General features: G+C 42.9%; 1 protein-coding gene across 1 annotated transcript; it reads right to left on the bottom strand.

The window, feature by feature from the left end:
• Positions 1-39,184: 39,184 nt before the first annotated feature.
• Positions 39,185-65,351, bottom strand: EGLN3 (egl-9 family hypoxia inducible factor 3). The gene is made up of 5 exons (XM_004421134.3): positions 64,682-65,351; positions 45,257-45,376; positions 43,550-43,686; positions 41,753-41,826; positions 39,185-40,897 (listed from the first exon to the last, which is right to left on the bottom strand). Exons 1-5 carry the CDS (start codon positions 65,036-65,038, stop codon positions 40,866-40,868), a joined length of 720 nt encoding a protein of 239 aa, XP_004421191.1. The 5' UTR covers positions 65,039-65,351; the 3' UTR covers positions 39,185-40,865.
• Positions 65,352-72,089: the final 6,738 nt, after the last annotated feature.

The raw sequence follows: 72,089 nt of genomic DNA, 5'->3' as shown, positions 1-72,089 counted from the left end.
CTGTTATTTAAATGCATCCTTACAACAGATCTGTGAAATAGCTATCTCAATGTCCTTGCCATTAGTTTCTCCTCTCCTTTATTTTAATGTAAATTAGTTGGTTGCTATTGCTTGCAACAAAGAACCCTGACTAGTACATTTACTATCCGCATTTAATAGATGGGGCATCAAAGAAGGCAATAGAACTTTCTGAGTTCATGCAGGTAGAAACACAGAGATCTAGGACTGAACTCTAGTCCCTCCACCTTTGGAACCTGAGCTATTAACGCTTTGTTATCATTTGTGGTTCCAGTCTCATTAGCCTTTTCTATATTTTATTTTTGTTATACCTGTATCCTTTATTGGAGATAGTTTATAAGCTATTTCTCTGTTGCTAGATTCACAATGAAATAAAGGAAGGCTGGAAAGAAGGAAGAACCAGACAGAAGGTCATAAAAGCAGGAACTCGGTGACTTTGCGACAGAAGCTCATGAAAGCAGATAGTCAAGTAAGAGCTGTGGGGAGAAGAAAGCCACCAGAGCTGGGAACCAGCAGAACCTGCCGCTCCCCTGCTCCGCTCCCTCACAGTTAGGGGTCAGGTCTGCAAAGCAACCCAGAGGAGCAGCCATAATCAATACAAAAAGAGCAATTAGAACTTCTCCCTGCGCCCAGGGCAGAGATTTGCATGGACAGGGAGCTAAGCAGAGAGGAGAAGCAGAACTGGTTAATTTTCAACATCCCAAAGCTCCCTGGGCTGCATCAGGACACCCTAACCCTAAATCAACCAGTAAGGAGCAGTCTTAGTTTTTTAACCACGAACCCTCCTTGGCAGCTCATCTGGGTTTCCTAGAAATGCCATTTGCATGAATTACCTCAAAGCCTCCCTAGAGAGGAGCCACTGTGACAGGGTTAGCTCACCTGTTTGCTAGCAGTGTTCTGCTCTGGTCTAATAGAAAAATCCCAGGGACCTGGGGACAATCCCTGGGAGGCCTCCAGGCAAGCAGATGCCTTGGGGCATTGGAGGAAGTCACCACTAGAGGGCCCCACTGAGCACCCTTCCTGGCCCAGGAGGGGCACAGGCAGGACTTGGCCTGGGGAATTCAGCCAGCTGCACAGGAACACTAGAGACCAGGGATAGGCCAAGCAGGCAGTCTTGAGTTTCTTTTTTTCCCCCAATTATTTTATTGAAGTCATATTGGTTTGTAACATCGTGTAATTTCAAGTGTTCATTATTACATATCAGTTTCTGTATAGACTGCATCATGCTTGCCACCAATAGTCTAATTTTTATCTGTCACCATACATATGTGCCCCTTTACCCTTTTTGCCCACCCCCCCACTCCCTTCCCCTCTGGTAACCACTAATCTGTTTATCCATGTGCTTGTTTATCTTCCACATGTGAGTGAAATCAGATGGTGTTTGTCTTTGGCTTATTTTGCTTAACATAATACCCTCAAGGTTCATCCATGCTGTTGCAAATGGGAAAATTTTGTCTTTTTTATGGCTGAGTAGTATTCCATTGTATATATATACCACATCTTCTTTATCCACTCATCAGTTGATGGGCGCTTGGGTTGCTTGCACGTCTTGGCTATTGTGAATAATGCTGCAATGAACATAGGGCGCATAGATCTCTTTATATTGTTGATTTCATGTACTTTGGATAAATACTCAGTAGTGGGATAGCTGGATCGTATGATATTTCTAATTTTTTGAAAACCATACTGTTTTCCATAGTGGCTGCACCAGTTTGCATTCCCACCAGCAGTGTATGAGGGTTCCCTTTGTCCACATCCTCTCCAACATTTGTTATTTTTTTTGTCTAGGTAATTATAGCCATTCTGACAGGTGTAAGGTGATATCTCATTGTAGCTGTGATTTGCATTTCCCTAATAATTAGTGATGTTGAACATCTTTTCATGTGCCTGTCGGCCATCTGTATGACAGCCACAAGCAAAAGAATGAAAGTAGACCATTATCTTACATGATACACAAAAATTAACTCAAAATGGATTAAAGACTTGAATGTAAGATGTGAAACCATAAAGCTCCTAGAAGAAAATATAGGCAGTATACTCTTTGACATTGGTCCTAGCCGCACCTTTTCGAATACCATGTCTACTCAGGCAAGGGAAACAAATAGGACTACATCAGACTAAAAATCTTCTGCAAGGCAAAGGAAACCAGGAACAAAACGAAAAGACAACCCACCAACTGGAAGAAAATATTTGCAAATCATATATCTGACAAGGGGTTTATTTCTAAAATATATAAAGAACTCATACAACTCAACAACAAAAAAACCAACCAACCAGATCAAAAAATGGGCAGAGGATATGAACAGATATTTTTCCAGTCTTGAGTTTTTCCAAAAAAAAAAAAACCAGGCTTCGAGGCTGAGACACAACTTCTCTGCCTTTTTCTACCCTGGGTTGAGTGAGGTTGGAAACTGAACTCAGGCCATCTGATTCCTGAGCCTAAATTCTAAGCCATTAAACCATGCGAACTGCATTTGTGAAAGATCTAGACTTGTTGTGTTGTTACATCTCGCTTGGAACTATACCAGGCATTAAGATACTGCCCTTAGGCTGGAGGTGGGGAGCAGGAGAGAAACAAAATAGGCCATTGTTATATAAGGAATGACATGCAAAAGTACAGAAAAGTTAGGGCACATAAGTCTGTCTTGGAGTCGGGGCATTCCCTGTGAAGGGGCCGCAAACAGTTGAGAACGGGGCACGGGAATGTATGAGGAAGACAGAACAGCACACACAGAGCCCCAGGGAGAAGAGTGCCTGTACAGTCTGTTCAAGAGCCATGTGCAGTTGCACAGGGCTGGTATGGAGAGGAAGAGAGACCTGTGAGCCACAAGGCTGGAGAGGGACACAGGGGCCAGAGCTGAGGAGTTGGGCCTCCACCCCGGGGACAGCAGGACCATGGAAGAATGTTAAGTAGGGAAATGCCTTGACCAGATTTGTGCTTTGAAAATATGACTGTGGCTTCTGTGAAAAAAATGGATTGGAAGAGGACAAAAGGGGGGTGCAGAAACACCAGTCAGGGGGCTGCTGCAAGAGTCTGGCGAGAGATGATGAAGTGACAACACTTCACTGTTTTATTCTCAATGCCTGGTCACTAGTCCTCTTAAATGCTGGATGAGCAGACAATGTGTGAACAGACTGAAGGAGGAATCCACCACCGAAGGAGGAGAGAGTGGAGGGAAAGAGGAGAGGAGGAATAAACACCAAAACCACCCCCAAAGTCAGGGAAAAGGGGAGATGGAGGTGAGTCCAAAAACAATTCTGATTAGCAATAGTAATGAACTTGATAAGGTTTTGGAAAAATAGGTCTTTTTCACAAAGTTTAAAAACTAGTAGCGCTAATCAAGAATGGAACAGAGTCATGACGATTGATCAAGTGTTGAAGCGGCAGTCGCGTAACAAGAATGTATTTCTCTTACTATTTACTGAATATGTGACAGTAAGGACAAAGCCAGATTACTGGCAATAACAGATAATTTAAATACAGTCGTTATCAGAGCTGAGTTTAGCGGCCTGTGTGCCTGAGTCTTATTACCCACCCCCTCCAGCTTCATTTGCCTGTCGAATACTGACTCCCTTAAAGACTCATCTCGGATGCCTCAGCTCTGCAGGTTTTTGTTTGCAGTATCTCTGAAGCTACTTTCTAAAGGCCAATAATGTATTCTTTCCACTTATCTTCAGAAACTTTCAAAGTGGTAGAGTAAATCAGGAGAAACTTTGGGAAGCGATGGGAAAGTGGGACTGGGAAGTGTGAAGGAGACCCCAGAGGCCCTGGGCACAAGGGGAAGCCACAAAGGCATTCCATCCGGCCTGGGGAAAGACCACAGGCTCAGGGTGATGGCCTCCACGTGCAAAGAATTTAAGGGTGCATCTTTCTCCCTCATTTTTGAGAGGGAAATTAGAGCCCATAAATTGAAACTTGTTATTCCTTCATTTAGAACCCTTTGAAAGGTCCCCAGTGCCTCTTGGACCAAGTATAAACTCTTTAGCCTGGATGAAACCCTGTCTGCTTCCCTTTCCTCTCCCTCCTCCCCCACCCCCATGATCTGGTTCTTACCTCTGCTGTCTTATCAAGCAGTGAAACTAAGATCAAGCCACACTTGGGAGGGAGGTGGCTTTGGAGACTAGACTAGTTTTTTATCGCTGTATAACAAATTACCACAACTTAGCTGCTTAAAACACCACACATTTATTACCTCGACATTTCTGTGAATCAGTAGTCTGGGCACAGCCTAATGGGTCCTCTGCTTAGGATCTCACAGGCTGTAATCAAGATGTTGACAGGGATTGGGTTGTTTTTTGGAGGCTCGACTGGGGAAGTATCCGCTTCCTCATGCTCATGGTTATTGGAAGCATTCAGCTCCTTGTGGCCATAGGATTCGTGTCAGCTTGGTTATTCAAAGCCAGCAACAGAGAGACTCTAGCAAGCTGCATGCTACCATCTTATGTAATCACATAAACGTGATTATGTACATCCCATTGCCTTTGCCGTCTTCCATGGGTTAAATCAAGTCACAGGTGCTGCCCACACTCTAGAGGAAGGGATTATACACGGGTGTGAACAGCAGGAGGTGGGGATCCCACCCACAGGGCCTGTGGCCTGCAGCCTGCCTGCTGCACTAAACCTCTGGAGACTCTTCCCACCGGGGGCGTTAGGGTGGAAGGAGAAGACAGACAGTGTCGTCTCCCAACACACACATTAGTCACAATGCTTTAAAGATTATTTATTTTTGACTCTTACTAGACCTGAAAGTCTTCGGAGGGAGGTACCATATTTTTCATACCAAATCTAGCATCATGTCTGCATACAGCATTCTCTCAGTACAAATTTGTGACTGAATGAACAGACCTGTTGGTTTTTGGATATACAGGTATCAGTAAAAACAGCCCTGTAGGTTTCCTGAATCCCAACACAGTTTCTTCTACATACTTGTCTTCAACATGGTTTTTTTCTCTCATAAGGTTTGTGGAAGCTCTGATAATTGTTTTGCTCATTTCAACCCTTAGATATAAGCATAGTTCAGAGTGCAAGCTGTCTCAGAAGTCTTATCTTTTATATGTTAAACACCCCTAGCTATGAAGTGATATTCTAGTTAATGTTTCCTTGATCACAAATAAACTTGTGTCAAGGGCCAAGTTTTGCAAATATTACCTAGAGGCCTCTATGTTATAGGAAGGCTCATGGAGATGTTATTCCACAGATTTGGTCAAATTGTAAATCACTTGAGGAGAAGAGGGGTTAAGGTGGGACTTTTGCTCTAGCTTGCTAGCTCACTCACACATTCCTTGGGGATTTATAACCCTTTAGACCATCACTTTACTTCCCAATGGGAAGACACACACGTGAAAACCCTTGCAATATGAGCCTTTGCAAGGAGGAATGAGAGCTGTGTCTATACCGACTCTCCTGAGCTTTTCTCAGGTACAAAATAGTAAGTAGAGAGAAAACCCACGGACTTAACTCTTCTTGTTGGAAGTTTAATACATTAAATATTCTACTGAAATGCTTAATTTGTTGTTTCCTTCTGGGCTTGTGCCAATTAAACGTCTATTGCATGGTACCCATGTAATGCCAGTTGGTTCAATCCCATTGCTAACTTACAAACCAACAGATGAACACGGTCTGCAGGAGCGTAAGATGTGAAAGCAGCATGCGATCGCATGACAAGTCTTACAAGTGAAAAAAAGGCTTATAAACCATTACATTTCTTTAGCTCCTGGGAAATCAAGCAAATTGAAAACTCACATTCACATGTGGTGAAAATATTCTTTGTGTGCACCATATTCCACCTGAAACCAAAGAGACTTTCAGTTCTCTTCCCAGAGTTTCAGCAGAATAAAAAGTTAGACATTCTTCGTATTTTGTTAATGTATACAAAACAAAACAAAAAGCCCTGCCTACCTGAAGTTTACAAGCTAGAAGAAGAGCCATAAGATACACTGTTAACTAAATAAATATTGAGCAATCTCGAGTGTTCAGTATTATGGAGGGCTGAAAAACATCTCCCCAAAACTACCCACATCTTCATCTCTGGAACCTGTGACTACTACCTTATAAGGCAAAAAGGACCACAGACATGATTAAATAAGGATCTTGAGATAGATTTTCCTGGATTATCTGAGTGAGCTTTAAATCAATTGCATGTATCCTTATGACGGGGAGGGAGAAGGAGATTTCTCTCCCACACATACACGCGAGAGAAGGCAGTGGGACCATGGGAGCGGGGATTGGAGTACACAGCCATGAGCCAAGGACTGTGGACAGCCGCCAGAAGCCGGAAGAGGCAAGGAATGAATTCTTCCCTAGAGCCCCAAGAGGGAGCACGACCCTGTCAACACCTTGATTGCAGCCTAGAGAAACTGATTTTGGACCTCTGACCTCCAGAAACCTGAGAGAACAGATTTCTGTTGTTTTAAGCCACCAGGTTGGTGGTAATTTGTTACAGCAGCCACATGAAACTAAAGAAGTACCATGAAGAAAAGAATGCAGGAGAGGATAGAACATAACCAGGGGAGGGGCGGGTCAGCCATTTTGAATGGGTAGCAAGGGAGAGTCTGAAGAGATGACATGAGAGCTCCAAGCTAATGAAATGGCCAAGTAAGAAGACAGAATGACCACTTGTGTGGCTGGGAGGGAGGTCACGGCTCTGCTGCTAAGGTGTGACCTCTTTGGAGTGAGCTCAAGAGACAATGGGAGGTGAAGAACTGGAGACAGAATAGAAGGTACTTTTGAGCCGTTCTGCTCTAAAAGGAGCAGAGAAAAGGTACAGTAACTGAAGGGAAGCATGGGGTGGAAGGCCAATTTACATACTTTGTTTAATTTAATACAATGATCCTGAGGAAAAGAGCCACTTAAACTGAGGCTTACAGAGGTTCTGTGATTTGCCCACGGCCGTATACCAGGAAAGTGACTGAGCAAAAGTTCAAAACAAGTTTTTAACTCTTAGTACAAAATTCTTTATGATATAATAACAAAATAAATAAAAATGGCTTATACCTGGATGAAAGTGAGCTGAGCCTGTGTCCCCTGAGCCTCTACACACCACCAAAGACCCAGGCTTCCCAACACCAGCTCTGCCGCTGGACGTGCCAGTGGAGACATCAGACCAACATTCCTGACCAGGAACGTGGTCAATAAATACAGGGTCAAGGACTGAATAGAAAATAAGCCTTCTCATCATCATGCATTGCACAAGCAACTCCAAGGATTCTTAGTGAAGAGAATACTGTTAATGATAAAAAGAAAATATTTTGATTGTAAATGTTAACAGACTAGACAGAATAAACAAGTGAAAGATCTATAGCATATGTTCTAGTGTTAAAGAAGAGGGAACATTTCAGAGGACCACCAACAAAGCTAGACTGAAGAGTTATGTAAGAATATCAATTTAACAATGAAAATCAATCACAAGCATCCAGTAGGTGTTCTGATCACATTGGGTGTGAATTCAGCTGGATTTGCACGATTCTGCAGCAGTCTTTGAAATACTGAAGGAAGTGAGACCTACTTAGGGCTCATATGTCACAGTTGCTCTTTATGAAGTATAGATAAGAGTCCCTACTTCCCGGGGTTGTTGGGAGAATTAAATGAGATAAATATGTATGAACTCCGGGCTACCATCTGCCCGTAGGAGGCCAGCACATACATGGTTTCCCCTTCCTCCTCCTCCCTATTGTCACCCACCAGCCACAGGCCCTGGAGATCTGGCTCCGCCCACCCCGACATCATCTCCACCCACTTTTTCTCCTGCAGTTTATGCACCAGCTGCTCTGACTTTTTTTCTCTTCTTGAACACGCCCTGCTTGCTCTCACCTGAGGGCTTCTGCTCAAGCTGGAAAGCTCTCCCTCCAGATCTCGGCAGGAAGGGTTCTCTCTCTTCATTCAGGTCTCACTCAAATGCCATTTTCTCAAAGAGGCATTCCACAACCACTGCATGAAATCCCCTCCCAGTAGTTCATCCTAAATCACAGCACTCTATTTTATTTTCTTCACAACACTCATTTCTGGAATGACCTTCCTGTCTCTCCTCACTAATGGCAAAGACCTGGTCTGTCATATTTCTTGCTTCTCCCCTAGCACCTGGAACAGTACATGGCACAGAGTAGTGGCAGTCAAGAAATATTTGATGGAGTGAATCATTATCTATGTATGGAGTATATACGTACAGCCACTCTATGTATAGGTGTTGTGTGTGTGTGTGTGTGTGTGAATGTAAATGAATTGGGGAGAAGAGACTAAGCACCAAGTCATATGGCATCATTTTAAACCCAACATTGCCACTTGAGCTGTATGATCATAGGTAAGATGCCTCGGCTCTCTATCCCCATTCCCTGTCTGTCAATGAAGGGTGATAACAATCTCCCCGGTATCAAGAGCCATAAATGAAGTGCTCCAAGTTAAGCACCTAATATAATTCTAGACATAACATAGAAAGTTCTTAATAACTGTTAACATGTATTTCCTGTCAAACAAAATTGTCATCATAGGAAATCATACTGTAATACCCCGCCCACCCTTAGTGAGCTATCATGACTACAGGAGCAAACTCTTAAAAAAACAACATATTCTAGGAATTCTAGGATACCCGGTTGCAATGATGAGCAGTCAACGGGCCCTGAGGTTTACCAAAGTTAAAGGTTGTATCTCGTCTAATGCTAAAAAGTCTTTGGAAAACACTTCTAATTTGGATTATGAAAATTAGGAGTAAAAAAGATACATCCAAAATATAAAAATCACTTGAGAACCACTTAATGGAAAAATATCAGCGAACCCCAGGCTCCAGTGCCCTGGCTGCCCACCCAGCTCTACTGTTCAGCAAGTTACACAAAGTCAAGTTTGTTTGTACAACAGGTGTACTGGTCAGGTTGTGGCCACTAATTTTCCCAAGTCAGAGAAAATGCTCTAGAAGTTAGAAAGAAAGCCATTTTCAGGAGAATTGAAACATTTCCAACCCCCGGGACCTGGGCATCCCGTTGCAGACCTGACACACAGAGGACAACACCCTGCTGGAAGCAAATCAAAGAACTGTAATACGTGGAGCTTCTCACAGATACAGAAGCCAGAGCCTTACAGTGAAGTGTTTGCACGGAGCTTCACACACACCTCTATTGACAGATGAGTTTAAGCCGTTTAGGTGTTTTCTTCACCTATTAAGTGCCTTTTCAAGGCTTGCTTCCAAATTATTAGGAAAATCTGCAGGAAATGGGAAAATTTCAGCAGTTCACGTCCTTCCAGACACGTTGACTTCCTCAGAGCTGTAGGTCCTGCCCAGTGCTCTTCATACAAGTGGTGCCCCGTGAGCATCTGATAGAATCCTGGGGCCTCAGAAGAAACCAAGGCCCAGAAAAGTGATGCGAATTGCTCGAGCCAGAACCATGGCTACAAATAGGCTTCTTGTTTCTAGATTCAATGTTAAGTTCATTTTAGTAATTAGCAACTGGATTTTGATCCATTTGTGATCCACTGGACTAGAGGATGACAGCTTAGGGAACTCGCCAGTTCTTACGCCTAAATCTCTTGGTCTGTCTGGAGAGTCATTTGTAACAGGATGACTTGGTCCAAACTCAGGTGTGAAACAGCAGCACAATGCTCTATTTTCTTTAAATCCTTCTGAATGCTTTACTACTGAGCTGTTATCCAGTCTCAATCATAACTGGGGCTTCCTTCCCCTTACTCCCACCCCATGGTTGGGCCAAGTTCTTGGGAGTTTCATACACCACCGAAGCTTTCCCATTGCCCCTCTTATCAATCCACGTTGGTTATCACCAAGGCATAAGCATCTTTGATGAGGCTGGAAACTCTCATCAAAGGCCTGGGCTCCAGCCTCACTAGGCTGTCAGCGGAGGTCTGCAAGGCTCCCCGGGGCAATGCCACAAAGCACTGTTCCTGTTCTTGCTATATTCACTCATCCACCTGCCAACCTTCCACTCCCCCTGGCCTCTGGGACAGCTCACCTCCCCAGCACTCCCTTCTAGCCCCTCACCTCTAGGATCTCCAGCACCATCTTTTCAAGAAGCTTGGCATGTTAAGAAAAAGAGAGGAAGAAGCACTGACTTCAAGCAGCTTCTGCTTCTCGGTTCTGCAAAAACCCCTCGGGCAGAAAATATTAGGGATCTAGCTACCTCATTAAAATTCAGGAGAGGAAAAAATATGCAGCAAACAAAATTCAAGTGAGTATCTCAAAACCTTCCTCTGCCTCACCATCGTAGGTCATGCTGCCTCTGGCTTCCTGGTGCTATCATATTAAAATTTTCTAAAAACTAATGGGAAAGAGCTTTAGTTAGACACCCAAGACAGTTTCACTTAAAGTATGCATCCTTTGTGCATGCCTGGACACACACACACAGACACACACACAATTTTGGAACAGTACAATATTTGTGTTTGTATATGCATAAAATTTTTGAAGATCTATTTCAGACCTCTTTAGAACTATTTCCCAAGTAAGGGTCAAATCAACATCAAATTACTTTTAAAATACTGTCTATCAGAATAAACTATGTCGTTACTGTAAGTTTCACTCCAGAGGGTTATTCACTGGTCAGGAATATACCCCAGTTGCCGTTAGCTAAACATTTCATCAAAAAGTCTCTATTCCAGAAGTAGCTACCACCAGCTCTTCAGTTATCCCTTTCTCATCGATATGTGACATTTTGCTAATACAATGGATGTTCAAATTGGGTTCTCACTAGTGAAAGTAATGGTATCTAATATATGAGCAGTGGCTAAACTATTTTAGAGACATTCCCAACCCTTAAATGAACAGGTTTTAAGAATTAGGAACTGTGCTGTCCAATATGGTAGCTACTAGCCATATGGAGCTATTGAGTAATTGAAATTTTGCTATTTCCACACATTAAAACACTAATATTTTGAATACACTGGGTTATATAAAATATATTATTCAAATTACATATGTTTATTTTCACTTTAAATATGGTGCACATTATATTGCCATTGGATAGCGCTGATCTTAAAGATCCTTTAACTGTGGGGATGGTGCCCTGGGTTTAGACCTACTCCTAAATGGTCTTGGGTCCTGCCCCTAGTTCGGTAGATTCTACGCTCCCAGCAGAATTATCTGACCTCGTTCACTGAATCCTGCCACTGGAATAGTGACTCATTTAACTCAGGCATCACACTCCATTGTAGGCACTGAGTCAGACAGGAAAGAGGTCAAAATAATCAAAATACTGACCTTCCCAGAGCTTACAGAAGAGGTGCTTTGGTGTCAATTTACTAAAAAGTGACCTTTTGACAAAATTTGATCAGAAAACTTGCTTTCATTATAACCTGGCAGTGAAGTTGCATAGAAATAGCTACACCTCGCCTACTCCAGGATACTGCCTTTCGAGCAGAGGCCCTGGCTCTGGACCCAGTGCTTTAAAGGGCCTTTGTCTGAACTGTTCCAGACACATCCCTCTCCCAAGGCAGCTGTATGTGCCAGGGCCCTGCAGCCTGGTGAGGCTCAAGACAACTCTGCTGCAAGCTGATGCAAGTAGCGATGTAATGCAGGGGCCAGCAGATGTATGTCAGTGACCAAAGTGTCAGATGCCCCAAGCTGGATTACAGCCTGGTGTAGACCGTCACCCTGGTGCCTGACAGGCCTGGCTACAGAACTGTAAATGGGCTGTGTCTTTCTGCACTAAGCCCAACTGTTCTCAGTGGGTTGGGACTTGAAGGCTGTACATCATTCTTCTCCCTCATGCTACAATAAAGGAGCAGCAATTCCAAGGAATTGCATCCCTATTACATATATAAACTAGGAGATTTATAGTGATCTTTAGTGATAAATAAATTATATTTATAATATACGCATATATTCTATATCCTGTGGGAGATTTTTACAGTCATGAGCTCCAATGACTCACACCTCCTAGTATCCATGCCTTTGCTTGGCCCTTCCCACCTTAACTCTGGCCTTGGCATGCGACTTGCTTAGGCCAGTGGAACAGCAGCAAATGTGATGATGTAAGCAGAAGCTAGGAAAGTGCTAGCATACTGCAGCTTGCTCTCCTGCAACCCAAAGGCCACCATGCTGTGAAGAAGCCCAGGTTTTTAAGAGAAAGGCCTAGATTATCTTAACTGCCCCCAGACCCAGCACCTATCTTCCAGCCTCCCTGCCAGCTGAATGCAACTGCATGAGTGAGCCTGGGTGAAAGCAACAGCAGAACTTTCCAGAATTGTGGGAAACAATAATGTTGTTGTTTAAAGCCACTAGGTTTGGGGGTGGTTTGTTATGCAGTAATGGAAATCTGATGCCATCCCCCAATTAGGTAAAGATGTGTTCCCTGCCCTAAAAGGCTTCTCCGGATCCCACAGCACTGGCATAGCAGGGTATGAGGTTAGTGGTAAGCGTTTATTAACTGATTACCAAAAATGTTGTATATGAAAATCTGGATTTTAATATAAAATGAGGTTGATAATCTGCTTTATATAAGGTTTTCCTCTGTTAATATTGAAAAAAAGAGTGTAAAGCATTTGTTTTATAGACTAGTCTTCACGTCCATTGAATGAGGTAGCTATGAGCTAAGTCCACAGCCTATAGGAACTGCTACACCGATATATGAAGTGTGTCAAATCCAAATCTTAATTTTTTTTAAATTTGTTTACCTATAAGAGACAAAAAAGCCTTCCTTTCTGAAAATCTAAAAATCATTCCAGTCAATTGAATATTTTGTCATAATACACTTTAGTTAGGGAAGCAAAGCCTCCGGGCACCAAACTGTTAGAAAACTACAAGAGAATATGAATAAATGCAGAATGAATGAGCACAGAACAAGTGTTCTGAGAGTTTATAAAAAGGAGAGGCTAATCTGGGCTAGAATCTTCAGGAAAAGTCTTAGAGAAAAGAAGCTTCCAGTTAAACATGGCAAACTAAATGCATTCATTCCTTCCTGATACTGCCTAAAATTATAGCACAGAGAATTTTTTAAAAGCCACAAAATAATAAGGACAAACAAAATAAGGGAAGACACAACAGCAACAAAATTTTTGTACAAATAGCATCTGATTTAGCAGACTGGAGAAAGTTGAAATGTGAGCTGGAAATGGGAGAAACCCAGAAGCAAGCCAGCCCACTCTGCAGGACCACTGCCCTCAAAAATGCACTCAGAGGACCAGAGGCCCCAAGGACCTCTCACAGTAGGTGTCACAGGTAGAGTTGAAGGCAGGAGTGCTTTCCACAGGTCCAGCGTTGATATAAGCAGCAGCCTGACACCCCTCAGTGCAGACCACACGTCCCTCCCTAACCCTGCCCGAGTCTGAAGCTCTGGACTCCGGACACCAAACACAGTCGAGGTCAGAAGTGGTTTTCTGGCAAGAGGGCTATTACGTGAAAATCTTGACACCAAATTAGAGACCTCAAGTTCTCTTTTTGCCTGTCTCCAAGATCCCTAGCAGCTAAGTGTATATTTTAAAGGCAAGAGATTAATGGTACCCTGTGGGAAAAAAAGATCACGCAATAGAAAAGACCTAAGGACACTCATAGGCAAGGAGCACAGCCTACAAATAGAGCTTCCGGTCAGATCTTACGGACCTTACTCTTCAATAGGAAGGGATAGCCCAAGAATCAGCAGGTATTTCAGGGCTGCTTCTAACATGACAGCAAGATAGTGAGTCAAACAAACAAAAAGACTTGGGAGAACAAGAGAGAGTGCACGAGCTAGGAAAAAAGTCTAAAATAGTACAGTTAACATCTTCAGATATCTTCAGAAAATATTTCACATCCTTTATGCTATAAACAAGATGCTTAAAAAAAAATAAAGAACATTCAGAGAAAAAGAAGGGAAAATTAAGTGATAGGAGAAATTTTATAAATTCAAATAGAAGGTTTGGAAGTCAAAGTGGAAACAATGTTCCAGAAAACAGAACAAAATTAAAGGAGATGCAAAGTGAGAAAAATAAAACTGGAAATTAGTCTCAGAAATCAATCATCCAAATATAAGGAGTTAGAGAAAAGAAAGGGGGAGGAAGTGATGGAAAAAATAAGAAAGTGTTCACTAAATAAAGGAGTTTCCAGACTGCAAGTACAAATCAAGTTGCAATAGAATGAATAAAAAAAGATACAATGTGAAATTTTAGAAAAATGTTGGACAAAAAGCTCCTTTAAAGCTTCCAGGAAGAGAAAGATCAAAACAAAGAATTCAAAATTAAAATGGCATCTGATATATTCAACACTGGAAGTTAAAATTAAATGGAACAATGTATTTAAAATTCTGAGGAAAAATGACTTCCGGCCTAGAATTCTATACTCAGACAAATAATCGAGTCTGGGGGCAGAATAAGTTTTTTCAGATAAGTGAGTCTAAAAAAGTTGACCTCCCTTGTAAATTTCCTCAGGAAGTTACTAGAAACTGTGCTTCAGCAAAGCAATGGAGCAAACCAAGAAAGAGAAAGATGTAGAAGGCAGGAAGCAAGGGATCCAGCTCCGGGAGAAGCACAGGGAATCCCCAGGTTAGTGGTGAATGGAGATCCACTCATCCGAGGATGACGGCGGTGCTGCCGTCCTGAAATACAGCCAGTCCAGGTGGGAGCCGAAGGACGACGAGTCTCAGGAGGTCTGTCTCCAAGAAGAAGATGATTACTTAACGATGTTCAGACACATTGAGAGGAGATTTATCCTGCTGTTGGAGAGTGTAGAAGTTCACAGAAAATTAAAAGTAACAATTATTAACGCCAGGGAAAACAAAGAATTATAGAAGCATGAAAGTGTAATCACAGAATACTGCATGGCTTGGCTCAAATAACATGTCTACTGGCTTATTGATAAAAACCACTGAACACTGGGCTAATCAAAAGTCATGATAGAAATTGGTTGAGAGAGCAGGCGAAGGGTAAGTGTAGGGTGTAATGGTGATGGTTGGGGGAGGGGCATGATATAAATTCTCATTTTTAAAATATGAAGCCAACAATATTCCAGACTTAAACCAAATAGGAAATAGCAGTATAAGGCATGCCATCTAGAAATATGGTAGTAAATATCCAAAGAAACAACTTTAAAAGTCAAAAAATAGTTACTCGTTGTAAGTGTGAATGGGGAAGGGGGACGGGGACTATTTGACTAAAAGCTACATCCATATGATCAATTAAATATCATTCTACTTAAAAAAAAATCTTTTAAGGGAAACTGAGCAAGCTAGGATCTTGGCTAGGTGAAAGGAAGACCAGTTCTGCTCAATCCTGTTCTGCTTAAAGTGAAATACTTGACTGCAGAGCTCACTGTCCAGCGGAAGAGATGTATCCCAGCTTGGAATGATGCCTAGGAAAAAGCAAAAAGAGGTCCATTTTTTTAAGCCTTAAAAGAAGATGATGGATTTCAGAAGCCTGGTGGGAAAAAAGAAGAAAGCAACTCTGGAGCAAAAGAACAGCATGAAAGAAGGAATCGCTCCACACTGAGCATGGCGAGTGGCCAGACCCGGAGGATTGCAGCCTGGCTACAGGCGTATTGAGCTGGGGAGCAACATTAGAAGGGGGCGGGGAGCCAGATTCCAGTCTGAGGAATTTGCCAACTCTGGGCCTTTCAGCCACATCTAATCTGTGGCTCCTGTGGATGCTGATATCTCAGCACCGACCGGAAACTTAATCACGGACCCTCTGAAATTAGACTACTGCAGACGCTGACCTCACCGTCCATCACCCTCATAGGTTTTGTGGTCTCCCTGCCCCCAAGCTCAGGAATTAATTGTAAGACTACCAGAATTCCAGGAGGGTGAATTCTCAGCCCTAACACTTCTTCTACACCAAAGTCAAGGCCCTGATAGGGAAGGAGTAGAACCCTGCGACTTGGAATGGGGATATCTGGGTAGACACACTTGACAACCTTGAACCCCAAATTTCCCTGAACCTTGTAGGCCTGTAAAAGTTGCTCACGTCCCTTATTAGAGGATAGCAGCCACCCCTTGTTTGAAGACAATGCAGAATCTTCAGTGGAGGCAGGTACCTTATAGGACAATGCTTGTGTTCCCCAGGATCTGCTCCCACAGCCCACCTTGGACCAAGAACTAGGGTCAAATCTCAACATGGCCGACCAGGAGAAATTCAGATGTGCTAAGGGATGAGACGAATTGCACACTGAAGGAGCTGCAGGAGCTAGCAATGTATACCCACAAGAAAGGCAAGAATTTGACTGGATGTGGATTTTGAAGATGCTGAATCAAGGGGAGTAGAAAATAAAGCTGAATAAGGGAGTTCATCAGTATGGGGACACTCTTCCAAGACACAAGATTTAACACTCTGGTAAGTGTTAGGACTTTTAGGACTTTTCCTAATCCCCTGTTAGAATGGTTCTTAGAAGCCTGGAAAATGTACTGGCCCACTTTAAATGAAGAAGAGATACCAGAACTACTGTGGCAAACTGTGGAGGAAGGATTGAAAGGCTCAGAGAAATGGGCATGCTAAAATGGATTTATTATAATCCATTTACCAGAAAACCCATTATATTCCTTGGGAAAGCCCAGAGGGCACTCTGATTATCAAGGCGATATGAAGTATGCTGGTGAGGGAGTGTCACTGCCATCATCAAGAAGCTTAGCAGTTGCATTCCTCTGTAGGCAGAGGATGCCGTTTCAATGTCGGTTCCTTACTAGCTGTGGGGATCATATAGCTCCAAAATAGCAGAGGCCTGGTAGCAGTACTTAACTACCAGGACCTAGGTGATCATAATTACCATCCTGGGCAGCAAAGTCAGAACGGTAGCCAGTGGTGGCTGACCTATATGGATCTATAGAACATGGTGTCCCTAGAGACAGGATATGTCAATAGCCAAGGGACTATTGCTTAGTATTACTAAAAGAGACCAAGAATGTAGGAGCATAAAGTTGAGATCAGCTGCCCCAGTAGGAAGTCATGATCCTTTGCCCAAATTCCAGACCCAAGTCAGTTCTCAGACCCAGAATCCACTGATTGAAAGAGAAGACAGACAAATCAGGGGGACAAGATAAATTTGAGCATCAAAATAATGATAGTAAGGAATTATCGCATATTAAATAAAGTAAAAATCCATGGGGGCTACAGTGATATAAATGAATAAGGGGGATGGGAAAGCTTTTTCTTGCAGTAGAAAGCCAACTAATAAATGTAGAAGGGATAACGAAATCAGAAACCACCATTTAACCAGTGCCTCGACTTAGGCAAGAATCACCAGTGATTGCTAAAATAGTGAATGACAGTTTTTTGGGGTTTTTTTGTGAGGAAGATTAGCCCTGATCTAACATCCGATGCCAATCCTCTTTTTGCTGAGGAAGACTGGCCCTGGGCTAACATCCGTGCCCATCTTGCTCTACATTATATGGGACACCGCCACAGCACGGCTTGACAAGCGATGTGTCTGTCCGCGCCCAGGATACGAACGTGCGAACCCCGCACCGCCAAAGCGGAGCACACTCACTTCACCGCTACGCCGCCAGGCTGGCCCCATGAATGACCGTTTAATAAGAAATGGGAGATAATATTCACATAGTCTCAAGTATCACCCCCCCCAAGATATTTATTAATTACAGAGTATGTAATAGTATCCTGGCAGGTACTTCTTTAGCCAAATTATCACACTTAACAGTGCCAGTAATGGGACTAATCTACGGCATGTGTCTCTTGCTATGACGCACTGAAAAGGAGACAATACCACTTCAGTGGTAGTTCTGCCAAAAATGCATAACTTGAATTTGAGCATGAGGCAAATAAATCCAAATTGAGGGACGCTCTACAAAATAATTGGTCTCTACTCTTCAAAAATGTCCATTTCATGAACTATAAAGACAGACTCAGGAACTTTTGTAGATTAAAGAAGACCAAAGAGATACGACCAATAAATGCAATGCATGACCTTGGACGTTCTTTTACTATAAAGGATGTTATTGAGACAATTGGTAAAATCTGAATAAGGTCTACAGTTTTGATAATAGTATAGTATCGAGGTTAATTTCCTGATTTTGATCATTGTACTATTTAAGAGAATTCCTTGTTTTCAGAAAACACACACTGAAGTGTTTAGAAATAAAGGGTAATCATGCTGCAAGTTAGTCTTAAACAATTCAGAAAAAAAAAATGCCTACAGAGGACAGTTTACAGAGGAATGCAACTGCTAATATATATGTATATACATTTTTTTTCTGAATTGTATATATGTATATACACATCCTATATATGTATACATATATTCTATATATGTATATACACATATATACATCTGTCTATCTATCTATCTATGAAGAAAATGATACAGCAAATGTGATAAAATGTTAACATGTGGAGGATCTAGGTAAAAGATACCCAGGAATTTTTTATTGGGTCTACTGGGTCCATGGAGCTGCTTACTGGTCATTTCTCTTGCACCTAAATGTGTAAACGGAAGGGACATACTAAATTACAGAACTCTTGTATTGGACATTGGTTCCTTAAAAAGTAAAGTAAAAGAATTGTAGTAGGAAAGGTCAAATGGGAACCCCTGAAATAATAATTTATTTTAAGCCAAATGTCCTCAGGCCCCGCCATCTTGTAGACTCAATTCCCACTGAGGCAACATTAATACCCTAAGTTCCCTGGATCATCACTCCCACCGGCTGGTGTAAATCTCATCTTCCCCATTCATTCCTGGACTACCCAAAGGGAGCCTCATACACGCTCAGGAACAAGCGTGCTCATGTCCTCTGCCTCAGCCTCCTCCTCAATATTGGCTTCCTATACACCACTGGAGGCTGGTGCCTCAATAACCTGAGGCTTCCTGAGTGCTGACTGCTGTTCTCAAGGCTTAACAAGACTCTTGAAGTGACAAAGAGTGCTCCTTGATTCCCAGCTGAAATCACACCAGAGCTACACTGTTTGAGCAGCACTGAGGAGACCAACGCTCTCCCAACCCCAGGTTGTTCTTTATGAAGACTTGCAGTGCAAAGAGCACTGATGAAGGATTTCTTTAGAGTAGTTGATAATGTTGATTCATATACCACCATCCCATTCACTGAGCATTTCATATGGGTATATGTTACCTAAGCAGCAAGACTGAACATTCCTTCAGGGAACCCGCTTCTTCTGTATATTCAATAGTGTACATATTGATTGTGCTCAAAAAATTCTGGTTAAGTGATTAGCCAATAGAGACCTGGACAAGGTTCCCAAGTCATTGCTTAAAGAAAGGAAACTCTTTTGTTCCATATGATAGTAGAAGAGACTATAAGTGAAAGTGGAATCTGTTAATTAATTTGATCATATGATCATCTGTTGTTATTTGGGGGCTATAGTGTGTTGGCACCCAAGACCTTTGACAAAGTTAAACTAGAAATGAAAAATGGCTGAGAAAGATGGTCAAAGCAGTAGAATGACCCTTGGGCCTATAAGAAGTGAGTATACACTGTCGGTAGGTATTTACAACCTAACATGAAAATAGTCCATCAGAAGAGATGGTAAGCCACAGGAAATAAAAAGGGAGAGTCGCAGAAGTGAATGTTGACAGTACCTACTCCTAGCCCTCAGACACCTGGGAAAGGTACCCCAAATCATGTTTTAAAACAAAAAGAAGTTTCCACATGCACACACAAGCCGTAAGAGAGAAGCTAATGGAAATACATTATTTTGTCCAGTGGCTGGTTAGCTCAGATGGTGACAACATATTGCTAAATAGCAAAAACAACCCTTCAGATTTGATCACTGTGATATTGTGATTTATAATAGGAAATTTGTATTTGATTTTCCTCCTGTTCTCAGTGCAGAACACAAAATTCTTGGAATTTCTTGCAATGAGAGCAATAAGGTAGCTTTTGTCATGTTAATGAGGTGACTTTGGGAAAGCACCTAAGGATGGGGGCTGGTTGCCAGTGGAACCAATCATGTGATTAGACGGTTGGAAACTTTCAGTCCCACCGCCATCCCACCACCTCCAGGGAGGGTGGAAGAGCTGGAGATTGAGTTCAATCACTAATGGCCAATGATTTAATCAATCATGCCTATGTAATGAACCCTCCATAAAAACCCAAAAGGAGAGGGTTCAGAGAGCTTCCTGGTTGGTGAACATATGGAGATGCCAAGAGAGTGGCACACTGGAAGATAGCTCTGTGCCCTTTCCCCATACCTTGCCCTATGCATCTCTTCCATCTGGCTGTTCCTGAGGTATATCCTTTTATAATAAACTGGTAATCTAGTAAGTAAATGTAAGTACAAGTAAAGTAAAACATTTCTCTGAGTTCTATGAGCCATTCTAGCCAGTTAATCAACCCCAAGGAAGAAGTTATTGGAATTTCCTATCTATAGCCAGTTTGTTAGAAGCCCAAGTGACAACCCGGATTTGCAGTTGGTGTCTGAGGTGGGTGGGGGTGACACTCTTGTAGGACTGAGCCCTTAACCTGTGGGTTCTGACGCTGTCTCCAGGTAGATAGTGTTGATATGAGCTGAACACAAGGTTCACATAAGGGAAGCCATGTTGTAGAAAAGAAACCCTATTATAACTTTGAATGACCTCTGACTAACTAACCCAGCTGGATATGCACCCTCCAGGAGATCTAACTTCTCCGTAGATTTTATGACCCCTGCTTGTGTATGTACCTCCCAGCTGCAATAAGACCATAACTTTGTTCTTTTAAGTTCCTTAGGAATGTGATGACCCCCGGACAGAGAGTCTTTCTGGTGTGGCCACTCCCAGTCTGTAACACCAGAGGGTCAACATTCCTAACCCCCTCCCCTATAACCCACTGGCCTATATAACAGCTTCAGGATTCTGTGCCCCCCTTAAGATGGTACTTTAGGACACTAGTCCCTCCCATCTTCCAATTTGCTAGCTTATTGCTTAATAAAATGCCCTGTCTCTGCTACCATCTTGCCTCTTGACAATTGGCTTTTGTCTCACGGCAAGCAGATCGTGCCTTCTGTGCGGTAACAGTGTCAGAATCAGAACCAAGTTAAATTCTAAGACACTCAGCTGATATCAGAGAATTGCTTGGTGGTGTGTTCAAAAATCACACACATTGGAATTAGTGTCAGAATCATAGCAGTGATCAGAATCAGAATCGTCATCACTCACTTATGCAACTGCTGTAAAGTAACTACTTTATGAAAGGTATTCCACTAGGTACTCTATTTCCCCAAAGATATATACAAACCACGCAAAATAAAACATGCTCGCTAATAGCTACAAAGGCAGTTTGTGATGAGTTCCTTGAAATTCACAACATAGTGTAATGGGAAATGAGGGCAAAGGATAAAATTGAAGTAGTGTTTAATTTCATCTTGGACAGATAAGATTTTGGCAGGTAAAAGGACAGGAGAATCAAGGTTTCTCCTAAACTGGCTAATTGTTTTTCAGATATACTAGTTGCCAGATCAAGAGTAAGTGAGAATAAACCCATCACCACCACTGGATCAACAGTTCAGAAAGACAAACCCAGCTCATGGTGGACCGGGGATGTCATTGCTATACAACAAACAGTGCCCATGTGGGAATAAAAGTTCAGAGCTGCACAAGAGAAAGTCTGGCAGCCAATCAGTGTCTTCCCTGCTGCAGTGCCAAACCCTGCACTGAGCAACCTTGAAAGTCCTTCGATTGAAGGGGACGGCATTCAAGGCAGGAGGTTCGGAGCAGGCAGTTAAATGCGGAGGTAGCGCTCCCTTGATTTTGTAGCCTTAGAAAACTGGGCCATTCCTTTACCACTAATAATGTAGGCAGAGAAGAAAGACAAGAATGCGTTGCTTTTGAAGATAAATCCCCACAGGAAAGCTGCTTTGCTCTGTGTAGGTAGAAACGGACAAAGAGTTGCAAGAAAACGGTCACATCCTCTAACACTTTTATCTCCTTGCTGCCTAGCAACTTTCATAGGGAGAGTGTGGAGAGGGAACATTGTCACCGACGCCCGCCCGAGAGTAAGCAGGCACCGCGTCTGCAATGTCATCTCTTACGGGCTTTCACACCACACTCTCTGAAGAGCTGCCCTGTGAGAGCAAGTGGCCCCCACCAATGAGGTTCCAGAGAGTGCTCTTTCCTCCTTGTGGCTCTTCTTGTAGAATCTTATTTCCGGCTGTTTCTTTGGGCTTTCTCCTCAGGCTGCCAGGAGGAAGAGGGAAGTTGCCGGATTGTTTGAAGTCAAAGGAATATTATGGTTTAAAAATAAGGAAGAGCAGGCTTAATTGCATCTGTTTCCACCACCATCTCATTCCAGTATCTCAACATGTCGGAACACCCTGCTTCTGCTGGTGCCAACCCAGTGACAGGGATCTCAGCTCACTCACTCCACTATGGGCTCCTTTAGCTCCTAGGAAGAGCTTCCTAATCTTAAGCCAAAATTTGACTCTCAGGGCTTCTGAAAAAACAGTGATAAAAAAGAGAAAAAAGAATAATTGAATAGAAAAATATTTCTCTGAGCAGAGATGAGATGAATCTGCTAACTACAGAGCAGTATTTAAAAAAAAAAAAAGACCTAAATCCAAAATATATGTATCTAAATGTATTGTGGAGAATTTCTGATTTTCAGATCTAGTAGACTAAAAGCTATAGAAAATTAACACTAGCAAAAATTATTTAATAGAGATCTATATGTACATAAATAATTTTGTAGTCTTTAGAAAATAGACATTCTCAAATGCTTCTGGAACGAAATTTGTTTAGGTATTAGATTATTGAAATCCTTTAAGACTTACAAAAATGTCTAGAGGAAGGGGAAGAAAAAAATGGAAATGGTGTTGCCCTGGCCAAGGATTTACCAGTGTCTTTGTTGATGGCGTTGGCTGAGATGTGCAGACCCATGTTCGTACACAGACACAAGCTAAGGATTGGTAGGAATCATGGCTTTGACTAACAGTGCCATGAGTTTTATAGTATCTGTGCATATTGAGTTAAAATTAGTTCTGTGCATATTGAGTCAAAAATGAGTTCTAAGTGATTACATCTCTAATGATTTTGACTACAGTAACTCGCTAAATTGCTGTAAATGGAGACTTCTTGGGTGAAGTGTTTAAGAGCCCAAGCTGTGGTCTTAGACCCTGGCTTGAGGCTATGGATATTACTTAACCTCATTTTCCTCTTACATAAAATGGGAAAAATGAGAAAAACAATAGCCACCACCAACTCTACCATCTCCTGGGGTTGTTGTAAGAACTAATTATAAAGCACTTAATACAGTGCCTGGTACAGAATAGCTTTGTTCTCACATTTTATCTATGTTCTATACCCACACAGCCCGGGGAAATAAGAAACTGCTATTAGCAGACCAAAACCTGAAGTATACCCACCCTCCAAAAGTCAAACTAGGCAGAAATAAATTGTCGGAGGAAACCATAAGACTTCACATTCTCTGTAATAAGGGGCTAGAATATTTGGACAAGCCCTCTTGAAAACAAAACAAAAACCTAAAATCTCGGGGCAAAGTGTTAAAAAATAAAAGAAAAACAGACACATCTTTCTTAAAAGTAAGAGGAGCTAACAACATAGTTAGAAATAACCAGAACAAAAGGAACTCCAGAGACAAATGGACACAGAAGCCACTTTTGTTCTGAGGGGATCTGTTGTTCCCCTAAACTTGAACTTGCATGTGAATGACTTTTGGCTGCAAAAGGGACATACATCAAAGCTCAGACTCATACAAGGTGGGGTGTCTAATGGAAGACTCTCTCCTCACTAAGCTAAGGGTCCAAAGGTGAGGATGAACCAGAGGAATCCAGGCCTCCGGTGAGATCTTGCCTTTTGTATGGACCCAGACCTCAAGCCTTGACCTAGGATTAGGGTAGTCCTGAACTGGAATTGCCCTCAGGCATCAAGCAGAAGCAAACTCAAACATTCTCTGGAAGACTGTAGCTTTATTCTAGTTCTCCACTTGTTCCTAGAGATGGTTCCAAGTGTAATAGTCCAGAATCAATGATAAGGATGCACACTAAAAATAAGTTACCTTGAGGGAAAAAAGCAGAATCATGCATGCACGCATGCACACATGTGCACAGATGCAGATCCACAAAAGATTCAGACTATAAGAGAATTCTCCTTATTATGTTTAAAGAAATATATAAGATATGCTTGAAAACATCTGCAGGGAACAGAGAACTCTCACCAAGCGATCTTGCAAATGAGAAGAAGAACCAAATAGAACTTCTAGAATTAAAAAATGTGATAACCAAAGTTAAGAACTCAGTAGATAAGTTAATACCAGATCCTACACATTGATGAATAGGGATAAAAATCAAAAGAAGTTATCCAGAATGTAGCCCAGAGAAACAAACAGAAAATACAGAAGGGCTAGTGAGAAGCGGGAGGTACAGACATAGAGTCAAGAGTTTTCAATTGGGATCTCCAAAGAAGACAGTGGGACAGAGACCACACTTGAAGAGATAATGGCTGAGAATTTTCCATAACCAATCCAGATTCAAGAAGCTCAATGAATTCTAGAATTCAGAATAGAAATAAGTTCACATCTAGATACATCATAGGAAAATTGCTGAAAACTACAGACAAAGAGGATACTCCAAAATGAAGTCCGAGAAAAACCAACAGATTTCCTTAAAAGGAGTGTTGGACTGACAGCAACAACACAGAAAACAGTGGAATGGCCTTTTCTTAGGATGCTGAAGATCATTGTCAACCTGGAATTCTATTCCCAGTGAAAATATTTCTAGAACCAAGGTGAAATAAAGATATTTTTAGAAAACAAAAACAGAGTTTGTCACTCAAATAAAGGAAACTCTAACAGATGTCCTTCAACTAGAAGCAAATATGATCCAAAATTAAAGATCAGAGATTCAAGAAGGCTTTGTAAGTTCGTCTAAATAAACGTTGAATGCAACTAGGTCTTGCAGGTTTTAAACACAGACAGGTCATTACATTTTCAAGAAGGAGGGTGAAGTTAACTTTAGACTTTGATACATGTTGTAATTTTTAGGATAACATCAAAAAGGAATAAAAAAAGAATGTACAATGTCTGAACTTGTAGAGGAAAAATGGAATTATACAAAAATTTAAAAGAGGCAAGAAAGGAAAGAGTACCATAAAACAGGGTAAACACAAGGCACAAAGTAAGATGTTAGATTTAAGCCCAAATAAAACAGTGATCACACTTACTTTAATTGAGACATGTACAAAAGAATGAGGAAAATCTCCATGAGCTGATATAGGGTGATTGTCAGGATATATTTTTAAGTAAAAAAAGCAAGATGCAAAAAATTATATGTCACTCTTTGTATAAGAAAGGAAAAATAGGAATACATATGTTTATTTTTGCAAAATTAGAAAGGATAAATGACAAATAAAATCAGTGGCTTCTGGGGGTGAAGGGGGTTGGTGTCTATGGTGTGGAAGGGGTAGAGAAGAGAATGAGACTTCTAAATATACCTTTCTATATAGTTTTGACTTTTGAACCATGTTAATGTTTTATGCATTCAAAAAATAAATTGAAACAAGAATGGGGAAAACTCTAAAATTGAATGCAGATAGAAACAAAAGAACCCAATCATATCACATTGATACATAATTACACAGAAGGAAAAATCTAAATAATTTCTGAACACAGTACTCTGATAATGCACCCTCAATAGAATACAGTTTAGTTTAAGGACAAAAAGAAAACTGCAAAGAAATCTTAAACGTGACTTAGTAAGTTTGTTGTTGATGAAACAAACATGAAATATTGAGTTTACCACAGGACTGAGCAAATATATTGTTGGGAACCCAGGTTCTCATTGAGGGAGAAGAGAGGTACAGATATTGAATGTGGGCAGGAGAGAAAAAAACCTACGATGTTAGAATGGAATTAGAGACATCATCAGTATAAACAAGATTTCTTAGCTCTTTCTACAGAAAGGGCCTGGGAACAATCACATCCCTGGACCAAGGAGCACGCCTAGCATCCAGATCTTAGTTTTGAATCCTGTTCCCCGCTATAAAGTAACATTATCACGTCTTGGAGAAATGACTGTTTTCAGGACTGAGATAGGGAAAGTAAAAAGGAAGACTGGAAGATCCTGTCCCAGAGAGTAAAAAAGTGCTCGAAAACTGATGGGGACTACCAAAAGGACACAGGCGCCCTGGACGGGGGAGCTTGAAAGAGATTGAAATGGCCAAATCTACAATAATTTAAACCTCAAAATAAATAACGACAGGAATAGATTGCAATACTGAATAAACAAAATAATCCAAGAATCCATCCTGATCCTAAAAATTTGTTTTAAAAGGGATGGGGCAAAAGAGGAGGGAAGGAAAAACTTTTCCTTAGAGCAGAATGTCAACTAATAAGTGTAGAAGGAATGATAGAAAGAAAAAATCATTATTTTACAACAGTAAAAATCACCAATGAATGATAAAATATTGGGTTAGAGGTTGTTGGGGAGCAGAATGTGGAGAAATCTGACAGACACCTACTCTAACCAAGTGATCAAACTTAGTATCAGTAATAATGGGACAACTGTATCACGCACCCCTGATACACCACACTAAGGAGAACACAACATTGTTCGTCTATGTAGTACTCCTGACAGGACCTAAGGGAAGATGCAAAGAGTCAGACAAATACAGACGGATATCCTGCAAAACAACTGAGCTGGATTCTTGAAAAGAAAAGAAAAGCTGGGACCTGTTCTACATTACAGTGAAAACCAAATGCAGTTCATGACCTTTGATTGGACACTGGGTGGGGGGAAATTTTTTAAAGACCTTATTGGAACAATTGAGGATATCTGAATGTGAACTGTATATTAGACGATAGTATTGTGTCAATGTGAAAATTTCGAAGTGGACAATTAAATTGTGGTAGGAGGCTGTCCAGGTTCTTAAGAGACAAAGGCTCAACTCTCACACAATTCAAAAAAGTGCCTGTGTGTGTATATATATACACATATACACACATATATTTATGAATTTTATGTATATATACATATGCATTTGTATACACACATATTCATATAGAGAGAGAATGTAGCAAAGTGTTAATAATTGGCAGGTCTAATTGGTATTTATTATTCTTGCAAATTTTCTATAGATTTGAAATTTTTCAAAATAAAAAGTTGGGGAAAATTTAACTGAAGCATTTAGTCACTTAAAAGACAAAGATTGTTATACTAGATAAAAGGAGAAAATTCAACTATATGCAGTGTAGAAGAGCCACATTTAAACCTAAGGATGCTAAAAGATTGAAAACGAAGAGTAAAAAAAAGAAAGCTGGGGCAGCTCGATAAATATCAGACAAGACAAATTTGAAACAAAAAGCATTACTAGAAAAATAGAGTTCTTTTATAACGGTTTTTCAAAAAGTTCAATTCACAAAGAAGATATTAAAAAAATCCCAAAATTGTATACATCTAATAAAATTGCTTCAATATATAAACCAAAATTGATACAACCATAAGGAGAAATAGAAAAATTCACATTCATAGTGAAAGATTTTAACCTAAATCTCAGTTATTGATAGACCAAGCAACCAAAACAGCATTCAGACGAGAGAAGGAAAAATCCAGACACACAAGGACCTGAAGTTTGGCACTCATGAACATCTTGTGAAATATTATAGGATGTTCTCTTGTTAAAAAATGAATCCAAACAGAAGACACAGAAGACAAAAAAAAATGGCAATCAAGAAAACAATTAAAAACAAACCTCCAACAATTCTTTATTACAGAAAAGAATATCTGAATACACAGAACAAATATCTATTATCTTAACGTGAGAGGTGGATGGACTCGAGGAAGAAGGAACTGAAAACACACACACATGATTATTTTGTGCAGGACGAAGCGGTAGATTCTGATTAACTCTAGAGGATAGAAAAATATTAACTCTAGAGGATACATATCAAAAATTTAAGGTTAACTACTAGAAAAATATAGTGTATTGTTTCCAAACCACTAGAGTTAAAAGCAGGAACAAAAACAAAAGCAAACAAACAAAAAAATTGATCAAAGACAGGAAAGGAACAAACAAGAAAACAAGAAGCATGGTGAAATGTGGTACGTCAGTCACTGTAACGGACACTTGTGTGGGGGGAAGCAAAGCTATGGTTACTTACAAGAGATACCCCTAAAATAAAATGACACCAAAAAGTTGAAAATAAAGGGATGAAAAAAACATATACTAGAAAAATGCTAACTAAAAGAAGATGAGTAGAATATTAATCTCAAATAAAAGAGTTCAAGGCAACAACCACTAAGAGAAAATAAGAGGGATATTTTTATTTTTAAAAAGTTACAGTCCACAAAAATCATTATAGTCACAAACGGTTGTGCATTATCCCCCGAATTTCAAAGTACATAAAGCAAAATGCCTTGCAAAGATATAAGAAAGAGGAAAATCCACAACCACAGTAGGTCTAACACTCTTGGAATCCACTCCCATACATATTCTCCAGATTTCTCTCAATATATTAGCAAAGTCTTACAGTTCGTTTAGTATGTAAATTATTTCTTCCCAGATCGTAGTATATTCCTGTCCCTGGAGCGTGTTGAGATTTGAACCTAGTTATAAGGCTAATTAAAAGCAACAAGGGATAGGTGTAGGGTCTTGAGGAGAATGTGCATCCCCTTTCGAGGCATCTGCCTCCAAATGAGGTTATTATGGGGTTTTCAAGCAAAGGAAGGCTTGTCTCCTCAGATATCAGAGGGCTGTGTACTCCACTGGCAGGGGAAGCTTGGGGGAGAGCTGAGGTTTCAAGATTGTCAGTTTTATTGAAATCTAACCAGATATTCCAAGTTTCAGAATCCCATTCTTTCCCAGTCAATGTCCTCAGCTTTAATACAAGAAACGTGGCAACACGTGAATTTAGCAATCATAATTCACCAAACAAAACACAATTGAATTTTGTATCTGATTTCAGCAATCTCAGCCCTGTGGTTACAGGAAATAATAATTCTTGTAGGGCTGTAACAGAAGCTTTCTGACGTTCTATAGTCAGACGATGACTTGAGCCGAGAGTTAAAGGACCCGAGCTTGTCATTTTCTCTCTGTAAATACTCTAGTATGCTCAGGACAGCCCCACCCCACATCGCAGTCCTTGTAGTCATCATCACCGCCATAACAGTCAAGCCCAGCAGCTGCTTGGGATTCCAAAGCAATTGACATTGCATCACAATTAACCACAGGTGGTTGCTTGGTTAATTGTGATTCCACTGCTTGCCATAGGTTAGCAGCATCCCATAGATTACCAGCACCCCACAGATTAGCAGCATCCCATTTCGCATTGGCAAGGAGCTGAGCACTGCACTTAAGCCTAGGCAAATCCCAAAATACGGTGTGTGTGCACACGTGCGTGTGCGTGCGTGTGTGTCGGGGGGGGGTGGTCAGGGAGGGGTCTATCTTCTGGGACCACTCCCGGTACCACTTCTTTATCAGTCAGAGTCCAAGTTGGAGACAGAAACTACATAGGAATTTCAACAGGGAAGGTTAATATGACGAACTATTTACAAGGAGTATATACTCATAGATAAGGAATAACATAGAGCTGAGGAAGAGTAGCCAAGGAAGGAACTTGGAAGGGTGGCCCCTTCCCCAGGCTGGGACTCACATCTCCTTCCAGAAGACGAGGCTGCAGCCCACCAGATGGAGGAGAAGCGCTCTAGGTGCCAGGGCCAGAGCTGGTCCAAAGTGGGTGAGCTGAGGCTGGTGGTCAGAAAGCCTCCCGCCGGGTGCCGCAGGCAGAGCACATGGGCTGGGGACTGTTTTGCTAGAAGGTAAGTGCCACCAAGTGTCCTACACATATTCCGGGGACAACCATGGGGCAAGCCAAATAGGAACACACCGAAAACAGGCAGGGGCTCTTTTCTTCCCGCGATGTCCCTCCAGCTCCCTCTACTGACAAAGTTGAGCATTGTGGCCCATGGCAAAGGAGGAATGTTAGAGTCTAGCTCCATCATCAAGGCAAGGCAGGGCGGATTTGGAGCTGAGAGGTAGTATATTAGTAGTAACTGTAACTTATTCGCTATCCATGGCACTCCCTTTTCCTTCAACCAGCTCTACAGCTGTCCAGGGCTCTTTACCTGGCACAGTACCCTAAACCCTCATTCCTGCTGGGGCTGAGGCCCGGGCAGTGCTGCCTGGAGTCCAAGGACGGACCACAGGGGAAGCCGTGGATATCTACCATTCCTATCTCTCTGAATCCTCTTTGGGAAGCATAGACCCTAACCCCCCCTTGACAGTTTCATCCATCACTCCAGTCTACACTGGGAAGTGTTGTTATTCATTTTTGCCCATGTACCTGGTAGTGACTCCTGACACCATGAACGGCCAGGTGGCTCTCTCAACATTCAGATTCAATAGAAACATCACTGTGCCTCCTGGGGGAAGCGTTTGTCCTTCAGGCACTAAAACCTCTGAGCAAGCAGAGCCCAGATTCATGGGGACAGGAAATGCCTTGTAAGTGGGTTATCATGTAATCATTAGAGGAGCGGAGTCCAGGTTATTGAGAAGGAAACTGAGGCACACAGAGGTTAGATAACTTACACAAGTTGCACAGTTAGAAACAGCTGAATTTGAATTCAAAACCAGACCTGACTCCCAAGTCCACATTGCTTCCAGTACACCATGTTGCCTCCTTGCTGCCTGCCAGGCTGTTCTGAAGTATCCTTGACAAATACGATGTCATCAGACCCCAACCAATGAGCGCTGTCTCAGCATCTGAGAGAATCACCTTCATCTCACAGACACGCAGTGCCCATAGTTATGCTCAGCGGCTTGCAGCACTCCCTGCCCATCGGTGCCGTTTATCACCAAAAAGCAGCACCCTTTACCCAAGACCGAGGGTCTCACCTTTGTGGCTGGAGTTTCCTTCCCTTATCTCAGGGCCGTGCCTTTTCCAAGCTTGAAAAGGCTACAGCAAGAACTAGCGCACGGGTCCAGACCTCCGGCCGTGGTATTACCACACTTCCTACCCTGTGGTCGGTACACACTTAGTCTGCCTCAAGTGTGGTGACAATGGTTTTGCAGGAAAAAAAGGCACAACTAGTGATGAGTGGGGGGAAATTCGAGCTTCGGAGGAAGGAACAGCTGACCTTTAAGGATGCCTCCCGGCCCGAGCTTGGCTGTCTGTTCAGGAAAGGAGCGGAAGGAGCTCAGCCCTTATAGGTGGTTAAGTGTCGCTAAGGCCTCTCCTTCCAGAGACGGGGGGGCAGGGCTCACCCAGCCGTGAAATATCTCTGTTTTATGGTGCTCTCTCCCTCCATGGCTCTCTACTGTGGGCGGGAGAAACACACGGCTGGGGTGTGGGGCAAATAAGAACCAAGACCCACAGTAAATGCAGTTCTTTTCTTCTTTTTTTCCTAAGAAGCAGCTGGCCATCATCTAATAGGGAAAGAAATGACCATGATGTAACTATTCTCCTTGAAGATGAAACTTCATCACAATATCACTTTCATTTGTACAGGTCACCCCAAGACCAGGCTCCGATGCGGGTTTTGGAGACATGATCTAATTTGTGCAGCTCTAAGTGCTCGGTCAGGGTCGGGCATTACTCACTCTCATTCCATTTTACCAATGAGTCAAGCAAGGTACGAGGCAGAGCCCACCTTGGGAAATGTTGTGAAAGGAGAAAAAGTGCCCTCGGCTGCTGCCACCCAGCAGGGAGCCGCCCCCTCCTCCGCCCCTCCTCTCCTCTCCCAGCTCCCTGAGCCCGTGCCCTTCTGCTCTGCTTTCCAATGACTGAAGCCTATTTCCTGTGTCTCATGCTCCCAGAGCCCAGATGTCAAATGGTGAATCTGACTCACAAATCACTGCAGCCTACCACCATGTAAGTATATTTTTAGTAAAACATAGCTTTCACCTTTTGTTTACGTGTGAAGTAATTGGAATTACTTCACATCTACTTTTAATCAAGACCAAGAGTGAATGCGGCCCTGTGTGATCTGGTGGGGCCTGTCCTGCCCACATCCTCTTCTGAGAGAATCAGCCTAAACAGCCCTACAGGGGATGATGTGAGTCGACCCCATCCCCTCCATCCACAACACTGGTGGACACCTGACCACAGAGCAGTTAGTCCAGACTTCTGGTCCAGACCAAAAAGATGAACTTTGAAAATCCTATTCTTTTCTTGGGAATTGGAAACCTGAAAGCAGCTGGAATGTCACATAGCAGGAAAGTCACATGGCAAGAAAGTTGCATAGCTGGGATATCGTGGTCCCAAAGAAACTCCGCAGCGGGGCAGAGAGAGAGGTGGATGGCTGCCCTGAGTTTCTCAGTGCCTGGCTTCTCTCTCAGCTTCCAGCGCTAGCCCAAGGAGCCTTCCACTGTTCTTGGCCTGTTCTTGGCTGACCATGACATTGCCTCTAGAATCCAGACACTACGAGAGCACTATCTAGAGGATAAGCCTGGTGGCCCACCAATCAGCAACAGAACTTGAAGCAAAATCCTGATCTCTGACACAAAACTGTGTCTGTCCTCAAAAGCAGGGCCGATCATGAAAATACTTAACAATTATGTGGCAGAGGCCCCACTCTTCAAAATGGAGGCCTGCCCCATCTGATGCTGGCAGCGGTGCACTGGCTACCAGCTTGTCAGGGAAGTCACGGCAGTTGGAGGAAGGCCATCAAGAACGGGCTTTAAGTCCTTCTCTGAGATAATGCCACAAAATCTCACTATAAATTATCAGGGATGATACAGTCTTCAAGTTGCTCCCACCCAGACTGGGCTCCTCAAGCCTCACTCCCTGTTGGATGGTGCCTGAAAGGAGTCGGTGCGGCCCTTCTGAAGGACCAGGGAAATCGCCCTGGTCTGGCACACAAGCCAATTCCTTCAGTGGAACTAAAGTAGTAACTTCAAATTTTGGTTGCTCTGTATCCACATGAGTTAGAATGAGTCAGGGTGGGGTGATCAGAGCAGGGAGAAAATCTCTCCGAAGCTCTTGGGGGAAATTTTGTAGGTCCCTGTAGATAAATACAGTGCTGGTGACCATGGTGAAAAGCACAAGAGCACCACCTCCCCAGTGGAGGGGTCACTCACTCCTTCTAACGACCCCCACTGAGCACTCAGGCTCTACCCGGGAAGGCCAAACATTTTTTGCACATCCCCAAATGAAATTCATACAAATAAGTACACCTTGCATATTTTTAAGCTGATATCTAGTTTTCATCGTAAGCTTAAACAGTTGCAAAGAATACAACTTCCAGTATATACTAAATATCGACATTTAAAAATAAAACTGTTCCATTACTCTTTTAAATGTAAAGATAAAAGTGGAGCGTGAGATAGAATGAGTAGAAGGTGAGATGGGTGGAACTCTAGGAGTGGAAATTCTCTTGAAAGAGCTGGGATCTAAATGACCCATCATCACCCATGCAAAGTGGTAGGGGAACACTCTAGGCAGAGGGAGCAAGTGCAAAGGCCCTGAGGCAGGAACAGCCTGACTTGTTTGAGGAACAAAAAAAGACTAGTGTAGTGGGAACATAGCAAACAAGAGAAAGAGGAGTAAGAGACAGGCTCTGAGGGGTGGGCGGAGCTGCATCCTGTAGAACTCTGGAGGCCAATTGTGTTGACTATCTTCTTTTTGCCCCCCACACTCTCTACCCTTATGCCCCTGCTCTGAGCCATAGGAGCCTGACCCATGTATCCATGGGCTCGGTTGACTGGTGACTTTTAGATGTGCTTAGCCTGGGCCAGTCCCATGGCTTAGCAGTTAAGTGCGTGTGCTCCGCTACTGGCAGCCCGGGTTCGGATCCCAGGCGCGCACCAACCCATCGCTTCTCTGGCCATGCTGAGGCCGTATCCCACATAGAGCAACTAGAAGGATGTGCAACTATGACATACAACTATCTACTGGGGCTTTGGGGGAAAAAAAGGAGGAGGATTGGCAATAGATGTTAGCTCAGAGCTGGTCTTCCTCAGCAAAAAGAGGAGGATTAGCATGGATGTTAGCTCAGGGCTGATCTTCCTCACAAAAAAAAAAAAACAAAAAAACGATGTGCTTAGCCAAGGGTGCGCTCCAGCAGGTCTGAAAAGGGGAAAGTGGGAGAGTGGGGTGGTTATTGCTCTGGCTCCCTTCTTGCAGGGTCCCATGGGCCAGCTGGGTTCCTCCAGCGAAGGTCCCAGATCCTGTCAGGAGACTCCCTAGGCAGCCTCTCTGTTTCTGGTTACTGCTTCCTTCCCTTTCCTTCCACAAGCTGTCCTGCCAGGAGTGGCACCACCTGCTGTTATAACCTTGGGTACTGCACTCTCTCTAGCGGTTTCCCTACACCTTGGTCAAAAGTCCGCTATTGAACTCTCCTCCAATACCCTAATTTGTATGAGTCATCCATTTCCTGCTGGGACGCTGATTGGTACACCATGAAAAAGTGCTTACGTTTTATTAGTAGTATTCTTAAATCCTTTGACAGTAGGCTTCCATCTTGTGAAGCTACCTCACGCATCTTTTTTTTTTAGCTTTTGTCTCCAAGTGCCTATCAGTGACTATACATATGATGCACAACAGAGCTGAGTGATACTTGAGAGACAACCGGTCCACTGAGAACCAAATGCAGTTGGAGGCCATGAAGTTCAAGTCTAGAGCAGCGTTCCCATGCACAACCCTCTCTGGGGAATGCGGCCAGTCACTGCAGACTCTGTACCCCGCTCCAGGTTAAAAACTTCCCCTTCACCCTAGTGCTCGTTGGAAAACGTTCAGCCATCACCATATTTAGTCCTATTTGGGGAGGGGGGAGTGGTGTGTCAAAAGCTAAAAAGAAAAAAAACAAATATATATATATACACGCTTACGTAGTTGAGGTCGCAGGTTACTCCTAACATGCTTGTCTGGGAAAGCCTCAGTCAGAGGTCTCAGGACAAAAGAAAAAACCAAACCAAAACAAAACCTTCGCCTTCCATGGGGTGGACACTGGCTGCTGCCATTCATCTCCACCCAAGAATCGTCAGGTCACGTCGCAGCTTTGTCACACTGTGGGAGACTTCAGTAGCTGCAAGGCCACTGCCAATGGGAGACTCGGTCCACGCTAATCACTGCAGGTCACAGCTGTCTTGTTTTTTGAAAGTGTGTTTCCTTTATCAAGATAACATAAACTTACTGACAAAAGGAAATCTACGGACAGCCCAGAGGGGAGGCAGGAGGTAGGAGTGAATGCCCAGTTGAAAACAGACACGTGTGCAGAGGAGGAAGTTCCCCTGCCCTTGGAAGCCAGTCCGGGTTCCCAGCACCCTGAGATCCCAGCCACTGGGGATGGAAAAACCCTGGCGGGATATATTGTCACCAGACCTTCTGCTCACACCTCCTGAGAGAGCAGAAAAGGCTGAGAAGTGTGCGGGCTCGTGAAAACGAGAGGCGAAGAGGAGAGGATGTGTCTAGGTTGGTTAAAAATAAAACTTATCAGATGAAAATTAAGTCCTGAGAATGTTATCTCGCCCCACAGGACGGTGGGAAAAAAAAAAAAGGCATGTCAAGAAGAACACAGGCCACAGGATGAATAAGCATAAAAATGGGAGGAAATGACCAAGCACAGCGCCACCCGTGCCGGAGGAGGGCCTCCTGGACGAGCCGACTTTCCAGGACAGGCCGATGACTCTCAAGGGGTGCAGAAGAAACCGGGCTAGGGACTGTTTCTGGTGGAGAGATCTTTGTCCCTCTAAACGTTTTTTAGATTGTTTGCTTTTTTTTTTTCCAAGTGCATTCATTGCCTTTTCAGGAAAATAAAGGTCTATGGAAAAGGTTCTTGGGGAATTCCTACTTCGCAGACTTTGTATGGCAGGTAACCTGGTCTCCAATGAGTTTTTCAAAATCCAGATAGTTGGCAAATACTTAAGCTCTTCCTCAGCTGCCTGCTACTGCTTCCTGCATCCTCACCCAGCCCTTGGCCACTAGGACAAGCTACCCACACCCCAGCCCCTACCCCCATCCCTAACCCCCATTCCCAAGCCGCATCCACGACACCTATAGCTTTTCTGAGACCTGACGTGAATTTGGGATGCTTCCAAAATTCTCTTCAAAACAGGCCTACCACACCCAGACCTGTTTTCTCTTAACTCCCATTTCCCTGGAAGTTCTCGGAATGGTAAATGAAACGTTCCTACCATTCCTCAGTCCCAAGTCACCGTCCACCTCTACATGCACCAGGCATCTGTCGTAAGGAATATGAGGTTTCCCTCAAGAAACAGCTACAAAACAACTTGTTAAATTTTTAATGACCCAGTGTTTATCTGCTCCTAAAATAATGAATTTCACTCCACAACTGCTCTTAAATCTGTATGCAAAATTTTGACACTAAAACACAACAGCCATTCTGTGAGATGTTTCTCTAAAGAGAATCACATTGGGGCCAGCCCAGTGGCGCAGCAGTTAAGTTCACATGCTCCGCTTTGGCGGCCCGGGGTTCGCAGTTTTGCATCCTGGGCGCGGACCTACGCACCACTCATCAAGCCGTGCCGTGGTGGCATCCCACGTATAAAGTAGAGTAAGATGGTCACGGATGTCAGCCCAGGGCCAATCTTCCTCAGTAAAAAGAGGAGGATTGGCAACAGATGTTAGCTCAGGGCTAATCTTCCTTACAAATAAATAAATAATAAATAAATAAATAAACAAATAAAATTACAAAATGGCCTTTATAAATTGCTGAAAAATCTCAGCACTCAGGAGCATAAGCAGCAACTACTTCCAAAAGAGCTGACTTTTCTAAGTGCTAAGTTTGCCAAAGGTCAAACAAACAAGACTCGAGAAAGAAATCTGGTGCTTTTTCAACACTCATAGTCTTTCACAGTATTTACGTAAGCAAAAGAGCTGTGTGTTTTCAAGAAATGAAAATGATATCCTTCTACAAGCCACCTTAAAAAGATTAGGTGGACGCTGCCCAAGTGCCTTTGAGAATTAAAAGTGTTTATAAATCTCCACTCAGTGTCACTCAGAGGTGATAAAGTATTCCCGAAGATGACAGGGCCTTGCTTGGTCTCTTGTCTTAGTTTCCATTTATCAGCTGGAGAATTGTCAGTAACAAAACTCCACTGATATCTTAGCTCTACCTCAAACCCAAACTGGAAAGTTAAGTGTATCAAAAAGAAACAGAAATCTGTTGCCTTTCCTCCCCTCAGAGTGCTTCAGCATAGGGACATGAGGGCAGACACTTGCACACCGTGTGAATGTCCCGATGTGTTGTGGCCTGCTGAAAAGCCTCCACGTTGCGCCCAGGAAATCCCAGTCTGTTTTCGCTCCCAGATGGCCCACACTGCTTAACTCCGGTATGTGGGAGACGGCACACCCTGTATAGCCCATGTCCAGCATTAGCCTGAGAGGCCAGTGTTGGACACATAGCCCAAATTCCTCCACAGCTGTGAGGCACGCAGGAAGGAGCCCATTGCAAAGTCAAGGGAGAATTCAACTGTGAGGTTGGTGTTTTCTGCTCATGAGTTTTATTTTGAATAATTGACCTTCCTTTAGGATGCTGGCATGAGACCCTTGTTGACAACCAAAACATAATGTAAAAATACCAAGCAGCAAGCATGTAAATCTCCCCCTCTCCCAACTCCACTCATTCCTGCTCTTTTGTTTGGCTTCTCCTCTGCAGGAAGGAGACACTGAGAACAACAAAGACTGAGGAGCTGGAAGTCTTGAGTCAAAGCCTGGTTGCTGCTCCGTCACCGTGTAACCTTTGACAAGCCACCTAACCGCTCTGAGTAGTTTCCTCATCTGGAAAGAGGAAGAGTTGTCTCACAGTGGCTGCAAAGAATAAACACTTGAGAGCACGTAGCACAGGCCTGGCATATAGGTGCTCTCTGAGTATGTCGAGTCACCCTACCCATTGTTCTATATTACGACTCTTCAAGCTCTGATCCTGGCCTTGCAAATGTGAAGGAGACAGACCATGATAAACCCAGACTCACTGACGGCCTAAGCTATCAACATGGTGAGACAGCAGCATATTAAAAATCACATTTGGATAGGAGTAGATTGGACCTGAAAGCAGACTGAGTCTTTAATACAAACCAGCATATATTAGCCAACAGAGTTCAACTACAGCCAGTTTCATTTTGAATAGAACTACTTATTTTCACTCTGTTTTGACAAGTCTCTAACCACCTTACTAACCAGTATTCTTTTCATGCTGTTCAAAAGATTCAAGGTTGCAGCTACATCAATTTTATATTATTTTTATTTAAAATAAATTTACCAAGAACATCCCTTGTGCTTGTCCCCATAGTTGATAAACTATAAAAGTCCCTGACATGTCCAAACTCCTGTTTTATACAAACTGCTGACCCAGCAAGGCATTTCCCATCATTGCTTTCTAAAACACAGGAAATTTCAAGACTGAATGGCCAAAAGAAATTAGGATGACCGAGCCTCTAAAAAAACCTGAGTTAAAGAAGAAAAACAAAATCATGTCTGAATGGATAATTTATGATTCAGACAGCCCAGCATTTAATTGATATTAACTACTCTACTAAAGATCTATTTAATGCACTTAGGTAAGACTTTTTATTTCCACGAAATTGGATCTTTGGTTTAAAATTTAATCTCCTGCCAAGGACTCTGCACTATATAGGTGACGTAACACTGAGGTAGGCTCTTAACATTTCATTGCCAGGAATATAAAGGAAATTGATCAGATTATTTGCCAAATAATGTTTCTTCAGCAAGGCTACGTCCTCCCCTAAGTGGGCTGTCAAAGAGAAGAGCAAAAAGCTGACACTATTAGAGTTGTATTTTCCAGGATCATCTTCCAGGACTCAAAGTCAGCCATGAAAAATCAGTGCATTAAAAATTGATTTGTTATATATTTTATTAGTTTATAGGACCTTTGTCTGGAAGGAATAAGCAAGGCCGAAGAGGTCAGATCTTTTGGCAAGTCAAAATATTGACTAAAATGAAAGATACAAGACATATACTATTGGAACAACGTGATATTCTTTCAGAATATTGTCACTATCATTCTCATGACATTAGTAATTGTGGAAAAAACTTAGCTAGAATTTTACAGAATATAAAATTCCTAAGAAACAACCCCCTTTTCTTCTCTCTTATTGAAGTTTTTCAAACTTGCTCCAGAGGAGGAATGTCCTCTGACCTATCTCAAGCTACGGTTATGTTACTCCTCCAGCCCCAGGGGAGCGAAGGGCAGAATTCTTCCTTGTTCCATTTTCAGATTCATAGTGGTCAATGACCTGTTCAAACAGGTAAAATATGAAATGACACTACGTCCCAAGCTTTCTAAAGCTCTGAGCCTAAGTTTATAAGTCAATGATGAGAGAAATATGTGTGTGCAAAAATTCTAGCAAGCCCTTCCTGCCAAAGACGGAGGAAATGAATCAAACCATTAAAACGCTAAGGAAGGAGAGCCAGTTTATTCAACAAGTATTTACTGAGCCCTTACTGTGGGTTAGGTGTGTTAGGCACTATTTTAGGTGCTGGGAATACATTCCATTGATTAAAAACATACAAAAGTCCCGTCTTCATCGTGCTTACACTCTAGAGGAAGGATACAAGACAATGAACATAATAAATAAGTAAATTACATAGTAAGTTAGAAGTTGATAAGCACTATGGAAAAAAAATAGAGCAGTCGTGAGAATGAAGACAAGTCTCATCTGGAAACTTTCCAAAACTAGAAATGGAAAAACTAAGCTTCTTTCTTGGAAAGTCAATACATATGTGAAGGGCAAAGAAAATACTTCCAGTTCTTTAATGTCCATGAGATTTTCAAGCAAGAAATTAAAGGGATTTAAAAAATATGAAAATGGAATTGAAACCTAGGAAGAGTAACATTCATAAACTAGGCACTCGATAGAGTGCTTGAGGCAGCGGAATTTGTGCTTACTGCAGTAGTAGAACCTTCCACAGTTCTAGCAAATTCCATGATTCTGGCCACACTGCCAACCACAGTGGATTTGGAGAGTCAAGTCTGTTGAAAAAAAGGCTTTCAGGGACAGAAAATGTGGAAGAACTCAAACAGCTTTTCAGGAATTTTTATTTTATTTCCATTTCCTTTTTAAAATACAGCACCCTATTTTTTGTTATTTTCCTATTTTGTTCAAGAAGAAGGGTGAGCTCCTTAAAAAGGAAAACTTAAAAACAGGAACGCCCACATTTCCGACTCCATCTCCACTCCCACATTGTTCTAGATGCACACGTTTATTGTATTATCGGTAGAGCCAGGTCTTTTGACACCATTCTCAGAGCTTGTTGACTCTAAACTATCACGTAGATTTTTTTCCCTTTGATTTAAATTCAAATTCCATTTCAACAAAGCCACCAAAACAATTAATGTCTAGTTTTTCCTTCTGGGGAATTAGGTTCTCCAATTAAGAAGTAAAAACAGAAAATAAATGGTGTTGTCATCTGTGATCAGAAAGTCCTATTCTCAGCAAAATGAGGCAGAGACAGAAAGTCCAGGTTGCAGGACGAGAAAAAGCAGTGTCTACCCACAGGATACTTAAAAATTGATGACTATGACAGCAGTCCTTTCTAGAGGTAATAATGTCATTAAGTTGTAATAATTCTCCAGAAACCCCAACAGCCCTGGATTAAGAACATCTGGAAATTGTTCAGATGACACAAATTTCTGTTTCCTGCTGTTAAGGCTTCAATGATGCCTCTCGGTGGCATCTGTCACCATTTTTTTTTCTTGGCAAACCTCCTCCTTTCAAATCAGGAAGTGTACATAAAGTGCAAGTAGGATTCATTCCCTCGCCCATGCTTCCAGGCTCTTCTTTTGATGGCCAATATTTCCAAATCTATCAGTTAAACCGCTGGCCAGCTAGGTCGTCTGCAGGTATTTCTGGGGTTAGCAAATGAGTTCATCTGGCAAAGAGAGCATCTGAAGGTGGATGAGGTTTTGGCAAGAAAACACAAAGTACCATTCGCAAGACAGGGACGTGAATGATGCAAGCAGTAGCAGGGGCTCTTGTCACCGAGTCACTGAAGAGGCCTTCTTTGGATCTCAACTCTTAAAGGGAATTCAGAAACTATTACGAAAATGAATGAGGCCAGTGGATTTCAGAGCACGGTCAGTCTTCAGTGAGGGCAGATTCGGTTTTCCCTGCGTTGGGGACAGAAAAGAAAATGAAGGGGATAAGGAGCCACATCTGATGAGTTTAATGTCACAAATGTCACAAAAAAAGCCTCCAGTAAATACTTCCCATCTTACAGAACAAAGCTGAGCAGCATGCCTCCTCAAAGGGCTCAGCAATGTGTGTTTTCTTTGGTATTAATAGGTACACAGTCCAAATGGGTCTGGGTTAGGCAGTGTGACCTACGACTTTTCTGAAGGATTTCTGAGATTCATTTTTCTTGATTAATACGCCAAGGAGCACTGTAACTCTTCAAGAGAGGGATACAGTATGTAACATTTCCCATATTTTGGAGACCAGGAATTTACCTTCTTGCAAAGCAACTTGGCAGGACTAGCTGCACTAGTGCTGCTATGCAACATTTTGGGAAACGCTGCCTTACAACACTGGCTGGAGGGGACAGGAATGGTGTTAAGTCATACATAGTTTACATTACATGAGCCCAGTTTTTATATTAGAAATCATAGTCCCACACCAATATAATAAATTAACCATTATACCTGGGTTCCATTGTATTTCCTTCATAATGTGCCAAAATCACGGGCAAAATTTAATGTTATATTTGATGGGTAAACATTAATGATAACAAGTTAACTCTTTCCCATCTATTATAAACTGTCACCAATCAGTGGACATTCACAGGGGAAGTCCTTTGCATGTTTTCTGATTTTTCCAGCAGAGCTAAGGCCAAGGCTTCAGGATTAAGCCCATCAAGATGTCATTATATGAAGCTAAGCCACAGCTGAGACTGAACAGAGTATATTAGAATATATATAAAATGGAATGATCTGATCAAAAATCATAGAAAATTATCAAACACATACTAGTTAAATTCCTGAATTTCTTTTTGGCTTCTGCCCTTTCTTCAGCATCAAAGTACCAAACAGTCATAGCGTATCTGTGAAACATAAGCAGATATAAGTTTAAAAATATTACCAAAAAATAAAAAATACTTAATCTCACATCAGTCATTTGTAAAGCCAACATTTCAAGTGCTCCCTATTATTAGAAGTCCAACCCAATTTTAATTTAAAATAAACTTCTCTGGTTTCAATTCTATTTAAATGTAATAAAACATGTAAGGAATTCCAAGCATGCGCCAAGGCATTATGCTGGGCAATGGGAATTCAAATGACCATGTGACTACATCTGCCTCTTCCCCCAGGAACGCAGGCTCTAGCAGGGGAGACAGGCGATTTAACAAATAATGTAACAGGTCAAGATAATCTACACAGAAGAACTAAAAGAAAGACATTCTGTCAAAGACTGGGAGACCCAAGTTGGTGGGGAGAGCACAGAGAAGAGGAGGTGACATCTGGGTGAAGCTTTGAAGAACAATTTATTTAAATTACAGAACCCTTAAAACTCTTGCTTTCGCTAGGTTTGGACACTGAGGCAAAGATGCAATGGAATGATGGCCACCCTCAAGCCTTCTACTGTATTCCCATTAATTTGCTTTATTCCATCTATGGGAAAGACTGTAACAGCAGTCATTTCGGGCGTGAGTTTTCAAAAAGTTTCATTTTATAATTATTATTAGCTACTGGAATTTCGATAGCACTTGATTTTTTTTTCAAGGACTTCCCATCAACATTTGCTAATGTTTCCCCTGTGACTCTGATCATCAAGGGACTGGGAACAACAAGGGAATTCTGGCACAAATGACCAAGTCCAATTACTGTGCCCCTTTAAACAAGCCACAAGCAGGCTCCGGTGGTAGAATTAGTTACCTGCTCACCTGGGGCACATTCCAATTTGACATTTACTATGCAACTCTGTGTGGGGCTCAGATCTGTGATTTCTGGAGGGGGACATTTATGTCTTAGGCGCCTTACACAGGTGATTTTAATTTAATTGGGCTTGTTAAGGTTTAGTCGTTATCCTTCTACGCAAGTTCTCACTCCCTGTCCCCAACAGCTATTCCCAATTCAAGCTGCATCCAGAGCGCTCCAATACTGCCTGGTTTACAGCTTTGGCCATAAAACAAAAGTAAATGGGAGGCAGAATTCGAAATTTAGATTATATCAAGAGTTTCTAGATTAATACTAAACAATACCAAGTTGTTTAGTTACTCTGAAAATCTTCCCAGGCAGGATCCAAAGAAAGGATGTTTAAAAATCCAATTCTTGGAACATGGGTACAATGAGCCCAAACCAATTTTAAGCTAAGTAAAGGGTAAAAAGGAAAAGAAGTCAGCACAAATTCCTTTCTTTTCTCAAGGTTCTTTCTCTGCTTGCAACCAGCAACTTGTAAACTCATCCAGAGTTAATGGGACAGAAGTCCCCATCAGTGACAGCCAACATTCTCTAGGGGTAGCTCAATACTGGGTGTTTTAAAGGAGGCGGAGGAGAAAGGAGAAAAGAGAAAAACATTCTGGGAAATTTGGAATCCAGTACGCTCACCTAACGGAAAACAATGTGTTAGTTCACACTAACGTTAGGTTTTGCATACTCGAGAATCCAAAGTTTCCTCTTTAATTTTTATTGACTCCAAACAGGTTTGCTCTCAGCTCTGGAGTGTAGTTGGTCCTTCATAGGCACAGAACACAAGTTTAGAGAATTCTCTGGGAAGTGGGGTTTGTACAAGAGGCTTCTCAAGAGGAATCATGGGCCCGCTATTACCTGGTCGCGTAGGAAGGCTGGACTTCATGAGGGTTCCTGCGGTCTGACCAGAAGAACAGGAGTCTGTCAAAAATGGGCTCCACATCCGCTATGAATGATTTCCCTTCTGGAAAGATCCGCAGGACCCCACCGTGTAGCTGAGGGCCACAAAGCAGGTGGATTATTTCCTGGCCTCATGCAAAGTTAATGAACAATGATACTTCAGCCTCATCTAGAAACAATGTCACCTTTCAACCTCCACTCCAAGTGTATATTACTCCCAAATTTTTACTTCAACCTTATACTTTGTACTAAATTTTATTTCAGACTTGGCTAGACATGTCTCTTTATTCACCTCAGACCAGATGAAGCCTTCCCACCCCCACAATCATGAAGCCCATAGATACAAAATGGAGTACTATTAGGTCAAATCATACAGAATTGCCAGTATTTGACTGTTTTTGACCTACAAAACCCCCCAGCGATTTCATACTGTTCAATCTAATATTAACAGCTTTCTAGGGCAGTCATCACGCAGAACACCCCCTTCAAGTAGAATTTACAGCTTTCTTTTGAGCTCCTCTAGCTCCAATGCGATCTCATCAGTCGGAAGTCACATGCTCTGTTTTCTGAACTCTCAGACTACCTTATCTGTACCGTTTATTACGTATATCACTCCCTTCCTTGAATTACTTTTTTTACATGTATACCCAATCCATCCAACTGGAATAACCACACCAAGGCAGAATCCAGGCCTCATACTCAATGTCCTCCCACAGCACAATGCCTGGCACTGGCAGGCACTCAAATATTTGTTGAATGATTTCAAACTTTGCAATTTATTATCACTGACCTGACAACTTTATTCTCTTGCCTATAACACCACCTTTCAAGATTTTACAGGACAACTAAGGCCTATATTCCAGTCATGTTACCAAAGAGGGAGAAAAGACGAGCCTTGTCACTGACTCACCAGCTTCCCAGGTTTAGTTTTTCTGACCCCAGATAAAATATCCTTGCATTATTAGTATCTGCCCTAATGAACAGGAAATGGAGGTGCAGAAGGTTCAAAAGCCAAATAAGCTTGAAAAGTTCTCCGACTTCTCAGACTCCTAAATCATCCTTAACTTTCAGAAAGCATACAAATTCCAGACAAATGTTCGTAAGCAAGGAACCAGACTTCATCTCTCTATCTATCTATATGTTCCAAAACACAAAAATAAGCCAAAAAGCCTCTGGCATTCACAAACCATAGTAAACCATGGCAAGCAGCCACCAATGAGACGTATCACCCCAAGAGAGAGGACTGTGTGGGAAACCTCGCTTGGGATGATTTTATATCCTACAGTTCTATTTTTGTGGAATTCGCTCAATGTTGCTGTCAGAGGGAAAAGTATATATCTTATTCTGCATTGAGAGTCAGCTCAGCTCTGGATTAGACTAAAAAAATTGATCCTCGTTCCTAAACTGGTAAGTATCTTTTCTTCATCAACCACCCCTCCCATAACAAAATAATGACCCTACCTACTCCCCATCAAATTAACTTTATATCCGTTATTTTCATTTCATCAACTTTAGTACTAATACCTTCGGGAGGGAAAAAAGGAAAATATAAAATGGAAAAGATTCATCAGTAGGAATTATGAACTCCTAACCCTCCTCTAAGTCATCTGAATTCCTTTCCTATAGTTTCTAACCCCTCACTCTCCTCCCATTATTCCAAAGTACCTTGGCATCCCAATTCTTGTTCAGATAGTAGATGCAGGTGATGCAGCGGCCGTCGCCGTTGGGGTTGTCTACATGTCGAACATAACCTGCTCCATTTCCTGGGTAGCAAGCCACCATCGCCTATGGAGAAATCCCAAGAAAGCTGGTTAACAAAGCTGAAACAACCTTCTCCCACTGTGAACAGCTGAGTAACAGTCTTCTTGGGTGCTATGTGACATTTATAGGTGGTTGCTGGCTTCTTAACTGCAGGTACAGTACATAAATTTGGACTCTTCAGCATATAAGATTAACAGCCAAGTAATACCTTATGGCTCAGCCCAGTGGAAAGTGGGTCAACAATATTTCCACAGTTCTAGAACATTTTAGATAGTAACCCATCTACATTGTCATTAGGATGCCCCGTCTTTCTTCAATCCTCCTTTTTGAAAAAGCAGGTTCTGGGTTCCCACCCTAGGCACACAAAATCAGAATTGCTAGGTGTGGAGTTTAGGGATTATGCCTGTTTAACAAGGGCCCCCGAATCACCAAATCACCCATTAGAACAACGGTGGAGGAATAGAGCAAAAAGCCAGACTAACAATCCTTTTGGAAATTACTATCAGAGAATTACTCTTAAGAGAGTAACAAACCTCTAATTGTTCCATGGAAAAATTATAGCAAGGACTAGAGAAAAATAGGCAAATTGTGAAAAGCTAGTTCTTTTCACAGGACACTGCCCTATTTCTAAAATATTTTTATAGGAATGAGATATGTGCAGGGAAGATACCGGAACTGGCAATATAAGATGAGGAAAGTGATATTTTTCCTGTTTTGTTCGCTGATGTATTCTTAGTGCCTAGAACAGTGCCTGACACATGGAAGGTGTCTGTTTAAAATTTGATAAATAAATGAATGAATTAGCAAATGACTCTTTCCTCTAAAGAGTAAGTTTACATTCTACCTAGATCAATAGAGATTTCTGTCATTTTAAAAACCTATCTTCGGGCGGGCCCCGTGGCTTAGCGGTTAAGTGCGCGTGCTCCACTGCTGGCGGCCCGGGTTCGGATCCCGGGCGCGCACTGACGCACCGCTTCTCCGGCCATGCTGAGGCCGCGTCCCACATACAGCAACTAGAAGGATGTGCAGCTATGACATACAACTACCTACTGGGGCTTTGGGGGAAAAAATAAAATAAATAAAATTTAAAAACCTATCTTCAAACATGCATGTAGCAATCCAGTTTGGATTTTCCCTTATAAACGGCAGAGCTGTCTCATTGGTAAAATGATCAGTCGTGTAGAGGCCCAAAGCAATGCACTAGTGGCTCCATGAATCAGCTTCAGTGCTGTGGGTGCCAAGTCACTCCGTGTGGTAGCATGACAACATGAACTAGGCATGCAGCTTTAAAGGCATCAGACACATTGCATACTAGAATAATAAGGCTGACCGGTAACTTAGCTCTGCAATGACCTTAAAGCTTAAATTAGCATATCTCTCAAACTTTATAGCCCCATTCAGCTAGCAATCCCCACATCCTGCCTTTGAACATCTAAAATGTCAATGCAATGTCATCTTAGAGCTGAAGTTAGGCAGTTAGCTTGAACATCTTTCAGAAGGTGGAATTCTGAGGCTACTGCAATCAAGATTTAACAAATGATGGTACCACCAAGCAAAGGATGGCTTGGGGAAAGGTGATAGGTAGCAGACAGAAATGATGGGCCTAACTGGGGAAGAAGAAATAAATGAGGTCACCTAGGTTGACGAGGGAATTACCCATCCCTGGAAGCAGCTATTAGGATTCTAAGAGCCACCACTGAGCCAATAATGAAAGTCACTTAAGCCACAAACAATTACAGGCTGGATTCCCTACAATCTCAGCCTCTCCCCACTGTGAAGCCTTGAAAAGAAAAAGTACTCAATCAACGCTACACAATCATACATTCTTAAACAGCTCCACTCTAAGAAAAGGTCAGTGGTCTGGATGCCTGCCATCTAGCTCACTCTGCAACTAATCGTGCGAACCCAGGCTCAGTTTCTTTTGTATACAGAGGGGCTTGGGTTAGTTATATGGCCTCTGAAAGCCCAAGAAGATTTAAGCTTCAATCTAAGCATCAGCCCCAAAAGAAGCAACAGAGTTCCTTAGGGCATTATGAAGTACTTATCTGCCTCAGGACTCAGCTTAGATTAAATACTGAAAAAATATATACAAACTCACAACAGTACAGCCTTTACCAATTGCGGCATCTACAAAATGCACAGAGAAGGAGCTAGCGCATTCCAGGGGACTTATTAGGATAAAACTCCTAAGCATCAGCAAAGTATCTGATTGCTTAAGGGAGAGGAGTAGAGAGAATTTTTCCGGCCAGAGTGAATCTTCACCCTCTCTCCTGGTTCATGAAGCCACAGCACCCAGTTTGAAACAATGAAAGGAAATCATTGTGGGCCTCAGCAGGCCTGTGGAAACCACACAGGCCAATTTTATCAGTGTTTTCTGGACAATAGCCATAGGAGATGGGTCTTGGCTTGGGCACATTCCCAACTATTTGTTGGTCTTTGACACAGACCCAAACCAGTAGGCTAAGGATGCACTGAGAAGCTAGACCCACTTCAACAACTAGTCACACATTTCTGTGCCAATTTGTGCACGGGGCAGAAACACACCCCGGAAACTGATCGGTTCAACTGCTCTGCTATCTAAACCTCACCAAGTCTAGGAAGGGATTTAGAGTGTATAAAGGAGAAGAATGCTTCAGAACAGTAAGAACAGGGCTAGGCAACTTCAATTATCATGTGATAAATATGCCAAGCAATAACACTGACACTGATCAGGAGGATCAGAAGGATGTCTCATCTATTATAGACTTTTTATTTGCCAAAACTTCTTGACTGGATTTATATTTGAAATTCACTGAAGTTTAATAACATGTTAGTGCGACCCACAATAGCACATACAATACAGTCTTATTCTTGGATATGCAGATAAATCCACATGTCCCCTTATGTATTCACCATTCCTTCCTCTGACCCCACCGTGGACCCCCTTCCATCATCCCCAGAGGCCTCTCCAAGGCTTTGTAGCAAAAGGAAATGAGCAGAGGAGTGAACACTCCCAGACTCCCAGGCTGGCTCTAGACCAGACATGTGTGCTCCCGACACCTAGATGGCCACATTCAGGCTGGAAATGGAAATGTGTATGGATTCTTTGAAGATGTACACAGATACACTGCCAAATCCAAGTAACAAAATCTACTCCCCAAATGCCACAGGTAGAAATCGGTTGTTCTGCTACAGTTACTGTTAAGCTGGCTTCATAAAAAACAGTATCTCATTAATCCCAAAGGTAAAGTTGAAAAATGAAAGTCCAGGATTTCCGTTCCAATGCCTAAACAGAATGCTCTTGACTGAAACCAACCACAGTTTGATCACACGTATAATCCATTTCAAAACATTGGTGTCGGCGACCTCCACTGTCCATCCTGCAATGACGATCATTTTAGATCCACAGGTGGGCAGGGGGTCCAAGTGCCCCAGCCCAGCCTCCAGTTAGACTCAGCACTTCTCTCATAACAATCAACAACAGAGATTTTTATAGAATTGTCTTTTACATCTCTCATGACTTTGCAGTCAGATTCACTAGTGTGACTTGACCTTCAACAAGTTATAACAAAGTGGTATTTACATAAATTTTAACTCAGCAAATTAAAATATTAATGCTCTCATTTTACTTGCAAAATCTGCAATAAACGCGAATCCATTTTTGAAAATTTGTCAAGAATAGCATAACTTCAAAGCTGTCTGGTTGAGTGTCCTTTAAACTGGTATTTCAGCCAAATGCGAGCCCCCTCTGCCTGCTGAGCAGAAATACCAGGCAATCTTTCTAAGGATTTGTTTTGAATTATGAATGATCTTGAGCAGAACATACTCTGAATAAAATGCAACCTAAGTACAGAATAACCTGTAACCTCTTTATACCTCAGTTTTCTCATCTGTAAAATGGGTTTATGAGGACTAAGGAGATAATCCATTAAAATGCTTAGTGCAAGGGCTGCACACACCAAATGCTGGTGAACATTAGCTATTGTTAAAGTTGATGATGTGCTGAGTTTCTTCTCCCCACCTGGGGCTTCAGAATCTCTCCTCTTCAGGGATCCAATTCTACTTAAGTGCTTTGTAAATTCAAATCCACGGTGGCAAACTCAGACAGCTTTGGGCATTGGCGAGTAACATAAATGATTGAAGCCAATCAGGTTTATATGCATCAGAACTCCGAACTGTGTGCAATGCTACCACACCAGGGAATTTGCTGCCCTTTGCAGTGAGGGCCCAGCGTTACAAAATCTCAAGATTTTAGGAGCGTAGCAGGCAACCGAACCAGATTTGTATATAAACCCTCCTGTATATTTTTGATCCCAAGTTTTAAATAAAGGCCACAAAAAAATACATCAGGTTGAATTTTGAGATCACTGTGTGATCTAAGAAGTCAGGCTTCTGATTCCTAAGAAGTCAGGCTACTCTGCGATAGCTCCTGAGCTACAAGTGGGCACCTTTCCCATCTCTCTTCACCAGGCTCAGATGCACACTGTCCCCAAGGCACAGCCTCGTCCTCCAGCACCATCCACACTCCACATGCCTTCTCCGTACCTCCCTCCTCTCTAGCCCTTCCCTCATGTCCCCTCTAGACAGAGCAATGGGGACCCCAGATCCTTCCTCTCTCCATAAGACACTGACTACACAGAGAATTAGATGTGTCAAGACTTGAGAAGAAATACACGAGACCATGCACCTTCTTCAGCTTAGAGAAACAGCCTAGCAACTCATCACAGTGGAGAATGTAACAGCTGAAGTTTTCTGGCCAGAAATGGGTCTAATTTATATTCCGGTGACAACAGCCTAGGTAACAAACTTGCCAATGTTTCTAGTCAGCTGTGGGCGGAGGAGCTGAAAATACTCCCAGACTCATTTTGGGGGGAGGTTTGGGTTCACACACATGTTAACACATACATTTAATGTGAACAGTGAGCAGGGCAGCCCCATGACTGTACACTTTACGTCTTGTATTCATAAAGGCATCCGCTGAGGAAGGGGTCCCACGGCGGGGCGCGGGTAGTGTTAGTAACTGGAAAAAAGGCACATATAGTGTGCCTTTAAAAAGAAAAACAAAAACAAAAAATCTTTAAGTATTCAAACTGCTATTCAAACCATAGGAGAGGCAGGAGTAAGAGAAAATTAGAAGAGGGATGATCTTTGCAAGTTTTGCTCTTTTAAAAAAAAAAATCTAAAGATAAATTAAGCCAAAATGTCATTTTCCATTATTTTCCATTTGGCTCTGAGAAGGAGTGAGAGAAGAGAACGCCAAAAATCCTTCAAAGGAGCAAGGAACTTAAATCCAGAGGATATGGAAAGCAAACTGGAATTATTGTTTTAGCCTTTCCTCATCTTCCTTGTTCAGTAGTGTGTAATCTTCAAGGACACCTTGTGGGACCCACTGTTGTCACTTAAATTCCCATAGTACAATATTCACAAGGCATCTTTACAAGATGATGGCAACTATGCAAAGCTTCCTCCAAGAGTTCAAGAAAACATCACTGAACAAAGTTCACATTGCTGCCCGTCCCATCCTTTCTATGAAGTTGAACGAAAAAGTAAGGTCTCATGTGATGATGAACAGCTCAGAAGCATAAGAAGTGCTTTAGGATTTTTATATATTCATTCTGACTTAACCTAGACTGGCATAAAGAAATTAGGTGCAGATTATGTGAGTGCATTTGACAAAAAAGTAGAAAACTTCATGCAAACTACTACTGGTTATCTTAGCATCTTGCTTATTATCTATCTTACTTGTTAAGAGCAAGCCTAGCTATTTCTTTCCTCCTGGTGCCTCTAGTTAAAGACTGATGTGACAAAATAAGGGGGAAATGGGAAATATGGGTTTGGTGGGCAATAACACAAGCTATGTCCAGCTACCCCTGTTGCCCTTCCCAAAGTTTCAGCATCTGACCAGACAATTCAGAAGATTTAGAAGGCAGGAAAGTCAGATATCTGGCAGGTAAGCAATCCTTTCAACAAACCCCACGTCATTCATTAAAATGTTTTATACTATTCTATTTCTACACTAAGAACTACTTCTGCCTTCCTCATCTGCCCTAAATCCACACTAAAAATTCCTCTCCCTGAACCTACATACCCAGAACACTGCTACACATAACCTCACCTCCAATTCATAACAATAATCCTCCTCCCCCCATACCTGAATTTTGTAGTAATGCGGGAGCTTCAGTAATTCTGAAAATGAAGAGTAAGAAGGTATAACCCACTCTCGGTTGCCCTGGTGAAGTGGGTCTGCCCGCCCCTCCTGGTCAGGCGAGAGCATCGTGCCTGGAAGGGCAAGGAAGGTGCGTCTTCACTGGAAGACTTGTCCTCAGGTAGACCTTTTCACCATTTCACTCTACTATGAACTAGGTCCTAGTTCATCCAAACAAACATCAACAACTACCCAGACTCTGGAACCTTCTATTTAGTTCTCCTAGCTCAGTGATAATAGTTCCTTGAGATTCTTACATTACAGAGCTGGGCTCCCACTCCCGCCCCAGACATAAGCGCACACACACACACAGTCCGCATAAAATCACAGGACGTTCACAGGAGTGTAGTCTAATTGTTCTAGACCAAGATTCTGTTCCAGGGGATCCTGCACTTCGTGCATGAACTTGAGTGCATCACCCTCCCCCAAGAAGCCACTGAAACTCTCAAAGGCCGGGAATTCAAGAGACTATTATCATTCCTTTCTGAATTGTGGTTAATTCCTCTCGTTGGAGGGGATTCAGCCAGAGTCCTGCAATTAAGCCCAGTAAACAAGCCCGGGAACATCCACATATCAATGCAGGCTGTTTGGGTTTGGGAAGGCGGCCCTTCCCAGGGAGGCCTGGCTCTCGGCCAGCGGGGTGACGGCTGAGTGACAGGGCTACGTGCGCTGCGTGAGGGTGGCAGCCAGCCCACACCCGAGAGCACACCGCGGGGCAGACCGCAGAGGGAACCGGCACAGGAGAGCTCGCCCCCATCACTACCCCAGTTACCAGAGAAATGTTTTAATAAGGACTTGCAGTTATGAACTAGGCACAAGTCAGCCAGGCCCAGGGTTAAGGACGTTAAAACAGGCATCTAATCACATCCATTCTGATACCTTTCCCCAAATCCCTGTAACAGCTGCCATTCCCCAAGGACCCACATAGCTGGGTGGCACTTCATACATACGGTCACATTGAATTTCCTGGTTTTGGGGAAGGTGAGCAGCGGCCACCCACCCTGAGTCACACTGCTCACAAGTTTTGAGAAGTCATTAACCCTGGAAGTTATCACAGGGACCTAGAAGCTATCTTATTCTTATTAAAAAAAAAAAAAAACAAACACATTCATGAGTAATCCTTAAGGCAATAATGGGGGTAGAGACTAGCAGTATTTAACTTCTTGTGATGTGAGAAACAGCCTTAATAGAAAAAGAAAACAACCTGTAGCTCTCTAAAAGCTCTGAGGCTAATAGAGAAAAGGAATGTTTGAGACTGCAGGACTGTCAGAGAATTAAGTATGGTTGTCTGTAAATTCTCATCTGAAATGAATCCTAAAATACTTGAGGGATTCCACGATAACTAACATACAACTGGTGAGACAAGATTTTATTAATGAGTAATATACAAAAAGACATAGTCACCCATCAAAACGTCAAGAAAAATGTCTTGAAGCCAATAGTCTTCAGATAAGAGAAACTAGGAAAACACTTTACTGGCAATTCCCAATGAATTTTAACCTAGGATACTATGCAACTATGCTGGAAAAAATAAAGTTAAAGAACTTTCCAGGAAACCAGATCTTATATTTACATTTGCATTTCAGCACTTGGAAAAAATCTATCTGCTGAAGGAAAGAAATGACACACAGCAAGTTGGTTAAAATTAGAACTCATGAAATTCAGTGGGCACGTTTATTGACGGAGCAAACATGAGTATGGTGCTTACTACTGCGGACACTGCTCTCTGTGCTTCACAAATATGACCTCATTCAGTATTCCTAATAACACAAGAGGCAGGAACCACTATTATCTCCATTTTACAGATGAGGAAACTGAGGCACAAGGAGGTTAGGTAACTTGCCTTTTCGAATCTAGTTAGTCTGACTGCAGAGTGTGAGGCCTTAATCATCATCGTGATTTACCAGGGCGCTGATGTAATGTCTAACTTGAACCAACTCACTCCACTTTGAGGGAACTACCTTCAGTTCTACTTGAAGTATCTGATTCCCTAAGCACTAGCTGTCCACGGTGTCTTTGTTGGTTATTCCCACTGCACAAGCTCAACCCCACTCTGAACTCTCCCTGGCCCCTGCAGGGCCCATATCTGCTTCAGATGCGACTGGTCTACAATCAGCCCAAGTCTCATCCCCAGGCTGCCCTCCCGCCGCCTGCCCGGGGTTCTGTGGAAGGAAGTCAGCCTCTCCACGACCTTTCCTTATGAGCTCAGGTCAACACCAGCCCAGGTTTTCAGACTTGTTTCAAAGTTAGAAGATAAATGACCAACGAAGAAAAAATTTTCAAGGAAATACACAAGTGTCTCTCCCGTGGGGAGACAAGGAGCAGCACCTGCTAAATTCAAAGGACTCGCAGGGATGGGATAAATTATCCTTACTCAGGGGCAAAGCTTGTTTAGGAGACATCTTAACTCTACTCCTACCACATCAATGAGAATTCACTGAATAGAGAACTTTCTAAAGTCACATTAATTAGAATACACTGGGTATGGACCCACTGCGGCTTACAGGACGGGTGGGGTCCAGGGGTAGAAAGTGAAAGGCTCTTCTGAGAGAAATGTACAAACTATTTGCGGGAGCAGCAAAGAACTAGAAATAAAGGAATGCCCGGCTCTGAGTCTGGGGGCAGGGATGGTTAATTTAATTGTCCCCATGTTCCTCCGAGATAGATATAAGCCCCATTTTACAAACGTGGTAACTGAGAGTCAGAGACAAAAAGTAACTTCAGGACATTATAGAACTAAGCATGGTCTTTCAACCACCCGACACTGCTTCTAAAATATCAGGGAAAAACTGTTAACTGAAAACAGGTGCTGTTATTTCCAGACTGACCATGAATGAAATTATCTTCCTTCAACTCAACAATGCGAAAAAGAACTCTCAGAAGATTCTCATGGCTTACCAAATACAGGCTCAAACACTTAACTGGGAAATCAAAGCCCCTGATGCAGAAGTCGGAAAAGGCAAGTGGCAGCTGTGATCCAGCCTCGACCTAGTTATACCTTTGATTCCAATCAGGCTGGATTCGTGTGTCAGCTTTTCCCCCAGAGCCCCACACCTCAGCCTTCTTGGGCCTCCCTCAGGCAGCCATCTCACGCCAGACAGCCAGAAACTACCATAGGCTTCTGTGTGGTGTCCACAGTCAGCACATAATAGATGCTCAATACAGAGAGACTGCTCACAAGGCACTGTTTCCCAGTTTGTGCTCATCCAAAGTCACTAGGATTCTTTCTCATTCTTCCTAGTGCCTTCAGTTCGCACTCCTTGCAGGACTGCTGGAAACATGGATGGGAGCGATTCTCTGAGCCATTAACAAAGATTTTTCCCCTCCATTCAACACAACAGGAGAGAATCAATTCCAAATTCCGCTCTAATTCTGGGTCTGGAAAATTAACTTTCTTGGTAAAAAGAATACAAAAATTGTGTGTGTGTGTAGTTAACATACTAACGTGTGGTGGGTTTTTCTCACAAGTTTCCCAAATGAACTAAAAACATTTGCATTTTTTAGTTTTTGCAATGAATAAGCTCAGATCTGATCAACTGATTGAACTCTGATTTTCTCACTAATAGAGAAAGTGTAGGAAGATTGAGCACCAGCCCTATTTAGCCTCCTCTAATTCATCTTAGTGGTTCTCAAACGTCAGCAACTATAAGGATCACCTGGAGGACTTGTGAGTTTCTGATTCACTAGGTTTGGGGAGAAGCCCAAGAATTTGCATTTACAGCAGATTTCCAGGTACTGCTGATGCTGCTGGTCCAACAACCACACTTTACGAACCATGGCTTGTGGCAAAACCGAGAGTTTTTGTGCAATGCCTCTCCCTAAATGAGCAAAGGTAAAGGGCAATTAGTCAGCTGCACAAGTTAATTTGGGGTACAGGAGGTGGGAGGGAGAGCAGGAAGGGAGAGAAATTCCAAGGGTGCTTGCTGGCACAGGCTTTGCAGTGTGATTCCTAAAGCCGGCAGGGAACGCTCCGGTTGTAACTCTGTAGCATTGCTGAGGATCACTGTCCTGTCAGTGCTGGGGTGTGACTGTTGGTGGAGTCTGCTCTCCTCGGGAATCCAGTAAGAGGCACTGAACACACCTATCTGCCCTCTCAGATGAAAATTTAGTCTCAATTTCCCTTTAATTCCTTGTAATCCTGGAGGTGGATTCTTATTGTTGTAGCCATGTTATAGATGAGGAAAGGGAGGCCCAGAGAACTGACTTGCCCAAGATGGCAGTGAGACGAAATACAAGGTAACCTGTTCATCCTAGTGCCTAGCAGTAGGGGGTGACGAAATTAAGTTAAAATTAAAGATAAAAATCAACCTCATTGCTACAGAAGTGGAAATGGTCCTGAGATACTGCCTGCCGGGGACTGAGCTAGGACCAGAGGCAGGGGCTCTAGCCTCCTGGTCCCCACGGCTTCTCTAGCTTCTCTTGAGCCAGACCTGAATGTAGGAGCTGCCAGGATCCACCTGTGACTCCGGTCCTTTCTAGGGCCAAGCAGAGCATTTCAGAACTGAGGAAAAAACCTTACAAAGACAAAGTCCCTCCTTTGAGATGGTGCCTCATAGCGTGTTAATGTAATAAAATATTTAAACATTTTGGGATCAAACTATCAGGACCACGCTGCAAAACCTTTTGTTTTGGCCTAACAAAATATTTATAGCTTTTTTGACACCCTGACATCCTTTGAAATCAAAGTTCCTTTTGAAAACGAAATTAAGTTAATAAGCACCTATGAATTGTAAAGGACTGTTAAGGCACTAAAAGTATATATCAAGCTTAATAGTCTCTGCCTTCAAGGAATTTATAAGTAAAGGGGGGCCAGGGTAAGCAGCCGAATAAATAAATGTACCGGGGCGGCCCGGATTAAGCCACCCATGGAGTTCTAGAGAGCAGAAGGGAAGACTTCATGGAGGAGGCACGAAGATGGACTTTGAAGAGAAGACAATGGGAAGCTCAGAGGGCCTGGCAATCAGTTTCTAGCAGTTCAGGGACTGGGAGGGAAGGAAGGTGATCAGAGGGAGATTAAGTGTAGAAAGGTCAGATGGGGTCAGATGGGGTCAGATGCGGAGGGCCTTAAATGACACGCTCAGAAGTTCACAGCATGTACAGTAGACAGTGGGGAGAGAGCCCGGTTGGGTTTTTTTAAGCACAGAGACTACATGATCAGAGCTGGGTTCTGGATCACTTAGACTCAGGCAAAAGCACATAAAAATGGATTCTAGGGAGAAGGGGAACCAAAGGCAGGTGATTTGTGGTTAAAGGATGTCTCTTTAAAATACTTCCCTCCTCAAGGATTTCTACTATGAAAGCAAAACAAAACTTAGTTTAAAAAAAAAGACAAAACTTGAGGTTCCACAGTGAATCCCAGAAAACCCGAAACAAAACAACAAAGCTAAAACAGCACAAAATAGGCCAAATTTTGACCAATAATATTGCACGTTCCTGCCTGAATCTTCAATATTTTGTGTTTTAAAAAGGTTTTGTTTATCCACTCAAATCACTCAAATTAACCTGCAAAACAATATGAATAGGAAAGAAGCCATCCAAAAAAAAAAAAGACTCACTGTCAATTTTGTGTGGGGTATTGAGATTTCTAAGTAATCGTTCCTCAGGTTTGACTAGATAGATGAGAGGAAATGGGAGGGGAGGCGGAGGGAGGGGCAAAGGCAGCGTCTTTTCTGTGTGTCTGGAGAACACAGAGCCAGCTCCACAAGATGTTCAGACTGTTGAAAACAGTCTACCTTTACTCCTTCCGAGCAGTGCTCAGATCCAAGAGTATTACTCCGAATACTTCAAAACAACTTCCAGTTCCCCTAGTAGAACCAAAAATAGATGTCACTGACACCTGGAATTGAGTTTTTCATTTTGTCTGCTTCCCGCTGGCAAATAATCAAGATTACATCATATTCTTTGAATGTTTGTATTTTGGAATTATTTTTATGTGGTAATAGTATTTCAGCCTCATTTTGGAAGGAAAAATAATATTTAATATGAGACAGGTACATTTACTCCAGAACTCGAGAAACGCTGATCATCGTATCTCCTAAAGAATCAAACATTGGCTTGACTTAATAAGGAGGTCTGAACCTTGTACTGCACAGGGAGGGCACGGTGAGGAGGCACCGCACGAATCCAGCACAGGATCTGAAAACTTTCACTGGACAACTGCAAACCCATGTGTCTGTGAGGCCGGGACTGGGTGGGGACAGGGGGTGAAAAATACGACACTCAAGTCGCTACCAGCTCACCCCAAACAAGAATAGGAACTCACCCACAAATGAGTATCAAAGGAAGATACAAAATTAAGGTAAGTTCGATACTGGTTTAAGATGGAAATAATCGAAGGAAACGGGGTACCATTCTACGTATAATGAAGCAGGCTAACTAATCTTGCTTGGCAAACAGACACATAGCTCTGAATCGGAGCCAAATCAACGGCTCCTGGCCATCTGCCAAAGCCGAATTCCTTAGTCTGGCATCATAAAATGACTTGTCTGTCGCATTTACAATTCCAGTGCCTCTGGATTCGGCTACCCTCGGGGCACCCCTGGCAACTGCCCAGCAGAATACATCTGAACTATCATTACCGTCAGAACATGCACCTTTGACAAACACTAGAGAAAAATGACACCCATTTCTTAGAGCGATATTAGTTAACAGCTACAAAGGAATCATCAGGTCTGTTGCTGTCATAATTAACAAAGTATTAATAACCTTCTCCATAGTGCTGACCTGCAGGCTGCTCCTTGGTGGTCAAAGTGCCACATAATTTACTGGAGGCCGCAAACATGAGTCAAAAGCAGAGGTCTTGCCAAAGCGAGCAAACACGGCCCACAGGCGAGGGGCCCTGAGCTTCACCCTGACACGCAGGGTGCTGGGGTGCTCGGAGATGCTTCTCAGATGTGCTCTGCTCATTATGGGTTAAACTCCACCCCCAACTTGAAGCTCATCGGAGAAGTCTTCCATACACAGTGCGTTTTCAGAATGGAGTTGTAACATGTGAGGCTGCTTGTTATTTACAAAATTTGAAATTCTTCTAGCCAGAGTCAGGAATCAGGGAAGAATTTACAAATTCTGCTTGAGCTGAGTAAGGTCAGAAAGGGAAATAATTCATAACACCCCAAAAGTCGAATGTACAGATAGGTGACATAACTCCACCTAAGGGTGTTTATCAATTTCAAGTCAGAATTATATTTAAAATTCCCAAATAAAATGCTGATGCAGCTGAATTAACCTACCACCCCTGTCTCCCAGTCTACCTGACTTACAGAGCAACCCCAGCCAGGGAAGCCCCTCTCTTTAAAGCACCTTTGCTCAGGCCCAAGACCCACTCCTGTCCCTTCTTGAGACTTCGTCTCTCCAAACATAAAAATGACTTCATTGCTGAATGATTGAGGGACTGATAGATGTGATTTCTGATACCTCTCCAGCTCTAAAAACCTGTATTATTAAAGTCCTGTATAATTTGGGTAACTTCATTTTTAAGTAAATAGAGAAACTGGAGAAAATCCAAAGAAGAAGAGAAACAAAAATGACTGATCAGTGTAAAATCAGACTGTTTAACCAGAAAAAGAGAAAGCAATGTTGGTGACAACTGTTTCATACCACTCAACTTTCAGCTTGCTTTCTTTTTAAAGTGAAGTATAACTAATATACAATACTATGTTAGTTTCAGGTGCACATCATACTGATTCGATATTTATATACATTACAAAATGATCACCATGCTAAGACTAGTTACCATCTGTTACCATACAAAGTTATGACAGTGTTATTGACTATATTCCCTATGCTCTACATTACATCCCCATGACTTATTTATTTTATAACTGGAAGTTTGTACCTCTTAATCCCTTTATTCTTTAGATGGTTTTATCATCACATTCCATCTCCTTTCCCCCATTCACGTACAGGTCAGCGAGGTGGAAGACATTTAATGACTTGTGAATGAATAAATTAAATTGATACTTCCTGATTTCCCACTTCACTGCAAGGAGATAAGGTTGTCCTGTAGTGGCCAATGGCCCAAAATTGAACAAAAGAAATTATAAACACACACACACACACACACACACACCCCCCTACCTTCTTTTCTTTGTTCCCAAGCATCATTCAACAAAATAGACAAAGAACACTGTGAAAAGTTACCGAATGGAGAAACTTGCTTCACTGTCACCGAGGCTGCATTCTGTAAATTATTTCCTTGGATTAATTTCCTTCCTCCAAGAGCTAAGTTATTTTTAAATACAAAACCTTTTATAGGAATAAACCTCACATCCGTACAGAAAGATGTTCCAGTGCTTCAAACTCAGTGCCACCTCCCCCTAAAATACCTCATTCACAGACAGATTTTGAAGATTTGAATTGCGGAGACACCGTTTATGGTGTCTAGTCCTCAAACTCTTAGAACCCCGGGCTCTAGAACTGCACCTCTCACAGGCCCCGGCAACGACATTTGTGACATGATTCTACATGCCCCACTCCCACTCCCAACCAAGACTGATCGGTCCCCTGAGCCAAGGTGAGACCATCATACTTTCTCCCCGGGAGTGAAAACAGGGATTCTAGAATGTTAATCAAGACTCTGTGAATCTCAAACTGAGGCTGAAGCAGCCACTGTGGGGGCAGCCACCTTGAGCCACGTGCATGGAAAACAGCAAAAGCTGCAGGGAAAGCAGAGAGGCACAGGCAAAGAAGCAGAGGGAGGCCAGAAGGGGCCAGAGACAGAACTAACACGCCAGGGGTCCTGGATGGGAAGGACTTTCTGGTTCCCAGTTCATTGCTCCAGCCTTCTGCGAACCCAGATTGCATAACCTGCACGTGGGTCTGAGGGAGATCCTGATCTTCCAAATACATTATTCCACTTTTGCTTGAAGTAGTTTGCAACCACGATAAGGTCCACTGAGTAATGGATATTCCCGACATCACATGACCAGGGTGGGCTGAACCTGTTATTGCTAAACGGCAAAGGAACAAACTCTCCGCTTCGCAACACATTTTCTTTTCTTCATAACTTACCGCTGTTTCATCATGTCTCTGTATTGTTTCCAGGGGAGGACTCACCTGTCTGTTCACAATACAACCCCTACCACCCCATTGTCCAGAACCACTCCAGTCAGGGATCCTAACAACCAACCTTGTTAACAAATACTTTTCCTGCAAATAACAGTAGGAAAACATTAGCACAGCACTCCGTTTTCTTCCTCAAATGTACTTATCTGACCCGCTTCAATGTTTGGGTTTTGTCCTTTTCTTTTTTAAGCCTGGGAATTAATCGAGTGTGAACTACAGGATCTTACAATTCAAAAGTACGTGTGTATGCGAGCTCCGTGAGGCAGGGGTCATGCCTGCTCACCTTTGTGTCCCCAGCCCCTGCACAGCGCCCTGCACTGAGTGAACACTTGCTGAATACATGCAAGGATGAGAAGCAGGAGCATAACAGTCAAGAACACAAACTCTGGAGTCGGGCAGAACTCGGTTCCATCCCAAATCACCCACTTACAGCCTCATAACATTTACGAAGGCTCAGAATTCTGCTAAGAATTTTGTGTACATCATCTTATTTAATGCTCCTTCACCTAAAAAGCTTGAAGGTATTATTATCCCTCATTTTACACTTGGTGAAACTGAGCAACTGACCTAAGGCCAGAAGTTGGTAACCCCAAACCCCTAAACCCCTATAAACTGCCTCTTACACCCACTTTGTGACCTTGGGCAAATGATTTCATCACTCAGTTTGCTGAATATTGTGGTTCTGAAGACTAAGTCAGACAGACAGTGTTTGCAAAGTGCTTAGCACAGTTCCAGACAGAGCAAACCCCTTATGAAAAGGTAGCTAGTATTATTGGAGTTACAATACTGGCTAGTCTACAGTGCGATGCTTCAAGCAGGACTTTTGGTTCTGGAAATTACACGTTCTCTGGAAAACAGCCATTTTCCCGATCTAGGCAGCCACAGCAAAAGGAGCAAATTATAACCAATATTTATCTTGGATACGGTCTAAATTCTCCAAAAGGGAGTTAAAAGATAAGAAATCTTTTGATAGTCTGAAAGCAATGATCATGCTTGCAGTTAGGGGGCGCCATACTGCTGTACATTATAGGAAACTACTTCCCCAGAGGGGCTTCCGCACCCTCGGATTTTTCTCCAACAAAGTGGAGGTAGATAAACTCTGACCAGTAACAACTTTTTTGGCAGCAAGGGGGAACACTTTAATATTGCTTTCCATAAGCTTCCACAATTTCAATTTTAGATCTAGTGTGTGTTCCTATTTTATTCCCAATGCCTTTGCTTCTTTGAGATAAAGTGCATGATTACATTATTCAATGACATTTAAAAGTCTAGGGAAAAAAATATCCAATTAGGATCAATACATTAATAAGCATAACCCCGAGAAATTTTTTTTTTTTTTTTTAAGATTTTATTTATTTTATTTTTCCCCCCAAAGCCCCAGTGGATAGTTGTATGTCGTAGCTGCACATCCTTCTAGTTGCTGTATGCTGGACTCAGCCTCAGGATGAACGGAGAAGTGGTGCCTCGATGCGCACCCGGGATCCGAACCCGGGCCACCAGCATCGCAGCGCGCGCACTTAACCACCAAGCCACAGGGCCGGCCCGACCCTGAGAAATTTAAAGTACCTTAAAACAACTGGTCTAAAATAAATGTACATGAAAATGGGTGATGGAAGTTCATTATACCAGCCCCGCTACATTTACATATGTTCGAAAGTTTCCATAATAAGAAGTTACAAATAAATTTTTTAAATAAACGTACAAATTCTGCCTTTTAAAATTAGTTTTTACTGAAAACCTGCTTGAAGGATGCAGCAAAAAACCAGGTCTATATCACTACTCTGGGAAGCAGCACAGAGCAAGGCACTCAGTTGAGGGAAGAGAAATAAATAAGAAGGTTAAATTAGGGTGAAACTAATATAAATCTGGAAAGTGTTTCTACAATGCTTTAGTAATAAACTTCATACAAGAGACCTAAGGCCACAAAACATTATTAAGGAGACTTCTCTATACAAACAAATCAAACTTTTTTTATTTTTCACTACAATAATTGTTTGCTCAAGCCTGGTTTGCATTTGGTTCTAGCTGGCCAGGGAATATCCCAATCTAGAGGTGATCTTTCTAAAGGGCAGGAATGAAGAGCTCTGTGCCAAAACTACCAAAGGAAAGCTGGAAATCTCGGTATAGGCAGATGTCTCTTCAGTGGACAAAAGATGAATTTTCTCTTTTCGATTTACAGTCACCTTCTGAAAGGGTTAACTGAAAAGTTACTTGTTTGACCCGGAAGATAATCCATAATTGAAGAATCGTATCTACAGATCATTTTTCTTCCCTCCCAGACGTACACAGTGCTTTTCATTCAATTTGTGGAGTTAAACTCTAGCCCAAAACCCTACCACTGTCTATTAAGTCAAAGCTCAATAAAAATACTTAACTTTCAAATACTAGTGACCTCTTTCTACCAATTCACTCTGACTTCCCTCAGAGCAAATTCTGTTCCTAGAATGCTGGTGGGGGGTGGGGGGGATGTGGAATTCCTACCACTTGTTTAAAAGAAACTTTAAAAAACTGATAAGAAGCCATCTGCTCTTCCGGGTTGGAAGCTCGGAGCACCTCTGCAACACTGAGGCTAGTCATTCCCCTCCCCCGCCCTGCCCCAAGACAGGCAAGGTCATTTAATGCAAAATAAAACTAATTGAGACAAACGGCTTTCTTATCCACCACCAAAATGATGGCAGAAGAGTAAAGAAACACTTTAACGTCAATCTTCTACAGAGTCCAGCTAACTCTGAATTTTCCCCAAATCAAAGTAAAATTTAGAAAGCAGCATTTTCTTTTCACATTTACTTGCTTTGCGTCTGATTAATAGCGATGCTTTCAGATATTCTATTCATGTCCTCCTGGCTTGAAAGGTGTGCAGCAATCTATTTCTCCCCTACTCCACTCACCCACTCCCTTCATCTCTACACATTTCCAGTCTTCACCAATTGCACTTAATAAAGAGCGTTCCTCTCAGCTTATGAGACAACAATGGTATGTTTTATCCCAGGATCAATCTTAAATTGAGAAATACCACAAATATTGTTAAAGAAGGGTACATAGGTGACTGCTCACTTTCCTTCTCATGCTAGTATGTTTTGCCTCACTGTGTTAAAGTGAAAGTTTCTACAGTTCTGAGTGCCCCCGTGACCAGTCCGCAAATCACTCAGAATTGCCGCTGGAAAACTGGCTGGATTATCATTCATAGAAAGACACCGATTAGCTCGACTATGCCAAAGTAATGTACACGCACCAACATCACGGTACTACATGTTCCCATATTTCTGCCAATCTACCTGGAAACGTTTCCAAGATAAATTACCACCCAGGGAGTCATTTCTGGCTATGAGAACAAAAACACAGTTTCTTTTCAGAGGTGCTTGACCACCCTCTCCTGATCACTCACCTGGCTGTTTTGAGTGGATTTTCCCATCAACGGATAGTTAGGAAAGCGAAGTTGGTGGTGTAGGGCTCAGTACCAGCAGAGAATTTTCACAGTCAAGTAAATGATCTAATAGTGTCCTGGGTGCAACAAGCCAAGGGCAGCTCTCAAAAGTGAAGAGGAGCTTGACTCTTTCACAGGTCAAACTCCTCTGCACCTGCCAAACTTCACAAACCAAATGCCACTTTGCAAAATCACACTGTCTCCAGAATTCTTTAAGAGTGCTTTTGTGGGCATCTGCTCTGAACACAATGAAAGGGCAATATTAGGTGACTTAAGAAGTAGACATTTAAGATCATGAGCGCACGTGTGTCTCAGATTATACACAGTGTTTCTAATACCCTGTCTGTCGTTTGGACCTTTGAGAACCTCCATGTCTTAGAATCAGATCAAAAAGTCGCCGCTTGTCCGGCTTGTACCACTCACCAGAGCCATTATTTCAAAGTTAACAGAAAAGGTCATTATAATTATACACCTGAGACCCTTAGCATGGATTTTCGCTCAGAGGAGAATGGGAAAGGGGAGAATCAGACTGACTTCTTACTTCTTGGTTAAAAACTACAGTTCGCTTGCAGCCCTGCGAAGGCGACAGACAACCGACACCGAATGTCCCTGGTCCCTGCGGGCTGCAGCAGCAGCGGGGCGCCCGTGCGCGTCTTACCTTGGACCTTTCCTTGACGTAGTATTTGCCCAGCCGGCTCCCGCAGTACAGGACCAGCCTGTCGATGAGGGACAGGAGGAAGCTGATGGCCTCGCAGCCCTCCTCGTTGCCCCCGATCCACGTGATCTGGTCGCCCCGCAGGTGCCGCTTGGAGACGCCGGCGCGCGGCCCGGCCAGCTGGCCGTCCCTCAGGGCCCCGCTGCAGTGCAGCTGCTTGACGCGCTCCAGGACGCAGTCGCCCACCACCTCGCCCAGGAAGTTGTCCAGGTAGCAGAAGCCGACCTCGTGCAGACAGGGCACGATGTACTCCAGGGCGATTTTCTCCAGATCCAGCCTCATGATGTGTCCCAGGGGCATCTCGCCCGCAGAGCCGAGCGCGCCAGTCCCCCAGCGTGCACCCAGAGAAAGAGCGACCTACGCGCGCGGAGCCGAGGCGCGGGGACCGTGGCCCGGGTTCAGCTACCTGCGGCGGCTACGGTCCCCGAGCCACCGCAGGGACAGGGAGAGAGGAAAGTTGCTCGCAACTCTGGGGAGGAGGGATCCCGTTCAGGGACCAGAGGAGTTGCGCGGGGCTCCACGACCCGGCGCCGGAATGGCCCAGCGAGGAGTCGGAGGGCCCCTTTTGGAGATGCGGAGCCACCACTAGCGCGGCGGCGGCCGGAGTCGGGGAAAGGCTGAGGTCCAGCCCCGGAGCCGGCCGACTGGGCGCGTCACCGGCCCCGCCCAGGCTCCGCCCCGGGCCCGCCCCAGGGACAGCCCTGCCCCCGGCCCGTCAGCCCCGCCGGGTCTAGCGCTCCGCGCGGAGCCCGGCGAGGCCGGCGCCTGCCTCGCCTGTTTGTGACGAGGGGAGGGGCTGGAGAACAGACGGAATTTTTAGAATGCTATCGATTTGCATATGTTTTGCATAAAATCCCTTAACAAACTTGAAAACCTGGATCCCAACTCTGAAAATGTAAATAGAATTAACAGCATAGTTTACTGCCACATTCTGGGCTGGTCACAAAATAATAAACCCGGGAACAAACATATATATTAAACAGAGATCTCCTAGCTTTATCGGGTGCCTTTCCTTACTCCCTTTCCTCTGCTGTTTGACCCAGGTCAGGAGGTTCAAGCCACCGAGAGATTGAGAGGAACCCACTTTTAACCAAAATTAACAAACATTCTCTAAGCCCCACTACGTGGAGTGCAAGGCCCCATGTCCTCCGCGGGGGGCGGGGGTGGGGGGGTAATGTGCACAATGAAGAAAGGCTGGGTATTTTACCTGATCGAACCCTGAAAACACTGTGTTTTGCTTTCCAGGATGTTTTCATCCGCTTATCTTTCGAGTTTCTTACTAAAATACGATGTTCTAAAAGTCTGCCTTCAAAATTAATCCCATGCTCCTGTAACAGCCAGTATAGGTGTGTCCCCCAAAAGGTAGACTCTATTTTAGGTCTCTCATCTCCCTTTTCCCACAAGAAGCTGCACTTACCTGGGAGGGATGGATACCACCTAGGAGACTTTTTAGTTATCCAAAGATAAGCTGACTGCTTTATGATTTTTTTATTCCCTTTCCTATGGAACACCTGAGATCAGAATCAGGAAAAAGAGATTCACAAATTGCATGCAAAGCCATTTATATATGTTTAATTTTACATTAGTTTGCACTCAGCTTCTTCATTTAAGTTGAACAAAAGAACGGACAGGTTTTACAGGTATTGTTTATTTTGGACACAAACCCCGACAGCTCTTGCACTTTTATTCTCTTTCACACCGCCCTCTCCTCTCTGCATCTGAGGGGAGAAATAGGAAAGGAGAGATGGGGGGAAGACCAGACCAAGGGCAAAGAGTGGGATAGGAGAGGACCCTGCTGCCGCATGATAGAAAGAAGCAGACAGAGGCCGGCGGTTGCATAGGAACCTGAGGAATGTTCAGGAAGAGGGGTCAGTAAGAAACTTTGGTGAAACTTCTAGTTATAGTGAGAGGATGTTCTCTGCCAAGATGGTGATTAGTTGGCACCATTGGTACGACCTCTCTGCAGGAGGTGCACCAACTAGGGACTTGGCTAGCCTCAATGAGCCGTCGTCTCAATTCCCACAGCTCCTGTCCCATGATGACCGGAGCCCATCATCCTTGGACCCCCAGCGCCCAGCACCTACTAGGTCTTAATAAATAGTTGCTGGGAACCTGGTGTCTGACCCTGAGCCCCGGCAACCTCCACATGTGACCCAGGCATGTCTGGGCTCGTTCGGAAGCCCATAGGAAGGGTCGATTTGCATGAAGGGCTGGGGGAAACACCCCAGAGAGAATTCACTGAGAAGAGGGTGTCTGGCAGATTAGCCTGGCCCAGGACAAAACGTCAAAGGCCAGTGAAGGGGGCAGCTAGGTGCCCTGCAGGGTATTTGTCTCTTGGCTTTGTCTCGGATCCAGCCGTGGTGGATGCTGAGTGCTAGGAGCAGGAAGTGAAAGCTGCTGGACTCTTCATTTGCAGCAAGGAGTGAAATGGAGATGTGATACCAAAAAGGAAGAGCTCCTTTTGGGGTTGAACTTCTGCTTGAACCCCTCATAGCCGGGAACCGCTTTGGCCGCTTTGGATAACGGCCTGACCAGGAGAAGCGTGGTCTGAGGCAGCCTGAAAGTGGACCCGGGTAGGCAGTGGCTTGGTTTTCGCGGCTTTGGGGACTGTTGTAGACCTCAGAATGAGACATCCCTGAAGGCCAGAATTAGGGGGGAAGGAGGGAAATAACAGATAAACCTGGGTAGCTGGCTGAAATGTTTCTAGCTGAAGCTTCTTTGTAGATACACCTGACACTCCTAGGAAAAATTAGGAGGGAATTTACAGAGGACCAGAAATCTACAGTAGCAGGTGAGGTGGCGGTGAGTAAAATGCAGAAAATGACATCCTCACCTCCCGGAATGAATGTGTTGACCCAGGACTTTTAAATCCAGGGCAGAGTAAACTTGGCTTACTATTCAAATAATATTTCAGTGATTTTAAAGTTCTAACTAGTCTAGAACTAGAACTAAAACAATGGTCTATAAGCAGGTTCTAGTGACTGAGAGCCTAAGCTGTTCTAGATTACTTTGGTTGCAAAGTGTGGGTAGTTTAGAAGGGTATTCAGTCCCTTGCTGCCATCCCTGCTTGGCAAGAGCACCTATTCATCAATCAAGGGCCTCCAAGTCAACTTGGGGCTGCCAGCACCGCCGTTGGCAGAGGAGCCTGAGATACGGTGACTGGCAAAAGCACAGCATGTGATGACATGAAGGGGCACAGACTAGCTGGAGCCGTGCAGGGGCTCTGAGTCTCAGCATCAGAGTGGCAAAACCCCCAAGCTAATTGTTAAAGTGCATTTGTTTTAGTTATTTGTCCAGTAATTTGTGTCATTATAATAAGGAATATTAAAATACTTTTCATATTAATAACTAAAACAAATTAATTTCCCTGTAATTGAATTACAGCAACATTGTCTCCCAGCGTATATCTGCAGTACAGATGCGGTCACTTTCAAGCTTGTGACGAGACAGGGAGAAAGAAGGGTGCTGAATTTCTTTGCCTTGGAATTTGAACTGAAAGGGATCCTAGTGGTCACCTAGTCCAACATCATTTTCCTACAGATGAGGAAACCGGGGCCCAGAGGGGCTGGACATTAGGTAGCTTTCCTAAGTAAGGAGTCTCTGATGAGTGGAAAAGGAAGCGTGGAATGCTTGTCTTCTCAACTAGAACAAAGTCCTATTCGTGTATGCATTTTTTTAATGAGGTAAAATGCACAAAACATAAAATGAACCCTTTTAAAGTGAACAATTCAGTGGCATTTAGTACATTCACAATGTTGTGCGACCACAACCACTCTCTAGTCTCAAAACGTTTTTGCCACTCCAAAAGAAAACCCTGCGCCCATTAAGCAGTTACTCCCCAATTCCCCAGCCCCCTTAACCACCAATCTGCTTTCAGTCTCTATGGATTTACCTATTCTGGATATTCCCTATAAGTGGAATCATAGGCTATGTGAGCTTTTCACTTAGTATAACGTTTGCAGGTTCATCTATGTTGTACCATGTATCAGTACTTTGTTCTTTTGTATGGCTGAATAATATTCCATTGTATGGATGTACTACATTTTTCCATTCATAAGCTGATGGACATTTGGGTTGTTTCCACATTTAGGTTATTGTGAATAGTGCTGTTCTGAGCAGGTGCGTGTAAGTAGTTGAGTACCTGCTTTCAATTATTTTGGGTGTATACCTAGGAGTAGAATTGCTGGGTTGTATGGTAACTCTATGTTTAACTTTTTGAGGAACCGCCAAACTGTTTTCCACAACAGCTGCACCGTTTTACATTCCCACCAATAATATGGGAGGGTCCCATCACATCCTTGTTTTATTTCTGATGAAAACTGTCTACATTTCTTCTGATTCTTCAACATCCCGCCATGCCCAAGGTTCCCTCCCTGCTAGCTGGCACCTGAATATTCTTTTTTGTGTTTTTGCCATGCTATATCATCAAGAGGTTTATCATTACATTGAATGACTTTAATATGGGCAAGGGCTATCTTATCTATTGATTTATCAAACACTTTTGTAACACCATATTCCAGGCATTGTGCTAAAAGTGTTACAAACCTTACTTCTATCAATTCTTATAACACTGCCAAGAAATAGGCACTATTATTATTCCCCATTGTGAAGATGACAAAAATGAGGTACGGAGAGGCTGCGGAACTCATCCAAGGTCACACAGTTAGAGAGTACAACAATGCTGGACAAAATCTGAGAGATTCCAGTGTAGTAAGATCAGGGGAAAAAAGTCATTTTGAGCCACTTGCTTGGCATGGCAATGTTTTTTGCCCTTAAGTACTCTTTTTTGTTATAAGTTTTAATTACAACACTCTCACTTGCAATGACAATTTTAATTATTGGTTTCCTTACTGATACTTGGTGCAGGAGGGAGATGAGCAAACTTAGCATCAATTATTTAGTTGACTATATTAAGAGTAATCTTCCAAACTACAAATTAGAATTTGCTCCTTGCTCCATTCCAATTATGGCCCAGTGTTCCCAGGAATCCCACATAAATCCAGTGAAGGACAGCCTGTTGAGAGTAGTTGTTGGTAACAAGCCACACCTCAGTCCACTGGGTTTTGTGGCTCACCCCTCAGGACAAAGGAAGTGCATTTAATTTAAATAGAGCTGGTGAAACAGGAGAATACTGAAGGGAATTCATGCCTGAGCTCACGGCTATGAATTGGGTTTAGAGAAAGATGCATCTGATTATGTCCCATTCCCTGCGGAGTCCAGCATTCCTACTCCTTTCCAGGGATAAGGGGATGAAGAGAAAGCGACATTCTATATCAGTTCTTAATTATTTCTAAGCATATGCGCAAGTTTAAGCCTCTCTCATGTGCTCTTTGATAATTCTGGCCGTGTACAGATTCTAGGGAGTGTGACATATCAGGGATCTTCATTAATATTTTCCAATTCAACTCTTGTTAAAGCTGAAAATGTCTAAAAAGTATTTTCTCTGGCTAAAAACATGACATCGAGCATAAAAATATAGCAGTGTCAAATTTATATTAATATGGAGGGTTTTGGGTTTTGTTTTTTTTTTCAATTTAAATCTGGTCCCTCAAGATGGGAGCTAATCGGGACTGCACAGAATCTTCTGGGAAAGTCTTGATAAGCAAACTTGTTTGGTAAATGGGCTATTTGCTCAGGTGAATGAACTCTTATCTTTAATAAATTTACCTGGAGGATTTCCTAAAACAATTGGTGGGATTACTAATATAGAGTATTTTAAAGAATCTTTTATGCTTAATTTTATAAAGCTGTTTCCAAAGATGTTTCCATTCATTAGAATTTCACATCTTAACGTATTAAAAATAACCGTTTTATTTTGGAACAGTTTTAGAGTTACAAGAAAGTTGTGAAGATTTATACAGAGTTCCCGTATGCCCCACACTCAGTGTCCCCTGTTGGCATCTGATATTAGTATGGTACATTTGTCACGATTTATGAACTAATATTGATATGTTTTATCATTAACTAAAGTCCTTACTGTGTTCAGATTTCCTTTGTTTTTACCTAATGTCCTTTTTCTTTTCCAAGATCCTGTTGAAACTGTACAGTGGTTGAAATTACTTCACAATGTTTTCAGGAAAGTGTATACCAAATCAATCTTTTCAGTCCTTTAGCTCCTACAGAAACTTCCAGAGATTTCCCAGGGTAGGAAGGAGTGGACACCTTCTTCCCATCCTAACGGCCCATTGAGGTGGCTGAGGCTTGGTGGCACCATTGGGAGGCTCTCTCTGTACAGCCTGGGGTCTCTGGCGTTCAGGTCGCAGACCCCTCCCCTTCCAGTCTGCTGCTGCGAGGGGGGGGGGTGCTAATGGCTCCAGTGCCCTGGGCTTCACTGTACTAACAGCCCTCGCTCCTGTTCACATATTTACCTCCTCCCTAGCTCCAGAGAGGAGCCTGATTGGTCTAAGGCAGTGGGTCTCAAACGTTAGCATCCATCAGAACCTCCTGGCAAGCTTGGTAAAACACAACTTGCTGGGCCCCACCCCCAGAGTTTCCAACTCAGTGGTTCCCAGGAGCTGCTTCTGCTGGTTGAGGGTCACACTTTGAAATCTGCTTTTCTAAGCCGATCAGTTCATGGTGTTACCCTGGTGCCGATGAGTCTAGGGATAGGCGGGTGACCTAAACCAGCCTAATTCACCCTGGCTGTACATTAGAATCACTTGGGAGCTTCTAAAATCTGCCTCCAGCTGGGCCCCACCCTAGACTAACAGATTAACATTTCTAGCGATAAGGCCTAGGTATCAGCAGTTTAAAAAATAAAACAGCAAATAATAAATAATACACCATCATCATCAAGAAATAATAAATTAATAAAATGAGAATGAAATAATAGCCATAAAATAAATAATTAATAAAGTGCTCTTGGTGATTTTAATGTGTAGCAGTATTGAAAACCACTGGTCTGCTCGAACTATAAAGAAGAATTTATATTGAAGGGAGAGGTCTCTCTATTTTTCTTTCCTGCTGAACGTGGAGAAAGGAAACAGGCAGCTCTGTGGCCTCTGGCGGCCATCTAGTCACCACGAAGGGAGCCAGTCTCAGAATGAAGCCAACCCTGAGGAAGGCGGAACAGTGTTGAAAGGACTTGGGACCTTGGTGACATCATTGAGCAGCTTATCTTACTCTTCCAGGAGCCTGTCCTGCCTCTGGACTTCCAGTTATGTGAGAAAATAAATTTCCTAATTTTTAAAGCCAGTTTAAGTTACAGTTTTCAGCTACTAGTAGTCCAAAGCGTTCTAACGTAACAGCAGAGAAACGGCCGCTCTGTAGCCATAAGAAATAACGTCTACCCTTAAAGAGCCTTGTCTCAGGGTCACCTCTTCTGCACACTCCAGGGGACCAGCTTCCTCCT

This window comes from Ceratotherium simum, chromosome 3 (assembly GCF_057802395.1).
Source record: "Ceratotherium simum simum isolate JZ-2026a chromosome 3, ASM5780239v1, whole genome shotgun sequence".
In the NCBI taxonomy this organism is placed as follows: Eukaryota; Metazoa; Chordata; class Mammalia; order Perissodactyla; family Rhinocerotidae; genus Ceratotherium; species Ceratotherium simum.
This window is presented reverse-complemented; position numbering and strand designations above follow the sequence as displayed.

Excerpts from the sequence above, each read along its gene's own strand:
- EGLN3 (XM_004421134.3), bottom strand. The coding sequence starts at position 65,038 with ATGCCCCTGGGACACATCATGAGGCTGGATCTGGAGAAAATCGCCCTG. Across the intron at positions 45,377-64,681 it reads ACGTCAAGGAAAGGTCCAAG|GCGATGGTGGCTTGCTACCC; the intron begins GTAAGACGCGCA and ends ATTTCTCCATAG. Across the intron at positions 43,687-45,256 it reads ACAAGAATTGGGATGCCAAG|CTACACGGTGGGGTCCTGCG; the intron begins GTACTTTGGAAT and ends TGTGGCCCTCAG.